The sequence below is a fragment of the Hakea prostrata genome, unplaced genomic scaffold (genome assembly GCF_041222555.1).
Source record: "Hakea prostrata isolate BN-2017 unplaced genomic scaffold, UWA_Hpros_2 contig_218, whole genome shotgun sequence".
Taxonomy (NCBI): Eukaryota; Viridiplantae; Streptophyta; class Magnoliopsida; order Proteales; family Proteaceae; genus Hakea; species Hakea prostrata.
The window spans coordinates 1-65,704 of NW_028291337.1; the positions used below are offsets into that span (position 1 = coordinate 1).

Here is a 65,704-nt window from a genome sequence, read left to right on the forward strand (position 1 = left end):
GCTCAAATTGTGGATAGTCGAATTGGGTGCCAAGGATCGGCAACGATTATTTTTGCATCCCAAACCGATATATAATTGACTCAAGCATGAAACTTCTCCACTTTTCTTTCAATGATGGTTGCTAGAGCACTAGCCTTAACCCATTTGGTGAAGTAGTCGATTAAGTATTATAAGATATTCTCTTCCACCCATCGATTTGGTGAATTTGCCCACGATATCATTCCCACATCACAAAAGGGATGGGATCTAGAATCAAAGTCATGGTTTCAGCTAGAGTTTAGATGCCGTAGCATGGATTTGACAATTGCTACACCGGCGAATATATTCCATAGAAGCTTGCTGGAGCTTAGGCCAATAATAACCCAAGCCTTAGCACTTTGTGTGCTAGGGCTCGACCGCCCATGTGAGCACCATAAATTCCTCCATGCACCTCAGCCTGAGCCGATTCGGATCCCTTGGGACCCAAACATCTCAAGAGGGGTCCAAATAATAAGACTCGTACAGCCTTCCATCCGCATAATGAATCGCGTTGATCGCACTTTGATTAATTCCTTTCCTTCGGATCCTCTCGTAGTTTGTCATCTCTCATATATTCTACCATTGGATCGATCCAATAATGCTTGCTTCAATATAGGAAATTTTCCTTGATAACTTGGAAATATTATCTCTTCTATGTAGACCGGTGGGTCTAAATTTTTTCTTTGGTATTGGCTAATCGGGATAGCTCATCCGCCATTGCATTTTCTTTTTCTGGGAATCTAACATACTTTCGAATCCTAAAATCTTTCCGTAATGCTTGCACAATCTCTTGGTATTTCTGATAACCAGGTTCTTTAACGCCATACTCCCCTTGTACTGATTGACATAAGTTGTGAGTCACTATAAATAGTTACGTAATGTTATTGCCACTGCTTTTGACAATCTAAGTCCAAATATTAGGGCTTCATACATTTCCCCTTATTACTTGCTTCGAATGTGAACTTAATGCATAGCGAATAATGAATCCCGAACACTTCAGGAGAATTCCAGCCCTAATCCCTGGTTGTTACTCAAACCATCCACATATACCTCCCAAACTGCAGGGATAGTGGGTTCGGCAATGTCTTCCATTGGTGCAGTAGTCTCGATTATCCTAAGTCGGCTAGTGCCTGAGGTTTGATTGTCGTATGAGGCTTAAAGCTCACTCGAAACTCACCGAGTTCAACCGACCAAGCCACATTCTTCCAGACAAATCAGGCTTACGAAGAACTTTACTAAGGGGAAAAGTAGAAAATACTTCGTGGAATGAGCCTGAAAATATGGTCGTAGTTTCCTAGTTGCTATCATAAGAGCTAGAGCTGGCTTCTTGATCTGAGAATACTGTGTCTCCGATCAAGTAGTACGCGGCTGACATAATAAATTGGCTATTGCTTCTTGTCTTCTCCCTTATGAGTACTCATTGATCAGCCAAGGGGATGTTACTAAATATAGCTGTAAGATTTCTCCATTCTCGGGTCGAGAAAATATTGTGATCTTCCCAATGTCTCCTTCAGCTCTCCGAAAGCTTTTTGACACTCCCACCCATTTTGCCTCCCCACCGCCCCTCAAGTCTTTGAGTGCTTTAGAAAAAGGTAGACACTTTTCTCCTAATTGTGAGATGAAACGGTTTAAAGCGGCTACTCTCCTCATTAAACATTGCACATTTCGCATTTTCACAAGCTGTAAAAATACCTCATAAATCTTCAATATGTTTCACCTTGACATTTTTCCCCATCATCTCGCACCCCAATCTGGCAATGATGTCACCTCTTTTGGCCTCCTGTCTTTCAGATATGCAACATAACATTCCGAGAAATTCTCGGTCAGAGGAAACTCTGACCGATTCCCATCTCAAACCGGAATCTTATTTTGAGGTGCTTCGTGGAAACGATGGCACCTAACTTCGACAAAGATGGTCTCCCCAGGATAACGTTGTAAGGCGGTGGGGAGATCCCCAACCACTAAGAAATTCACTCGAACGGTAGCTTCCTTTGGGAAGCTTCCAATTGACAGATCCGACTGGACCGATCCTTCCGCTATTGCAGATCTTCCTGCAAAGCCTATAGATGTGTGGATGATGGCTCCCTGTCGTCTTCATCCACCTTAGTTTCTAATAGGCCGCATAAGATAAGAGGTCCAGCAGACCCAAGGTCAACTAACACCGTGTACTTCTCACGTGCAATCTCTACCTGATGACGATGGCGTCATCAGGAGGTAAACAAACGCCTCTTTCACTCTTCGCCAAAGGTGATCGAACCTCACCATTTGGCCTTTTACGCTTTTGTGTCTCTCCGGTCCCAACAACCTTGGATTTCGCTTTCACCCTCCGGAGTGACTCGTGCCGGACCCCAAAGATTATAAGGATCGTATACCGGAGTAGCACGATCACCTCCTTACCCTTCTTAGATTTAGGAGCCTCCTTCGTTGATCCGGGCCAACCAAACGGCCCCTTTTTACCCCGCATCACGTAGTCCTCTTGCCTTCTACTCAACGAAATTGGATAAATGTCCTCGGGATATCAATCTTTCAATATTCGCCTTTAAATGTCTGTAATCATTGGTATAATGACCAGTAACCCTTGTGGAAACGGCAATACCTTTTCCCAATCCGCTCCCTACTTTTGTAGAAAGCTTTAGAGGCCACTTCAAGATATTGCGTTCTTGATAATAGTTTAAAATATCAGCCCAAGGAGTATTTAATGGAGTATACTACCTTTGTCGAGACCCTCGTCGCACGTCCGATGAGGCTTTCCAACTCGATCACAAATATTCTCGCTTGTTCTTAGGAGCCTTTTGCTCTTCGCAGAGGCTTTATTGTCTTCGGCATAAGGTCTCAGATTTTCATAGGATTTCTCGCATGCTTTTGGCACTCTCATACTAATTCAGCATAAGTTGTAGGTATATCTGAAGTAATAACTCTAAGAGTCACAATTTGTGAGTCCACGGAACAAAGCAGTTTTAGCTACTGCTACCTAGGTTTTCATCTCCATTGTAACCTTGTTGAATCTTTTCAGATTCCCTAATCGATTCACTTGCCTTATCCAATTGAAACAAGGTTTCCTCGTTCCTCTTGATCTGATTCTACTGAATCGTCCTATGAACTCGAGTGCCACTTCAATAAACTAGGATCCTTCGGATGGGAGGTTCAAGAACCATTTCAAGTTGCTCCCTATGATGAACCAAAGACCCTATAAAGGATTTCATCGAATTATCCGCAACCGCCTAGTTGGCTGATAATAATGGATATGGGCGTGGGATCTCAAGAGCCATCAACGTGGAAAAGTTGGCAAACGGAAATTTTGAGGAAACCGAGAACCAGAATGGGCTCGGCAAATGGAGATTTTCGAATAACCGAATAGATATCATCAGTTATCCTTCCTCTGGCTTACTGCCTGAGCTTTTGATTATATTGGCCACTTGACCAATAGTGCGGACCGGCTCCCATCGACACGATCATTCCCTCGAACAACACGATCATTATCCTAAGCAACACGATCATTATCCTGAGCGACACGACTTATCTTGAGTGATATGTCTGTTGGTCGTGAGTGAGTTCGCACCCCCGCACCCAACCTTGTATTTGAATCGTAGTACTCCCTTGTGGTCCGTCAAACCGATTACCGCGCCTTGGAGATCCTTCGCCCTCCTAGGTACTGTCGCCTTCCGGAAGTTCTTGCACCGACATTCTATCTATCGATCAATCTCTGGATCCTGCCGTGATGTGCGCCTTCTGCATCACAATGATCAGGGTCTAGTGGTATCACCACTTGTCTGGTCGCGTCAACGGAGTTCCCACTTACTCTCCAAGATTCGAGTTTCGCCCCATCCAGTTGATACCGGAGTGAATCTGGAGGATTGTTACCTCTTTAACCACCATCTACTTGAGCGGTCAACTGGGCTGAGGAATATCCGGATTGTTTACTTCGGGAATTTGATGTTGCATTCACCTTCAAAGATAGCAGTCGCTATCCCCAAAGGTTTTTCAACCAACTAACTTAACTTTTTCGCTCGAGAATATATGTATGAAGTATTAACATTGTATTCTATAGTATAATATAAATATATAAATATTATAAACGAACAAAAAAGAAAGAAGAGGAAACAGAATCGAATTGGCTAATCTAGTCACCATAGCTTTTTGAACCGCTTTCCTACGTATTACTCCAAATGATGCGTCCGAATTCGCCTCACCTTAGATCTCCTCGGGAGAGGATTCCAAGGTAAAGTGATTAGATGTAACCACTGGTTAGGGTCGGGAGTCCACCTGAAAGCTAAGTCAGTTGATGAACCTAATCAAACAGTTTACTTCAGATAATGAGTTAAGGAATGAATAACTGGAATAATGCATTCAAATAGTAAGCATCTGAGTTTTATTTTTTTATATTTTTAGATATTTAAATTTTATAATGGGGAGGAGTTAATTTAAAATTAGGATAAGAAGGGGGGAGGGGGAGGGAGGAGGGGGAAAAGAATAAAAAAATGATAAATCAAATGAACATTGATTCCAATAATTTTATTATTTGGCATGACCGGTTGGACCATACCGGATCAAGTATGATGCGAAAATTATTGAAAATTCAATTGTCATCCATTGAAGAACCAGAAGATTCTTCAATTAAGTGAATTTTCTTGTATTGTTTGTTCTCAAGAAATATTTATTATTAAATATTCACCAGCTAAAGTTGAGATTGAACACTCTACGTTTTTTTAAACTTATAGAGGGTGAAATGTATGGGCCCGTTCACCCATCATGTGGACCATTCGGATAATATATGATTTTAATAGATGCATCTATAAAGTGGTCACATGTATGTTCATTATGAACTCGCAATTTGGTGTTTGCTAGATTGTTTGCTCAAATAATGAGATTAAGAGCATAATTTATGAATTATAAGATAAAGACAGTTTGTCTTGATAATGTCGGTGAATTTACATCTCAAGCTTTATGATTATTGTATAACAACCGAGATCACGATTGAATAGCCTGTTGTTTATGTTTATATCCAAAATGGTTTAGCAAAATCATTTATTAAATGTCTCCAATTAATAGCTAAACAATTGGTTATGAGAACAAAGCATCATTTGTACGCATCGTGCCAAAAGGTTGTCAAAAATTCTCCCTATTACAATTGGCTTATGGTCGAAGCCAAAAATTTCTCATCTTAAAATTTTTGGATGTGCGGCTTACGTTCCAATTGCTCCACCACAGCGCACAAAGATGAGTCCCAAAATAAAGTTGGGAATATATGTTGGATATAAATCTACTTATATAATTAATATATTGCAAAGGATAGGAGATTTATTTAATGCAATACTTGCTGAGTATTATTTTGATGAATTAGTTTTTCCAACATGAGGGGGAGAGAATAAACAGTTGGAAAAAGATATTGATTGTATGCATTATCATTATCTCATTAGATCCTCATGATCGAGCAATCGTGAACTTGAAGTTCAAAGGATAATGCAAGTGCATTATAAATCAACTGCAAGATTTGCTGATCTGCTAAGAGTTACTAAATCTCATATTCCAGCTGTAAATGCTCCAATTAGAATTGATGTCCCTAACAGGACAATCTATCAAAGGCAAATGAAATTAAACCACGTTTAAAACGTGGAAGATCAATTGGTTCCAATGATAAAATCCTAGAAAAAAAAAGGAGCAAATGATCAAGATTGTCATAAAATGGAGACAATTGATTATGAAAATCCCCAAGACATAACTTTCTATGAAACCCCAGAAGAGGTTCAAGTACCTGAAAGTAATAAAGAGATCTCGATTAGTTATGTCATTGCAGGAAAAAGATGGAACCGAAAATATAAAGTTGTCGACAACAATTTTTGCATATAATGTTTTTGTTGAAATAATGCAACAAGACGAGGATCTTGAATATAAATTTGTTGATGAATATAAATCAAAAAATGATTGGCCAAAATGTAGAGACGCAATTCAAGCAGCATTGAATTCGCTTGAAAAATAAAGTTTTTGGACTTATAGTCCAACATCTGAAGGTATAAAGCCAAGTGGGGTACAATTGAGTTTTCTGCGAAAAATGAAATGAGAAAAGGAATGAAATCGTGATATATAAAGCATGAATTATGGCACAAGAATTTTTGCAGATGCCTGGCATTGATTATATGGAAACATGTTCTCTTGTGATGGATGCAATCACCTTCAGATATCTTATTAATCTGGCAGTATATGAAAATTTTGACATGCGTCTAATGGATATTATTACAGCCTATGGCTCACTCGAGTGTGAAATATATATGAAAATCCCTGAAGGATTCAAAATGACTCAAGCATATAAAAATTCCTAGGAAGTTTGTTCAATAAGGCTTCAAAGATTATCAAGGCATATATGGTAATCTCCTTAGTGGATATTTCTAAATGAAAAGCATAAAATGATCCAATTTATTATTGTGCCTTTATTAAAGGATATGGATCTAATTTTAGTAAGTATATATGATGATGATTTAAATATCATCGAAACTCCCTGAAGAGTTTCTAAAAGCAAGTAGATTATTTTAAGAAAGTTGAAATGAAAATCTTGAAAAGACAATGTTTTGTCTTGATTTGTAAATTGAGCATTTGACGAATGAAATATTCGCTCATCAATCAACTTATATAGAGAATATTTTGAAGAGATTTTATCTAGATAAAATACATCCATTGAGTACCCCAATGGTTGTGAGATCGCTCAATATAAAGAAATATTCATTTCGACCCCAAGAAAACAGTGGAGAATTTCTTGGTCCTGAAGTACCATATCTTAGTGCAATTGGGGCATTAATGTATCTTGCTAATAATACACAATCGGATGTAACATTTTCTATAAGTGTATTAACAAGATTTATTTATTCTCCAATACGAAGACACTGAAATGTTATAAAACATATATTTAAGTATATTCGAGAATTATTGACATGATATTATTTTATGAATGTGGATATCAACTTACTAGTTTTGCAGATGCAGGATATTTATCTGATCTACATAAAACTAGATCTCAAACATGTTATTTATTTTCCAGTGAATGTTAGCTATTTTATATTTGGTTAAGATCAATGATACAACACATTCATGAAGCATGCAGTCTTCTACTAGAATAAGGAATTTCAACAATATTATATGAAGATTATGCTGCATGCAAAGCTCAATTGAAGGGATGATACATCAAAGAAGATAGAACGAAGCATATTTCACCGAAATTCTTCTTCACTCTTGATCTTCAATGAAATGATGAAATATATGTTCATTGAATTCGTTCAAGTGATAACTTGACAGGTTTATTTATTGAGGCGTTGCCTACTTCAAATGTTGAGAAGTTGATATATGATAATGGAATGTACGTATTCAAAGATACTCAATGATGTTATCATCAGGGGGAGTAAAATACGTGCTGCACTCTTTTTCCCTTAACCAAGGTTTTGTCCCACTGGGTTTTCCTGGTAAGGTTTTTAATGAGGCAACTACCAATACGTATTATTTAGATATGTATACTCTTTTTCCTTCACTAAGATTTTTTTCCCACAGGGTTTTTCTTAGTAAGGTTTTAACGAGGTACATTATCTATTGATGGACATCCAAGGGGGAGTGTTATAAATAATATTTATTATGGATGTCCATTACCCCAAAGAGATTGTACTTCCAATTGAAGATCTCAACTACCTCAGGATGCAATATTGGCGAAGATCACAACCATCTCATTACACAATGTTGGCAGTCAATATTTTCATTCTATGCACCTTCTATCTTGGGTGGCAATCTATCCTTCCATATCAAGAATATCTTATTGTGTGCAAGAATCATATATTGTATTTCCATATCAGAGTAGATGCTCCTTCTACTATAAATATGTAATGTACTCAACTGAATGAATCACTTCTGATTGATCTTGTTCTAGTTTTTTTCTTTGTCTCTGTTATATTCTCTTTATTTTATAACAGAAACAACTTTTAAAACTGGTTGTAAATTCTAGAGTTTTCTAACAATTTACTCCTAAAGCCAAAAAAAATTCGATTTTTTACTTATTTATTCCCTAATATATAAACTTATCAAGTAATTTTTTTTCTTTTTTTTAATACTAAAAATTTTGTAATTATTGTCTACCCCCTCCCCCACCATATTGAACCTGGGTCAACCCCTGATGATGACTCATATAATAGAAAAACATTAAAGCCAATGCAGGGTTGGTTGAGTGGTAAGATCCATACCTTTCAGTGGAGAGTTTGTGAGTTCGACTCTTGTATATGGCATTTCATTTTCAGTATTAAAAAAACCACCAGCACCAAAAAAAATAAAAATAAAAAACATTAAAGCAAATGGGTAGTTAAATTAATGTAGATCCCTAGTGGTTGCTGCAGAAAGTTTGCACTGGCGGCTGTTTCCAACAGGTGGGGCCAATGGTTGATTACCGGGGTGGACGAAAGAGAGGAAGGAGATGGGAGAAGAATAAATCCTTTCACCTGTATTTAGTCAAACAAGTGTTCTCTAGTAAATTTTTCTCTTAAATTTTATTGGAGGGTATTTTAATCGTTTAACAATGGAAATTAAAAACTCAAAATTCAAATTGAATAAGGATAAAATTTGTTTTTCAAATTTTGTTTGGTGGTGACATTATCACTTAATACCATTTCTTAATAGCATGGGGACATTTACCAATCATATAATTTAATCATCTGCATTATATGAAAAGTCAAGATGGCCGAGTTGGTCTAAGGCGCCAGTTTCAGGTACTGGTCCGAAAGGGCATGGGTTCAAATCCCATTCTTGACATTATTATTAATTTTTTTATACTCGGCGGCATATAAAACTAATTTGAAAAAGGGGAAATGCTGAGAAGAGATGAAGGAGAGAAAAACTCTTGAGAAAGAAGCTTTGGAGAAAGATGGTGCGCTAGGTCTTCGGATAGGGCTGCTAATGGCTTCTCTCAGAAGATGGGCGGTGGGAGATCTTATGCTAGGGTGGTAGGGACTTCCATTATGTCTAAGATTGATTCCCGTGGGAGATCTTATGCTAGGGTGGTAGGGACTTCCATTATGTCTAAGATTGATTCCCTCCCATCCTTATGCAGGCTGGATCTTATCGGCGTATTGTTATTCCTCAATCTGAGTACGAGTTGCAACGTACTCAATTTCGTTTCTCCTTGATTGGGAGGGCAAACTTTCGTCAGACAACAATGGATGATTTACGTGATCTGGCTTCTAAATCATGGAAACTAAAACAAGGAGTTTCTTTTCATTCCTTGGGAAAGGGTTTCGTGATTTTTCAATTTAGATGTGAGGAAGATTTGCTAGAAGTTTGGAGAAGAGGTGTCCGGAATATTGGCAATCAATTGATTCGATTCAACGTTGACGTCTGAATTTTAACATTCATGCTCCTCAACCGCTCCGCCAAACTAGTTTGGATTTGTTTTCTTGATCTTCCTCTTGAATATCGGCGTGCCAAGGTATTACTTTCTATTGCTAAGATGGTAGGTCGTCCTGCTTTCTTTAGACCGTCGTACTCGCCTTGGTTCTGTGGGACATTACGCAAGAATTTTGGTGGAATTAGAATTGGAAACTGAGCGAGTGTCTGAAGTTCAAATAGAGTGCTTTGAACCTGGTTCTACACGTGTTTTCAGCTTCATTCAAAAGGTGATCTATGAGGATGGAATTCAAATATGTTTTCGATGCAATCGAGAAGGTCATTTGGGCAAAAATTGCAATGTTAATATTCCTTCGGCTAAAGAGAAGTTTGTTCCTCAACACTTGGCGCATGAAGATGTTGTTCTAAATGAAGGTGCTAATTCTATTAGGATTGCAAAGACTCTGAAGTTTGAGGGTGAGAGTAATTCGTCCTCTCAAGTGGTTCATGCGGCTTTAGTGGAGGTAGGGCTGGTGGGCTCTCCATCGGCCAATGAGAATTTAGTTAATTCTTTTTTTAAATCAAGGGGTTTCTGATAATGAGGTGTTGGTTTTGGGTAAGGACTCTTCTTCGAATCATTCTTCTTCAACTCCTACCCAAGAGAGCAACCCTTTTGAACTTCTAAATCTCATGGAAACCTTCATTTGGTTGATGGTTTTGATTTTCAAAATGGTGTGGTTATTGGTTCGGCCACAAATTTTGAATTTCAAAAATCCTTAGATGTAGATAAGTGTTCTAAGTTTATTGGTAACTCTCCTTTGGAGAGTTCACTAGTGGGACCCGAAGATAAGATTGACGATTGTGATTCAGCCAAGCATTTTGAATTTCAAAATGTCCATTTTTCGGGTAGAGACTTCTATTCAAATTGAAAACCTTACGTTGGGGGATTCATTGGTGGGACCCAATGATAAGAGTGAAGGGTGTGATTCGGCCAAGCATTTTGAATTTCAAAATGATCATGTTGCGGGTAAGACTTCTATTCAAATTGAAAACCCTACTTTGGGGGATTCATTTGTGGGACCCAATGATAATAATGAAGGGTGTGATTCGACCAAGCATTTTGAATTTCAAACAGTTCATGTCATGCGGATAAGAGTTCTATTCTACTTGAAAACCTTAATTTGGGGGATTCATTGGTGGGACCCAATGCTGTAAATGCACTAAGAGGTTCGACCAAGGAAGGAAGGTATTTTAGAGAGAAAGGGGCTAACGTGGCAACTAGGGAGAATGCGTTGGACTCTAGTGCGACCCAGAAGAGTTCGGCCATATTTGAAAATGATAGAACGCTGTAATTGGAAGTTGTTCCTCCTCCTTCGTCGTCTATCTCAATGAGGGATAAAAGCTCTCCTCGTCGGAAGCCTGGTCGTCCTAAGAAGGCTCATGTAGTGAAGAAAGTAGCTACAAGTAAAAAGGGTTTGTTGGCAGAGGAATTCAAGAAGGTAGATGCTTCTTTAGGGAAAGTCTCTACAGTAAATAAGAGCCTCTCATTGGGAGAGGAAAGTGCTGCTTTGTAACTGTTGATATGAAGCTTTTCTTTTGGAATATTTGCGGCATTGGTAATGCATCTTGTAGGAGAGCCCTTAAAATGCTATTAATGACTCATCAACCAGACATTTTTTGTGTCGTTGAACCAAAAGTGGATGTCAGTAAGTGCCCAATTCTCTTTATTAATAGATTAGGATATTCTTCTAATTTTGTGTATAATTTTCGGCAGGAGAAAGTTCCGAATCTTTGGGTCTTTTGGAAGAGAGAGTTGCAGTGGCCCTCTGTTCTCTCTTCATCTGACCAACAACTCTCTCTTCAATTCAAGTGGAAAGGTGTGCAATTTGGTCTATCAGTGGTTCATGCTTGTTGTGATAGATCTAATCGTAGATGGCTTTGGGAGGATCTTATTGCTCTCCCTTTGTCCAGCTTACCATTTTTTGTTATGGGGGACTTTAATGCAGTGTTACGGGTGTCTGAAAGGAGAGGTTCAAGCAGACTCCAGCTGGGTGCAGCAACTGATTTTCAGGCTACCATTGATGCTTGTGAGCTTTTTGAAGTTTCATCTTCGGGTAGGAAATTTACATGGTCAAACCAACGCAAAGTTGGTAATGTTCGTTCGATCCTTGATAGAAGTTTCTTCAATGCCAGATAGTTAGAGTTGTTTGGTGATTCTAAACAGATCACTCTTCCGACACACTCGTCTAATCACTCTCCGATTTGTGTCTTTGTTGACAAAGGTGTCAAACCGGTAAACTCTCCTCTCAGGTTCAATAATTTTTGGATGACCGATGATTCTTTTTTGGAGGTGCTTGGGTGGAACTGGTTGTTCGTGATCCCATTTTTGTACTAGCACAGAGATTGAAGAATGTTAAGCAAAGATCTTAAAGCTTGGGCAAAAATGACTTTTCCTAATCTTTTTATTGAAGTACAGCAAGCAGAGAAAGATCTAGCATCCTTTCAAACTAATATTGATCAACTTGATATGACAGATGAATATTTTGATCAAGAGGCTTCCTTGAAGCCAAAACTTGTACAAGCAATGGATTGTCTGGACTCTCTTCTTCGGCAAAAAGCAAAGGTCAGGTGGTTGAGGGAGGGAGATAAGAATTCAAAATTTTTCCAGCTCTCTACTAAACTTAGAAGGAATAAAAACTCTGTTAAATCTTTGCGAAGAATGGATGACACTTGGACATCAAGTTCGGTTGAACTGCAGGATTATGTGGTGACTAACTTTGAAAACTATCATAAAACTGGTTCCTACTTGGGACACCCAGAGTTTTTGTTTGTGATTCCAAAAGTGTTGATGGATGATGATTGTTTATTACTTGAAGGTTTGCCCTCTAATGAGAAGATCAAAGGAGTGGTATGGGACCTAGATCCTGACAGTTCTCCAGGACCAGATGGCTTTCCGGGAATTTTTTCCGCAAATGCTGGGATATTGCTTCAGCCGATTTTGACGCTGCAGTTCGATCCTTCTTTCGAAAAGGAAAACTTCCAAAAGGGGTAAATAATTGTTTCTTCACTTTAGTTCCCAAGGTGGAGAATGCAGCTACACTGGACAAACTTCTGCCCCTATGTATGGGGAGTTTTTTTTTGCAAAGCATTGTCAAAGATAATGGCTTCTTGGCTGAGTCCTCTTTTGCCTAACCTTATTTCTGAAGAGCAAGGAGCTTTCCAGAAAGGTAAGATGATTTCTGAAAATATTGCTATAGTTTCTGAACTTACAAATATTTTACATTCTTCTGTTAGAAGGGGAGGGATGGGAATTAAGATTGATACTATTAAGGCTTATGATACTCTATCATGGTAGTTTTTATTCTTGGTCTTGAAGGCTTTCGAATTTTCAAATAGATGGGTTGGTTGGATTCATGAGATGTTTCAGTCTACTAGAATCTCAGTTTTATTGAATGGGGGATCAGTTGGATTCTTTGGAGTTGAGAAAGGGCTTTGGCAAGAGGACCCTTTATCTCCTCTTCTTTTTCTTCTTGCAGAAGAGGTACTATGTAGGGGCATTCATTCTTTGATAGCTCCTAGTAGATTGAGAGCTTTGCCAAGTCCCAGGGGAGTAGAAGTTCCTTCCGTACTGATGTATGCTGATGATATTTTTATTTTTTTCAAATGCTTCTTTTATCGAAGTATCAAGAATTTTCGGGTCAACATATTATTTTGGAGAAGAGTAAGCTTTTTCTTGGACGTGTGCCTCCTAGTCGGAAACAGAAAATTGTGGACATATTAAATATCCCAATTGCTCTCTTTCCTACTCGATATCTGGGGATAGATATTTTTAAAGGAAGAGTTACTCGTGTTAGATTGCTATCAGTTTTAGACAAGATTAAGAATCGGCTACAAGGGTGGTGTGGAAAGCTGTTATCTTTGGCAGGTAGAGTGGAGTTGGTACGTTCAGTTATTTCTAGCATGCCGATTCATAATTTTTCAGTGTATTGGTGGCCTAGCTCTATTATTTCTCAAGCAGAGGCTTGGATGCGTAACTTCATTTGGACAGGAAGTATAGAGGCTGTGAAGAAGGTTACAGTGTCTTGGGCAAAACTATGTACTCCAAAATGTGAGGGTGGTTTGGGTATTCGGAGATTAAGAGATGTCAATTTTTCTTCCTTATGCAAGTTGGCTTGGACAATTAAACATAAACACTCTGGTTTTGTGCATTTTTTAAAGGGGAAGATGGTGGACAAAAGGGGAAATTTATAGATTTATGGGCAGCAGTCATCTTTGATGTTGGGATTGAGGAAGGTTTGGGGTTTTGTTCAAACTAATGAACGGTGGAGATGGTTAGAATATAAATTTCTGGTTTGACAGATGGTTGGGGAATTTTACCATTGCAGACTATGTTGGTATTCCTCTAGATTTAGAGGGTCATTTGAAATTGATTGTTGCAGATTGTTTACAGCAAGGGGAGTGGAGATTTCCGTCAGTGGACAGTGCCAAATTTCAAAAGGTAATCTCTCTAATTATGATATATCCTGTTCCTGGTGCTGGTTTTGTTGATGTTTGTCATTGGCAAGGTTCGGTGGGGGGGGGGAAGGGAGAGTTTAGTTTTCGATCGGCATTTGATCTCTATCGTAGAAAAGGAGAACAACTGGAATGCGCTAAAAGTATTTGAAAGACTTCTTTGCAGCCTAGACAACAAGTTTTCTGTTGGAGATTTTTTCATGATAGGCTACCTGTTGATGCCTTGTTGACTCGGAAATGGATTATGCTCGTTGTAATCTAAGTGGTAAAGCTTCAGATGACATAGGACATCTCTTTCTTCACTACTCATTTTCACGTGGATGTGGAGAAGCTTTTGCAAAGCAAAGTTTGGTTATAAGTTGGACAAGAAAAGATTCGATTGTAGAGTTGTTCAAGGCTTGGAAACACCGGGCTTCACGGTCTCCTTTACTGCATCGCTTGGATTAATGGATGTTGTTTGCTTTTATACTTTCTTTGGATGGTCCGCAATCAAATCCGGTTTGAAAATTTAAATTTCAGGACTCGATGAGGTGGTGAGTTTAATTTTTTTAGACTTAGTACAGGTTTGGCTTTAAAATTGATGGAAGAAAAGTAACTTCTACCATTTTTTTCGGATGCAAGAAGACTAGGCCTTCACTTCTCTGTCTGTAGTGCTGCTCCTCCACAAGAAATTTTTTGGTGTCCTCTTGCTGTAGGTTGGGTTAAACTAAATATTGATGGGCCTTCTTTAGGCAATCCAGGAAGGTCTGGCAGTGGAGGAGTATTTCGAAATGAAGTTGCTGCGGTGGTTTTCAATTTCAGTATTTTTTTAGATGTTAAAACCAACTTTGAGGCTAAATTGGAAACTTTCATTCACGGATTACGTTGGGCATTTACAAATTAAAATACTTTGGGTAGAAAGTGATTCAAAAGCTGTGGTGACTTTAATACAGTAGAAGAAAATACCTTGGTATATCTTTCATATGTGGAGAGAGTTACAAGAATATTTGTTGACTATAGATTGAAAGTTTTCACATTGCTATCGTGAAACTAATATAGTGGCAGATTTTTTGGCAAATTTGGCAACTAGGACAGGAACTTCTGATATTAACATTCCTTGGTCAGCTTCAATCCTTAATGAACTTGATATGGATGCCTCTAGACGTCATAGATTTCGTTTTATAATTTAGTGGTTTTCTAATCTGAGCAGGAACCAGTGAGGAAGGGTGTATTGGGGGCAACAGTTGTTGTGGGTAAGGGAGGTTGGTTCCTTATACGGTATTAATTGATGTATTTTTAATATTTCTTTTTCGCTTAATATAATGATTCTTTTAGGGGGAAAAAAATAGCATGGGGATATTTGCAATTGTTTTTTTTTAGGGATAATAAATGTAATTGATTACAAAGCCAGGGGGTTTATATATAATTTACCCTAAAGTAAATGAAAAAGAACTTTGTGGGTATGGAAAATGTGAATCAATGTTACCTATCGTCAGGGTTGAAAAATCAATGAATGCAAGAGTTCAATTGCAATATGAGAGGAACTTAATGGGATTTTATATTAAGATGCCAAATCCCTTGAATACCCTCTAAAACTACTTCACTTAATGGGAATTTTTTCCTCCATTTTCTCTATTATTCTTTCTCAAGATAAGGTGCTACTAGTAAGGCATCCTCATTTTTGTTGATAACTTTAGATGTATGATTATTTCTTTTGACTCATTGGGCTGATTTGAAATTTTTACAATTGTTTCTACAAGTTTCATGTTACTTAAGTATTATTTTGCCTTAGAAAAAGTTTTATTTTGTGATGAGTGTCGAATCCACCAAAGATAATCCTTATCTCAACTGAATTTGTATTAGTAGTGAGTAGGGTCGAATCCACAGAGATTGGTGAAGATTTATTCTTTGATAAAAATTGGGGAGTTTTGAATCAACAAATTAAATAAAAATAAACGAATGCAGTAGTTAACAAGAAAATTAGAATAATAAAGACTTTCGATCAAGATTCAACTTCAGAATTGATTATCTCAATTGATCATTGACTTAAAAATAAAAACTTTAATTTCGGGTAGATTGGTTATGGTCATTGAGGATCAGTCCTCTAACAACCAATCTTTCCCTACTTTATTGATAACCTTCGGATCTGTCCTTTGAGTTATTCCCTAATTAATAAACATAACCTTCGGATCTGTCCTTTGAATTATGTTTATTAATCGCATTAAAAATTAAAAGACCCAATCCCTAGTCAATAAACCCGGAAAAAGCCTTGTTTATTTAAACTAGGATATACATTCTCATAGCAAACTCTCTAGGGCATTGATTACCCATTCGAGAATGCTATTTGTCACTTATATAAGAATTGACTGAGTATTGTATTAATCATAAAACAACAGGCCTCTTGTCTAAGGATTAATACAATAACATAATAAATATAGAAAACGCATAAATACCTGAGAATTAAAGAAAACTGATAATCCAAGGTCTCACAATTGGTGAAAATCAAACTTCCATTAATCTTGATCGAAAGCTAGAATTAGCTAGACATGGAAAATCAAAACAAAGCAATGAAAATAGAAAACATTGTGCCGTTCTTCCTCAGAATTGTGGCTTCCTCTTGTTGTAGCTTGTCTCCTCAATCTCTGAAAATGCGTTCCTTCTTATAGAGGATTCCTGCCAATTCTGCATTCTTTCCAAATATGTTATTTCCATCGTTCGCTTTGGCAATGCAATTCTTCCCAATTCAGTTATTTCCTTTCTTCATATTTGCCAATGCAATGGTTTCTAATTTAGTCACTTTCCAATTCAGCTTCTTCCTTAGATGTCTGATCGCAAGAGAGAACGAAATATTTGCTTGCTGAATTAAGACTTTTTACGAAAATCCTTCTGATTTGGGCAAGATCAAACCTCTAGCTTTGGACATAATCAAATCTTCCATCTTAATTTGGGTGTGATTGTTTGATTTGATTTAAAAATGTGCCAATATGGTTCTAACCATTCTTTTTATAGATTTGATATCCGAATGCTATAATCTGTTCATATCCAAATAAAACAACCAATTAGTCTCATTAAAATATAAAGGATTTGATATAATATTAATGCAATTAAATGACCTATCAAATTCCCCCACACTTAAACCATTGCTTGCCCTCAAGCATTTTTTTAAAAATTCTTTTTTTCTAAGATTTAAAAAAAAGTACATTGAATTTCAACTAAGATTCAACAATTTCAACTAAACTTTATCAATCGTCATGAATGAACTAGTTTCAATAAATCATCAGATTCAAGATGCATCAAGATCCAATACCCTCTCATTTGGATTCACTCTATACACTCAGTGTTTAAGGGTAACAAAGTCACTCAAATCAATCACAGAAGGATAATTACCATATGCTTGTAAAGAAATCACACCTCCACCACTAAGCATTGAATTAAACACATACATCCAAAGGTCTTTAATAGGTTGTAATAAGGCTTTAGGTAGGGTATGGAAAAACAAGGAAACTGGGATAAAATGAAATCAAAGGAATGAGTTGAATCACAATAATATGTCATAATCAAATTTTTTTTTTTTCAGGCTCTCAAAAACTTATAGAAGCCATAAAGCAAAAAGGCAACACAGTATGCACTAGAAAAATAAAGTATGTCGCTCAATGATATTATTTTCCAAACAACTGATTCTTCTTCTTCTCTCTCTTCTCTTTTTTTTTTTTTTTTTTCGGGAGCAACTGATTCTTTTCATCTTTTTTTTCCTTCTCTAAATGCAGCCAACCCCCCTTTTTTTTTTTTTTTTTGCAATGCACTTTAAGTAAAAGATGCATTAAGTTTGACAGTACTTGCCTTTCCTTCTCAGTATTAATTGATATTGCATATCAGTAACTCAACCATCCTTCGATTTGGGTTCAATAGAATGAAAAGAACAAAAAAGGTTAATGAGGTTTATACAGTGGTATATTATCAAAAGAAAAGGTCAAGGCTCAAAGTGGGCTCCTAGATGTAATAATCAAGGCTAGGCTATCAAAAGAAAGCTAAAAAGTGGTAAATCCTAGGTGCCCTTGTCATTTGTATGTATTTAATCCAATTATATGATTTCAGCATGCAAAACTAAACAAGTTCTAGAAGTATCCAACCATAAGAGATTATCACTCAATCAAGAAAATCAGAGCAAAACTAATGATATATGCTCTTAGGCTCAAAAACTCACAAAAATTGTTTGTGTATATGAATCTTTAGCATCTTTTCCTCTAAATCAGAAATTAAAACAATCTTTCATTAGCATGTGATTTTACAGAATTTAATTGATCATGATTCATCAAAATTGAATTCAACCTGTAAATATTGGTCATGCATTCCATTGAACTCATAGAAAATGAAACATCATTAAAAAGAATTTCAGAAAATTTCACCCACAAAAAATATAAATATGTTATCCCCTCCCCCACACTTAAATGTAACAATGTCCCTATTGTAATAGAAATAGGAGAATCTAGGAATACTCCCCTCATATATAGAACAGTGGACTGAAGCTGAGCAATCAAGCGAAAGGCGAAGAGTTAAAAAAAAACTGGTTGTCAGAAAAGGAAAAAAAATTAAATTAAGATTTCTAACAATATAAATAAATAAAAAATAAATAAAAAAAAATTTTAAAGTAAAGAAAATTGGGTTGCCTCCCATTAGCGCCTTCATTTAACGTCTTTGGCTAGACCTGGTTCATTTTCATTCCTTGTATTCTGGAATAAAAAGCTTAATTGCAACATTATGCACTTGAAAACCTTCATAAAAAGGTTTTAACTGATGACCATTAACCTTGAAAATTTTATCAGTCTCAAAACTTTGGATTTCAATTGCACCATGAGTGAAAACATTAGTAACAACAAAAGGTCCTAACCATCTAGAACGCAGTTTTCCTGGAAACAATTTCAATCTAGATTGGTAGAGCAAAACTTTTTGACCAATTGTAAAATTCTTACCTCGCAATTGCTGATCATGGAAAGCCTTTGTTTTATCCTTGTAAATCCTTGAACTCTCATAGGCTTCGTTGCGAATTTCTTCCAACTCTTGTAACTGAAGCTTTCGTTGTTCTCCAACTTTGTCCATTTCCATATTGCATTGTTTTACAGCCCAAAATGCCCTATGCTCCATCTCGACAGGAAGATGACAAGCTTTCCCAAATACTAAACGGTAAGGAGACATACCCGAGAAACTGCCATGGTCTGTTGGTAATAGCCGATGTGAGTTGTTGGATCTCCGGAGCCATCAAATGTAGAAAAGGTAGGCAAAAGGAAGTTATGGGGAAACTGATATCCCGCAATTGGCTCGGCAAAGGGGGTCTTCCAAATGACTGAGTAAATATCCTCAGCGATCCTGCCCTTAGCCAACTGCCCTAATTTCTCATTGATGTTGGCCAATTCCTGACCAATCTGGGTCGGCTGCTCTTCAGCAATATGATCACGACCTCGATTAACACGATCATCCCATGCTATCCGATCATCACGAACAACCCTTCCTTCCCGAACATTCTGCTCGTCGCGAACTGCTCGATCATCGCGAACAGTTCTTCTGACAGTTGGTGAGTGAGTTCTTACCCCTGTATCCAACCTTGTATTTGAATCAGTTGTACTCTCTTGCGGTATGTCGAACCGATCGTCTCGCCTAGGTTGATCATCAATCCTCCTAGGTCGTCGGTCTCCTTCACGAAAATTCTGACCGATATTCCGGTCTTCAACCAATCTTTGATCACGTGGTAACGCACGTCTCCCTGAATCGCGTTGATTAGGTTCTTGTGGTAAAACCACTCATCTGGTGAGCAGGCGGAGTGCTTGGCTCACCTCCAAAAGTTGAATCTTTACCTGATCCAATTGATCTTGGAATGTATCAGGAGGATTACGTCCTCTCTGACCATCATCTACCTCGATAGGATTTTGGCTTCCCTGGGGAATATCTGGATTATTCGCTCCAGGGATCTGAACACCGGAATTGCGTTGTGCAGCGGCTGCTACGGCTGCTGATCTAGTCACCATGGCTTTTCAAGTCGTTTCCCACAGACGGCGCCAAATGATGCGTCCAAAATCTGCTCAGCCCCTAGATCTCCTCGTGATGACCTGCAAAACGAAAGCGTCAGATGTGGCCCTACCGCGGGGGTCGGGAGTCCACCTCCGAAGGCTAAGTCAATTGATGAACTTAATCACAAACGGCTCTGCTAGAAGCACAGAGCTAAGGAATGGAGAACTGGGAAAGGTGATCTAGATCGTAAGCCGCTGATAGTTTAAGTCTATCAGTATGTATCTGAACTTGAGTCTCAGATTGTGTGCTTTTGATCCTTCCATCTCGTATGGTAGTGAGGTTTGTATAGAGTGTACCTTCGAATCTCCTACGTTGGATGCACTTGAGTCTTCTTCGGGTAGTCGTTTGGACTTCTACTAGTTTGGACTTAACAGATAGATCCGTTGAGCAGATAGATCCGTTGAGCAACAGACTTCTACTAGTTTGGACTAGTAGAGGACTCCTGAGATAACTCTTCAGGTTATGCGATGATTATCCCTTCGATAATGATTAGCCACAGCCGTCAATTCGAGTCTGCCATCATTAGGGTAATTACCCTAATCCATAAGTAGGATTAGGGCGTGCTTGTAGCTAAATCAGTTTTTTTCTTCAACAAGCCATCTTCTGGATCCGGTTCGCTCGGGAGCGAGTCAGTTCCCTCTGCCTCGACCGGGGTCGAGGGTCGAAAGAGGTATGAAACCGGTTTGATCATAATTTCTCCGTATCAGATATAATGACCATTGTTGGGAATAAACCCAAATACGCAAAGGATCAAACACACAACACATACATAACACAAAGATTACTTGATTCTGTCAAATGACCTACATCCAAAGGTGCAGGGGTGGACCCCCGGATTTTTTAATTTTTTTTATAATTCCTTTAGTTTTTCACTTTTTATATTAGTTTTCTTCATTTTTTTATTTTTTTTTTCACATGTGAAATGTCACTATTTGGACCCCTCAATATTGACAACATATTTTAAAGGTAAAATAATGGGTATAAATGTCATCTCTAGTTAAAAACTAATTCCTCAATCCCTATTTATTTTCCCCTCTCTTCTCTCTCACATCTTTTCTTCCTATTTATTCTCTTATTTTTCTATAAACGTGGTTTAAAGGAAATTTAAAAAAAAAATCTTATCAGATATTCAAAATGTCATTCTTAATTAGAAAATAATTCCTCAATTCCTATTTATTCTCTCATATCTCTCATCCCTCCTCTTCTCTTCCTATTGTTCTCTTCAGTTTTTTTCTTCCAATTTATTTTTCTTCCTTTTTTATAGGCGTGGGTTAAGGAAAATTTGGGAAAAAAAATACTCTCCACAATTAGGTACTCTTTCTCTTTCTCAATTTATTTACTGTTTATCTTTTTTTTCATTTTTTTATTCTTTATTTGATTTTATATTCTTTGTTTCTTTATTTCTTCTACAATTTTTGTTATTTGATTTTATATTGTAAATAAAATGTCTATAGTTAATAAGGTAACTAACTACCATTGGTTTGCAACTGAACTTTTATGGTTGAAGTCATGTATAAATATATTTTTAACTAATGTTTTAATTTACCTCTATCCCGTTGAATAAAATATATATATCATTATCAATAACTTACCTATTTTTGTAAATATATGTGAACATATTCCTTTTTTTTTGGTAACAAATAAACGGGGTTTAGCAACCTTGAAAAAGAAAACTACTCAAGCATGCAAATCTTATCCGCCAGTAGGATTGCCTCCAATTCTTGGGGTGGATCTAAAAAGTCGGTCTCTTCGTGCTCCAGTTAGCGGTGTAGTTGGACTCCCAAGTACTCATGTTGGAATCTAATTCCTTCATAGCTTCCCACTTCTTCCTTTATTGCATGCACCACTCTTGCTACTTTCCCTTGTATTCTTGCATTAGGCTTTAACAGATCAATAGCTTTGAGAGAGTCTGATTCCACATATAAAGGCATGAAATTCTTTTCGCATGCAACGTTAATTCCTTCATAGATCGCCTACAATTCAGCTTCTAAAATATTCATCTTCATTTTTCTCTTCACGAATCCTTCAAGGAAGCTGCCTTTTGTGTTGCGAATTACACCTCCTATCTGACTGTATTCTCCTTTGCATAGTGATGCATCCACATTTATTTTGATTCATCCTTCGTCAGGATTAATCCATCCACCAACATTTCTAGGGCATTTGGGTTTTATTATTTCCTCTCTATTCGTTCCCCACATCGATTTAACTTGGTTGAAGAGGTCTAAACAAAGCTCTGCACCGTTTCCTAGTATGGTGAAGATTTCTTCATGACTTTCTGTATTTCTCCAAAACCAATTTTTATACACCACATGTACAACTGAACTTTATCGCCCAATCTGGGTACCAACCTTGACTTGACTTCGGTAGTAGTCTATTTCAAATGCCGAGAGCAAATGAACAATCTCTAAAAATGTGAAGTGTACTCTCTGATTCGCATAAACAGAATCTGCATGATGCATGAGATTGAAGCTTCATTTTTCTTAATCTAACATTTGACAGCAGCTGATTGTGACTGAGAATCCACAAGAAATTATAAATTCTGTTTGGCATCTTGAGTCCCATAGTTTCTTCCAATAGTTTTCATTGAATATTGGATTCAATATAGACTCCTTCTCCGCCTCAAGCATCTGGTATGCCATTTTAATGGAAAAGCAGCCATCTGGAGATGGGTACCAGAGCAAAATGTCACACCCTTCCTCCTCCTTTGGTGTTGGATGCTCTAGAATTTTTGTGCATATTTCCAATGGGAGGAGATGCTGAAAGCGATCCCATCGCCATTCATAATTGTCATCAACATAATTGTAGATCTTTTCTTTCATCATATCTTTTGAAATTTGACCTGTGGCTTCATTTAGAAGGCGTTTCCCTGCTGCAATCCAATTATCCTTCCAGAAAGAAATTCTTTTCCCATTACCTACCATAAACTTGCAATTTTTTTGAACCATTTGAGCCATCCTACTCATCGCTTTCCAAATGGGGGAGTCAGTAGGGTAGGTAGCAAACCTTTCTTTCCATTGATCACCTCCGTATTTAGCTTTCTAAATTGCCGTCCACATGTTTTCTTGATTCATAAAATCCCATACTAATTTCATAAAAAATGCTTCATTTACTGTCACCCCATCTCCTTTGATTTACATATTGTCTCCCAACGAATGAGATGAGCACGTTTTTGACTCTGAGTGTCTTCTTACACAAAGCCGTGAGCTACGTACCTTCTCCACTTCATGTAATATTCCTTAAGGGAGGTTGCCTGATTGCATTGAATAGATGGGAATTGACATAACTACTTATTTTGCAAGAGTAACGGTTGACTTTCTCCAATATTTGCTATTACCAACAGACCATGGCAGTTTCATGACTTTCAATGTTAAGGGAAAGCTTAGCCCTCGTTACATTGGACCTTTCGAGATTTTGGAAAAGGTTGGACCTGTTGCGTATCGATTAGCATTACCTCCGCCTCTTGCTGGTGTTCACAATGTGTTTCATATTTCGATGCTCCGAAAATACATAGAGAATCCGGAACACATTTTGTAGCAAGCACCTGAAGGACTTAGTGCTGATTTGACCTATGATGAAGAACCGGCCGAAATCTTGGATAGGAAGGACAAGCAGCTGCCGAATCAGCACCATCCCTTTGGTGAAGATTCGGTGGAAGAACCATACCCCTGAAGAAGCTTCTTGGGAGAAGGAAGAAGATATGAAGGAGAAGTTTCCTTACCTCTTTGGAAGCACAGGTACGCTTTCAATTTCGAGGACGAAATTTCTTTAAGGGGGGGAGAATGTAAAACCCAACCCTAACCTTGACCCGGGAACCTTGTTATTTGTAGGTCCAGTGACCCGAAGTAAAGTAAGAAGTCAGCTTCGGGCCATCCTAGTGGAGGACTTGGTGTCTGGCTTTGAATCCATGAAAGTTGATGATGAAGTTCTATTTATGGAAACTGAATCCTGATGAAGATCTGATTAGTTGATGGACTTGGAGTGCTCTCTATCTTGGTTTGAAGGCATTTCTACCTATTAGGTAAATCACTTGACTTGTGTGCAAAACCCCTTTAGGATTGGATTTGATCTGGGCCTTCAATTCCCTGTTTTGGTCTTGCTGTCAGCATTGGTCGACTAGCCCAGTCGACCAATCCACTCGACCAATGAGTGCTGTCTTTGGCAATTAGGTTGTTCTTGCTCTATTTAAGTCCAATCTCGAGTCCACTTCGTATTTGCTGCCTCCAAACTCTCTGGAACGAACCAAAGACCTCTGCAAGTCATCTCCCTTGCATCCTTGGTGTTTTCTTGACGGATCTTCGTCGAAACTCTTCTTTTTGCATCAAAAGGTATGTCTACTCTCTTTTCTTCTCCTCCATCTTTGTTTTTCTTTCCTTTTTGAGTTGAGACAGTAGAAGAGATGCTGCATTCTCTGTTGCAAACATCTCTGAACATGTTCTCATGATCATCCTAAGGATTTGAGGCTAGAACAATGATCTTAACCATGATCATTGCAAGCTTTTGAAGGAATCATGATCAAACCATGATCTAATCTTTGTTAAACTTCTGATTTGAATTCTGATCTCCTTGGATCTTCTATGATTGATCATGTTAGTAGTTAATCGCTGTGTTTTCTTTTCATGATCTATGATCTATCAATCTCTAGCTGTTCTCTTCTACCATACTATGTGTTCTTCATGAATCATGATAGTTACATATATGGTAGGTTTTATTTCCTTATTTAGATTTATGCTTCTAAGCCTTGTTCCTTGAAGATCTAAGTATGTTTTCATGATACCATTACCTGAAGCAATGATCCATCCTCCTATTGTTCTTGTCTTTGATTTCTATTTCGAATTCATCAAGATCCATGGTTGATCTAATTATGGTAACTTTTTGTTTCCTAATTTGGATCTTGATATCTTGATTTGATTGGTGTTTTGAGGTCCCCTATATGTTAGATTACTGCTGATGTAGTTTACCCCTTGATTAGTACCTTTTGAACCACCAAATTCGGATTTCATATCTTAAAACTCTGTTTTTTTTAGGTTACTGTCTGCATTGGTCGACTGATTGGTCGACTGGACCAGTCGACCAATCCACTCGACCAATGAGTACAAAGCAACTCAGAATTGGTCTGTGTTGGATGTTTTGGTATCTTTTCTGTTAGGGATCTTTCCTAATATGTTGTATATACTTGTTTAGGACCTTCTTCTCAAGTTTGCCAAGATCTTACTTGATTTCTTAGGATTCCTTTGCGAGTTATAAAAGGTAAGGATGGTTATTTCCTTAATTACATAGATAGCATGAATCTAGTTTCTATATTTGAATATCATTGATATGTTTCCTTAATTAGATTCTTACAATGATATACTACTGTTGCATAACTTTGACTACAGTAGCATTACTTATTCATATTGAATTGACTCATGTATGATTTACTTATCAATTATATACAAGGTGATTGCAATTATTGATTTCTTTCCATATATGAGGTTACCATATATGTGATGATATGAATTGATGCATGTGTATGCTTAAGTATGGTTTGGAAAGGAGAGGTGTCCTTTTGACACTTTTGTCCTTGGACTACTACGGGAATATTATGGGATGTTTCCGGAGATGCCCTCTGGACACCTTCCTAAACTGTTGGATGACATATCTAGGATTGTCTAGTAGTGTTTGGCTAGGATGTCCTGTTATGTCAGACCCTAATCGGAGGGGTATTGAGACCGAACGACCCGTGGTAGCAATGGGGATTCATGGGCGCTCAAGACCGGTAACCAACCCGTGAGAGGACAGGAATCACATTGTGGGGGCCATTTATTGGTAGGGTTGCATATGGTTAGACTTGGGCTCACGGGCGCTTAAGACCGGTAACCAACCCGTGAGAGGACGTGAGAGCTTCCCGTTTACCATATGTGGATAACCAATAGGGTTGATGAGTCCGTAGTCGGGGACTATGAGGACTCTAGTGTGAAGGATACCGGAAAGGATCGTCGGGGACGAGGAATGGAAGTATCTGGATCGACTTGATGTAACTAAGTAGAAGACTTGCATTTGGCTAGGTTTTACCACGACATGCGCCGCATACTTATACCAAATGGTTGTGAGAGAGTGTGTTGACTTAACCCCCTGCCATGGTTTGTCCTGAGGGATGAAGGACGCATTACCAATCGGCTGCTCAAGACCGGTGAAATGATCCGTGAGAGAATCCAAGATATCTTAAATGGTTGAGGATGTGAGCGGACCTTCCTAAAGAAGTACGGTGCTATGACTTAAAGCATGTCTGCCAATAGAGACCAGCATACATAGAGTTAGATTCATTCATTCATTGCTTGTCTCATATCATATTGCATTTATGAGTGTTCTGGAATCCTACCATTTATGTTATTATGGATTTTAATCGCCTTTACCGAGTTTCTTTGAAACTCATTCCTTTATTGTACAATGTTTGTTAGACTATCCTGCAGGTACTGAGTGTTATGACCGTCCCTATGAAGAAGCGCAAGGCGAAGAGGCATATCTCCAGGAAGGTGATTGCGGTTACCACTATTACTCTGAAGATCCCGCGAGTGGTTATGCTCCGTACGATGCTTAGTCCGACCATTGAGTGGAAGCGTCCTTGTGCTATTTATGATATTTACACTTATAAGGATGTTGTCTATAAAGTGGAGAACAATTTAGTTACCCAATGTACTTGCTACTGGGATTAGATTTTGTCTAGTTTATTCTTTTAGAGCTACTTTTCCGCTGGTTGTAAAGTGGGATTTTTGCCTCACTTTACTTATCTGTTTGACACTCTGATTATATCTATTATTCTGATTCATTTATGATTCATTCTTTCTTTATTGGATCTATGATTTATCTTCCGCACTTTTATTATGATTGTTCATGATTATGTTATTGTTTATGTGGGAGGTTGATCACTCGATACCTGATCTTCGGGCTGTGGATCACACTCTCGGGTATGCTAGATAGGGTACCGGCTGGGAGGGCGTGACAGATTGGTATCAGAGCCTTTAGGATTCGAGGAGATCCTAACTACAAAAGACAATAACTGAACATTCCTGAGTCATTGATCTGAAATGACTCTTCTACTCTTAGAAGTGAATGATAGAACACTGAATTAGAAACTTGACCCTTGAGGCATAACAGAACATTTCCGAATAACATACCATAATTATACTTGAACAAATGTCACTAATGCATGGAAAAGAAAGGTGCATAATATACAATAATTAAAGGGAAACAAAATGAACTTCATTAATTTCAAAAGTTTTTACAACGATTACATCTGAAATGCATAAATGGAAATCCTAAGGTACAGTCTATCTAGGTGATCTTCTCGATCTCTCGTATGCTCTAAACTCCTCCGCTAGCTGAGTCACCCGATGCTCTATCCTATCCTGTCGTGACTCCATCCTCTCGTACATCTGCTCTGTCCCGACCTCCATTCTCTCTAGCATGGAAGTCATCGATCTCATCCTGTGCTCCAAGATCTGAAGTCTCCGGAACCGCATGTGAAGGGCCACCCGCCTCGAAGTGTGATGAAGGAAACTCGTGATGCACGGGCTCAGCCTCGTGCATATCTCGCATCATCTCCGGCCCGATCATCACTATCGGGACCGATATCCTCTCCTCCATCCCTCCGACCCCCGATCCTCATCCTCCGATTCATCATCATCCTCACCCTCCGGACCAGGAGATCTCTCGATCGCTGTAGTCTCATCCGACGAATGGTCCGAGTCCCAATAGAGTATCCCCGTGGAACCGGTGTCCACCGGTGTATCCTCGAAACTCACCCCGAAATGCCCGAAGATCGAGTCGGTAGCCTCCCATAGCAAAGGTTCCGCATGCTAGGCCGCAGAACTAAGTCCCAAGCATGACCTGCTGAATAATGTAGGAGAGATCGATCTCGAAGCCCATGTAGATGCGGTAGATGACTAAGGCCTCTATCACTGTGACCCGATGGTGATGTCCGGCTTTCGGCATAATGTTTCGGCCGACTATGCGACCGATAATCCGTGCAGAATCCGTCATCCGTCCGCTGGTCCACGGAGTGAAGCATCGACGGCTATCCCATAGCGTAGAGCATATCTCGCGTAGCTCGTACGGCATCAGATGGCTGTCAGCATTGGTCGACTGATTGGTCGACTGGGCCTTCAATTCCCTGTTTTGGTCTTGCTGTCAGCATTGGTCGACCGATTGGTCGATGGGCCGATCGACCAATCCACTCGACCAATGAGTCTCGTCTTTGGCAATTAGGTTGTTCTTGCTCTATTTAAGTCCAATCTCGAGTCCACTTCGTATTTGCTGCCTCCAAACTCTCTCGAACGAACCAAAGACCTCTCGCAAGTCATCTCCCTTGCATCCTTGGTGTTTTCTTGACGGATCTTCCGCCAAAACCCCTTTTTTTTTTTAAAAAAAAATGTCTACTCTCTTTTCTTCTCCTCCATCTTTGTTTTTCTTTCCTTTTTGAGTTGAGACAGTAGAAGAGATGCTGCATTCTCTGTTGCAAACATCTCTGAACATGTTCTCATGATCATCCTAAGGATTTGAGGCTAGAACAATGATCTTAACCATGATCATTGCAAGCTTTTGAAGGAATCATGATCAAACCATGATCTAATCTTTGTTAAACTTCTGATTTGAATTCTGATCTCCTTGGATCTTCTATGATTGATCATGTTAGTAGTTAATCGCTGTGTTTTCTTTTCATGATCTATGATCTATCAATCTCTAGCTGTTCTCTTCTACCATACTATGTGTTCTTCATGAATCATGATAGTTACATATATGGTAGGTTTTATTTCCTTATTTAGATTTATGCTTCTAAGCCTTGTTCCTTGAAGATCTAAGTATGTTTTCATGATACCATTACCTGAAGCAATGATCCATCCTCCTATTGTTCTTGTCTTTGATTTCTATTTGAATTCATCAAGATCCATGGTTGATCTAATTATGGTAACTTTTTGTTTCCTAATTTGGATCTTGATATCTTGATTTGATTGGTGTTTTGAGGTCCCCTATATGTTAGATTACTGCTGATGTAGTTTACCCCTTGATTAGTACCTTTTGAACCACCAAATTCGGATTTCATATCTTAAAACTCTGTTTTTTTTAGGCTACTGTCTCGCATTGGTCGATCGATTGGTCGATTGGACCATCGACCAATCCACTCGACCAATGAGTACAGCAACTCCAGAATTGGTCTGTGTTGGATGTTTTGGTATCTTTTCTGTTAGGGATCTTTCCTAATATGTTGTATATACTTGTTTAGGACCTTCTTCTCAAGTTTGCCAAGATCTTACTTGATTTCTTAGGATTCCTTTGCGAGTTATAAAAGGTAAGGATGGTTATTTCCTTAATTACATAGATAGCATGAATCTAGTTTCTATATTTGAATATCATTGATATGTTTCCTTAATTAGATTCTTACAATGATATACTACTGTTGCATAACTTTGACTACAGTAGCATTACTTATTCATATTGAATTGACTCATGTATGATTTACTTATCAATTATATACAAGGTGATTGCAATTATTGATTTCTTTCCATATATGAGGTTACCATATATGTGATGATATGAATTGATGCATGTGTATGCTTAAGTATGGTTTGGAAAGGAGAGGTGTCCTTTTGACACTTTTGTCCTTGGACTACTACGGGAATATTATGGGATGTTTCCGGAGATGCCCTCTGGACACCTTCCTAAACTGTTGGATGACATATCTAGGATTGTCTAGTAGTGTTTGGCTAGGATGTCTGTTATGTCGGACCCTAATCGGAGGGGTATTGAGACCGAACGACCGGTGGTAGCAATGGGGATTCATGGGCGCTCAAGACCGGTAACCAACCCGTGAGAGGACAGGAATCACATTGTGGGGGCCATTTATTGGTAGGGTTGCATATGGTTAGACTTGGGCTCACGGGCGCTTAAGACCGGTAACCAACCCGTGAGAGGACGTGAGAGCTTCCCGTTTACCATATGTGGATAACCAATAGGGTTGATGAGTCCGTAGTCGGGGACTATGAGGACTCTAGTGTGAAGGATACCGGAAAGGATCGTCGGGGACGAGGAATGGAAGTATCTGGATCGACTTGATGTAACTAAGTAGAAGACTTGCATTTGGCTAGGTTTTACCACGACATGCGCCCAGTACTTATACCAAATGGTTGTGAGAGAGTGTGTTGACTTAACCCCCTGCCATGGTTTGTCCTGAGGGATGAAGGACCCATTACCAATCGGCTGCTCAAGACCGGTGAAATGATCCGTGAGAGAATCCAAGATATCTTAAATGGTTGAGGATGTGAGCGGACCTTCCTAAAGAAGTACGGTGCTATGACTTAAAGCATGTCTGCCAATAGAGACCAGCATACATAGAGTTAGATTCATTCATTCATTGCTTGTCTCATATCATATTGCATTTATGAGTGTTCTGGAATCCTCGCCATTTATGTTATTATGGATTTTAAGCGCCTTTTCGAGTTTCTTTGAAACTCATTCCTTTATTGTACAATGTTTGTTAGACTATCCTGCAGGTCCTGAGTGTTATGACGGTCCCTATGAAGAAGCGCAAGGCGAAGAGGCATATCTCCAGGAAGGTGATTGCGGTTACCACAATTACTCTGAAGATCCTGCGAGTGGTTATGCTCCGTACGATGCTTAGTCCGACCATTGAGTGGAAGCGTCCTTGTGCTATTTATGAGACTTACACTTATAAGGATGTTGTCTATAAAGTGGAGAACAATTTAGTTACCCAATGTACTTGCTACTGGGATTAGATTTTGTCTAGTTTATTCTTTTAGAGCTACTTTTCCGCTGGTTGTAAAGTGGGATTTTTGCCTCACTTTACTTATCTGTTTGACACTCTGATTATATCTATTATTCTGATTCATTTATGATTCATTCTTTCTTTATTGGATCTATGATTTATCTTCCGCACTTTTATTATGATTGTTCATGATTATGTTATTGTTTATGTGGGAGGTTGATCACTCGATACCTGATCTTCGGGCTGTGGATCACACTCTCGGGTATGCCAGATAGGGTACCGGCTGGGAGGGCGTGACAGGGGTGGTAGGGACTTCCATTATGTCTAAGATTGATTCCCTCCCATTCCTATGCAGGCTGGATCTTATCGGCGTATTGTTATTCCTCAATCTGAGTTTGAGTTGCAACGTACTCAATTTCGTTTCTCCTTGATTGGGACGGCAAACTTTCGTCAGACAACAATGGATGCTTTACGTGATTTGGCTTCTAAATCATGGAAACTAAAACAAGGAGTGTCTTTTCATTCCTTGGGAAAGGTTTCGTGATTTTTTAATTTAGATGTGAGGAAGATTTGCTAGAAGTTTGGAGAAGAGGTGTCTGGAATATTGGCAATCAATTGATTCGATTCAACGTTGACGTCTGAATTTTAACATTCATGCTCCTCAACCGTACGCCAAACTAGTTTGGATTCGTTTTCTTGATCTTCCTCTTGAATACTTGCATGCCAAGGTATTACTTTCTATTGCTAAGATGGTAGGTCGTCCTATTTCTTTAGACCGTCGTACTCGTCTCGGTTCTGTGGGACATTACGCAAGAATTCTGGTGGAATTAGAATTGGAAACTGAGCGAGTGTTTGAAGTTCAAATAGAGTGCTTTGAACCTGGTTCTACACGTGTTTTCAGCTTCATTCAAAAGGTGATCTATGAGGATGGAATTCAAATATGTTTTCGATGCAATCGAGAAGGTCATTTGGGCAAAAATTGCAATGTTAATATTCCTTTGGCTAAAGAGAAGTTTGTTCCTCAACACTTGGCACATGAAGATGTTGTTCTAAATGAAGGTCCTAATTCTATTAGGATTGCAAAGACGCTGGAGTTTGAGGGTGAGAGTAATTCGTCCTCTCAAGTGGTTCATGCGACTTTAGTGGAGGCAGGGCTGGTGGACTCTCCATCGGCCAATGAGAATTTAGTTAATTCTTTTTTTAAATCAAGGGGTTTTCGATAATGAGGTGTTGGTTTTGGGTAAGGACTCTTCTTCGAATCATTCTTCTTCAACTCCTACCCAAGAGAGCAACCCTTTTGAACTTCTAAATCTCATGGAAACCTTCATTTGGTTGATGGTTTTTATTTTCAAAATGGTGTGGTTATTGGTTCGGCCACAAATTTTGAATTTCAAAAATCTTTAGATGTAGATAAGTGTTCTAAGTTTATTGGTAAATCTCCTTTGGAGAGTTCACTAGTGGGACCCGAAGATAAGATTGACGATTGTGATTCAGCCAAGCATTTTGAATTTCAAAATGTCCATGTTTTGGGTAAAGACTTCTATTCAAATTGAAAACCTTACGTTGGGGGATTCATTGGTGGGACCCAATGATAAGAGTGAAGGGTGTGATTCGGCCAAGCATTTTGAATTTCAAAATGATCATGTTGCGGGTAAGACTTCTATTCAAATTGAAAACCCTACTTTGGGGGATTCATTTGTGGGACCCAATGATAAGAATGAAGGGTGTGATTCGACCAAGCATTTTGAATTTCAAACAGTTCATGCTGCGGATAAGAGTTCTATTCTACTTGAAAACCTTAATTTGGGGGATTCATTGGTGGGACCCAATGCTGTAAATGCACTAAGAGGTTCGACCAAGGAAGGAAGGTATTTTAGAGAGAAAGGGGCTGACGTGGCAACTAGGGAGAATGCGTTGGACTCTAGTGGGACCTAGAAGAGTTCGGCCATATTTGAAAATGATGGAACGCTGTAATTGGAAGTTGTTCCTCCTCCTAAGTCGTCTATCTCAATGAGGGATAAAAGCTCTCCTCGTCGGAAGCCTGGTCGTCCTAAGAAGGCTCATGTAGTGAAGAAAGTAGCAACAAGTAAAAAGGGTTTGTTGGCAGAGGAATTCAAGAAGGTAGATGCTGCTTTAGGGAATGTCTCTACAGTAAATAAGAGCCTCTCATTGGGAGAGGAAAGTGCTGCTTTGTAGCTTGTTGATATGAAGCTTTTTTTTGGAATATTCGCGGCATTGGTAATGCATCTGGTAGGAGAGCCCTTAAAATGCTATTAATGACTCATCAACCAGACATTTTTTGTGTCGTTGAACCAAAAGTGGATGTCAGTAAGTGCCCAATTCTCTTTATTAATAGATTGGGATATTCTTCTAATTTTGTGTATAATTTTCGGCAGGAGAAAGTTCCGAATCTTTGGGTCTTTTGGAAGAGAGAGTTGCAGTGGCCCTCTGTTCTCTCTTCATCTGACCAACAACTCTCTCTTCAATTCAAGTGGCAAGGTGTGCAATTTGGTCTATCAGTGGTTCATGCTTGTTGTGATAGATCTAATCGCAGACGGCTTTGGGAGGATCTTATTGCTCTCCCTTTGTCCAGCTTACCATTTTTTGTTATGGGGGACTTTAATGCAGTGTTATGGGTGTCTGAAAGGAGGGGTTCAAGCAGATTCCAGGTGGGTGCAGCAGCTGATTTTCAGGCTACCATTGATGCTTGTGAGCTTTTTGAAGTTTCATCTTCGGGTAGGAAATTTACATGGCCAAACCAACGCAAAGTTGGTAATGTTCGTTCGATCCTTGATAGAAGTTTCTTCAATGCCAGATGGTTAGAGTTGTTTGGTGATTCTAAACAGATCACCCTTCCGACACACTCGTCTGATCACTCTCCGATTTGTGTCTTTGTTGACAAAGGTGTCAAACCAGTAAACTCTCCTCTCAGGTTCAATAATTTTTGGATGACCGATGATTCTTTTTTGGAGGTGGTTCATTTGGCTTGGGTGGAACTGGTTGTTCGTGATCCCATTTTTGTACTAGCATAGAGATTGAAGAATGTTAAGCAGCGTCTTAAAGCTTGGGCAAAAATGACTTTTCCTAATCTTCTTATTGAAGTACAGCAAGCGGAGAAAGATCTAGCATCCTTTCAAACTAATATTGATCAACTTGATATGACAGATGAATATTTTGATTAAGAGGCTTCCTTGAAGCCAAAACTTGTACAAGCAATGGATCGTCTGGACTCTCCTCTTCGGCAGAAAGCAAAGGTCAGATGGTTGAGGGAGGGAGATAAGAATTCAAAATTTTTCCATCTCTCTACTAAACTTAAAAGGAATAAAAACTCTGTTAAATCTTTGCGAAGAATGGATGACACTTGGACATCAAGTTCGGTTGAACTGCAGGATTATGTGGTGACTTACTTTGAAAACTATCATAAAACTGGTTCCTACTTGGGACACCCAGAGTTGTTGTTTGTGATTCCAAAAGTGTTGATGGATGATGATTGTTTATTACTTGAAGGTTTGCCCTCTAATGAGAAGATCAAAGAAGTGGTATGGGACCTAGATCCTGACAGTTCTCCAGGACTAGATGGCTTTTCGGGAATTTTTTCCGCAAATCTTTGGGATATTGCTTCAGCCGATTTTGAGGCTGCAGTTCGATCCTTCTTTCAAAAAGGAAAACTTCCAAAAGGGGTAAATAATTGTTTCCTCACTTTAGTTCCCAAGGTGGAGAATGCGGCTACCTTTGGACAAATTTCTGCCCCTATGTATAGGGAATTTTTTTTGCAAAGCATTGTCAAAGATAATGGCTTCTTGGCTGAGTCCTCTTTTGCCTAACCTTATTTCTGAGGAGCAAGGAGCTTTCCAGAAAGGTAAGATGATTTTTGAAAATATTGCTATAGCTTCTGAACTTACAAATATTTTACATTCTTCTGTTAGAGGGGGAGGGATGGGAATTAAGATTGATACTATGAAGGCTTATGATACTCTATCATGGTAGTTTTTATTCTTGGTCTTGAAGGCTTTCGAATTTTCAAATAGATGGGTTGGTTGGATTCATGAGATGTTTTAGTCTACTAGAATCTCAGTTTTATTGAATGGGGGACCAGTTGGATTCTTTGGAGTTGAGAAAGGGCTTTGGCAAGGGGACCCTTTATCTCCTCTTCTTTTTCTTCTTGCAGAAGAGGTACTATGTAGGGGCATTCATTCTTTGATAGCTGCTAGTAGATTGAGAGCTATGCCAAGTCCCGGGGGGAGTAGAAGTTCCTTCCGTCTTGATGTATCTTGATGATATTTTTATTTTTTTCAAATGCTTCTTTTATCGAAGTATCAAGAATTTTCAGGTCAACATATTATTTTGGAGAAGAGTAAGCTTTTTCTTGGATGTGTGCCTCCTAGTCAGAAACAGAAAATTGTGGACATATTAAATATCCCAATTGCTCTCTTTCCTACTCGATATCCGGGGATAGATATTTTTAAAGGAAGAGTTACTCGTGTCGGATTCTTTGTCGTTTTAGACAAGATTAAGAATCGGCTACAAGGGTGCTGTGGAAAGCTGTTATCTTTGGCAGGTAGAGTGGAGTTGGTACATTCAGTTATTTCTAGCATGCCGATTCATAATTTTTTAGTGTATTGGTGGCCTAGCTCTATTATTTCTCAAGCAGAGGCTTGGATGCGTAACTTCATTTGGACAGGGAGTATAGAGGCTGTGAAGAAGGTTACAGTGTCTTGGGCAAAACTATGTACTCCAAAATGTGAGGGTGGTTTGGGTATTCGGAGATTAAGAGATGTCAATTTTTCTTCCTTATGCAAGTTGGCTTGGACAATTAAACATAAACACTCTGGTTTTGTGCATCTTTTAAAGGGGAAGATGGTGGACAAAAGGGGAAATTTATAGATTTATGGGCAGCAGTCATCTTTGATGTTGGGATTGAGGAAGGTTTGGGGTTTTGTTCAAGCTAATGAACGGTGGAGATGGTCAGAATATAAATTTCTGGTTTGACAGATGGTTGGGGAATTTTACCATTGCAGACTATGTTGGTATTCCTCTAGATCTAAAGGGTCATTTGAAATTGACTGTTGCAGATTGTTTCAGGCAAGGGGAGTGGAGATTTCCGTCAGTGGACAGTGCCAAATTTCAAGAGGTAATCTCTCTTATTATGTTATATCCTGTTCCTGGTGTTGGTTTTGTTGATGTTTGTCATTGGCAAGGTTCGGTGGGGGGGGGGAGGGAGAGTTTAGTTTTCGATCGGCATGGGATCTCTATCGTAGAAAAGGAGAACAACTGGAATGGGCTAAAAGTATTTGAAAGACTTCTTTGCAGCCTAAACAACAAGTTTTCTGTTGGAGATTTTTTCATGATAGGCTACCTGTTGATGCCTTGTTGACTCGGAAATGGATTATGCTGGCCTCTCGTTGTAATCTAAGTGGTAAAGCTTCAGAGGACATAGGACATCTCTTTCTTCACTACTCATTTTCACGTGGATGTGGAGAAGCTTTTACAGCAAAGTTTGGTTATAGTTGGACAGTAAAAGATTCGATTGTAGAGTTGTTCAAGGCTTGGAAACACCAGGCTTCACAGTCTCCTTTACAGACTGCTTGGATTAATGGATGTTGTTTGCTTTTATACTTTCTTTGGATGGTCCGCAATCAAATCCGGTTTGAAAATTTGAATTTCAGGACTGATGAGGTGGTGAGTTTAATTTTTTTAGACTTAGTACAGTTTGGTTTTAAAATTGATGGAAGAAAAGTAACTTCTACCATTTTTTCGGATGCAAGAAGACTGGGCCTTCACTTTTCTTTCTGTAGTGCTGCTCCTCCACAAGAAATTTTTTGGTGTCCTCCTGCTGTAGGTTGGGTTAAACTAAATATTGATGGGTCTTCTTTAGGCAATCCAGGAAGGTCTGGCAGTGGACGACTATTTCGAAATGAAGTTGCTGCGGTGGTTTTCAATTTCAGTATTTTTTTAGATGTTAAAACCAACTTTGAGGCTGAATTGGAAACTTTCATTCACGGATTACGTTGGGCAAGGCATTTACAAATTAAAATACTTTGGGTAGAAAGTGATTCAAAAGCTGTGGTGACTTTAATACAGTAGAAGAAAATACCTTGGTATATCTTTCATATGTGGAGAGAGTTACAAGAATATTTGTTGACTATAGATTGAAAGTTTTCACATTGCTATCATGAAACTAATATAGTGGCAGATTTTTTGGCAAATTCGGCAACTAGGACAGGAACTTCTGATATTAACATTCCTTGGTCAGCTTCAATCCTTAATGAACTTGATATGGATGCCTCTAGACGTTATAGATTTCGTTTTATAATTTAGTGGTTTTCTAATCTCGAGCGGGAACCGGTGAGGAAGGGTGTATTGGGGGCAACAGATTGTTGCGGGTAAGGGAGGTTGGTTCCTTATACGGTATTAATTGATGTATTTTTAATATTTCTTTTTCGCTTAATATAATGATCCTTTTAGCGGGAAAACAAAATAGCATGGGGATATTTGCAATTGTTTTTTTTAGGGATAATAAATGTAATTGATTACAAAGCCAAGGGGTTTATATATAATTTACCCTAAAGTAAATGAAAAAGAACTTTGTGGGTATGAAAAATGTGAATCAATGTTACCTATCGTCAGGGTTGAAAAATCAATGAATGCAAGAGTTAAATTGCAATATGAGAGGAACTTAATGGGATTTTATATTAAGATGCCAAATCCCATGAATACCCTCTAAAACTACTTCACTTAATGGGAATTTTTTCCTCCATTTTCTCTATTATTCTTTCTCAAGATAAGGTGCTACTAGTAAGGCATCCTCATTTTTGTTGATAACTTTAGATGTATGATTATTTCTTTTGACACATTGGGCTGATTTGAAATTTTTACAATTGTTTCTACAAGTTTCATGTTACTTAAGTATTATTTTGCCTTAGAAAAAGTTTTCTTTTGTAATATAAGTAGTAAGTACAAGTGGTTCTTGATTTAGACTAACCATGCCTTTGTTTGTAAGTAATGGGTTTGTTCATAATGAATAATTGATTAATCATATTCAAACCCATTGTCTATAAATAGAATAAGTTTTAGCGTCTTAAATTATTAATTTAATATTTCAAAGAAGAAGTGATAAAAATTAAGGCCAGTCCAAGGTAAATCTAGGACAAACCCAACCCTACCCGACCCCTATCAAGGTTAATCAAAGTGGGTCGGGCTTAATGAAACCCTAATAGGATCGAGTTAGGATTGGGAATTTTCAAACCTAATAGGATTGGGTACATATTCAAACCCGTTGTTTATAAGTAGATTAAGTTTTAGTGTGTTAAATTATTAATTTAATACTTCAAATAAGAAGTCAAAAAAATTAAGGCCAGGGCCAAGGTAAACTAGGGATAGCCCAACCCTACGCGACCCCTGTCGAGGTTAATCAAAGTGGGTTGGGCTTAGAGAAACCCTAACATGATCGAGTTAAGATTGGGGAATTTCAAACCTAATTGGGTTGGCTGATAGGGCTTGGATTTCAATTTCAGTCTTTAAGATAGGGTTAGGGTTGAAGGTTGGTTCGAGCCAACCCCACCTGTTAACACCCATAATTTTTTTTGTTTTTCAAAGAAAAAAACACCAAAAACTATTCTTCGATAAATTATCAAACGGATACTAAGTTTGCATCCACCTACAGTAGATGTGTTTTCATCTAGGAGCATGAGAGGATGAGAATGGATATTTGGAGGTACTTTTGAACATACAAAAACCCTAAAAGGGGTTGTGAATCCTAGGATGGCAATTAAACCATCCTGTCATTGTGAGGAAAAACTTAATCCGCCAATGGTAGGATAGTTGAGAGGTTAACAACCAAAACTCCCATGGGGAGGCCTTGGGGTCACACCCATCCAGCGGCATATATATTAGTAATATCCCCCCCCCCCCACTTAATCTGAAACTTAATCCGAAATATTAAATATTATTTGCCAAAAAAAAAAAAATCTTTTAATTGTTGTATAAAACTTGGAGACTTTGTGATCCTTAAATGTTCAGATTCGAATGAAAAACTAATCTAGAGATGTAAAATTTTGAACTCTGGGACAAGTTAAGTGCATATTCAACCTAGAACCAGGATCCTCCGTGCAAATTCTAAATAACGATCCTTTCCATAGCATTGGATTTAAAACTGCATATACTTCCTTTAGCCCACTGCCAATGGAAGAGAAGATGGGTTGTTGATTATGGGTCTGTTGCTCCTAAATCTATCCTCTCCTGGGTTGGTTCAAAGATAACCTGAGTCAATCGCGAACCAGTTATCTGCAAACAACAAAAATTGTGAGAGGGGACTACCTCTATGGATGGGAAGCCACCTTAGAAGATCTAGTCAGATTCCGGATAATACAATTCCTCTTGGTGAGGAGTTAAAGTTCAAAGAACTCTAGATTCCTTGTGTAGTTGCAAGAGAGTTAATGCAAGAATTATCCTAGTTTACCTTCCTTCTTGTCCTTTTGGCCCTTATACACAGAAAATGTTATCCCTCTTCGAGAAGACTCACCTTGATCAGTAGATTGGCATATATGAAAAGGAGGGTCTGAATTGATTGTAACACCAAACTTGTGGGAGAAGCCAAGGCTCAAATCTTCCTAGAGAAACTAAGGGCTTGATACAACTTGCCCTAGATATTATCAAGGATCTGGACTTACGTAATCCATTAATTTAACGTGTTTACTCTTAAACTCCACACAGATCATCAGGAAGCTGTTCCAAGAAGATTAGGATGGATTAATACCCTTATGATGAACGTTAAGTACTCAAGGTACGGAGGCGAAGCATTAAATGCTGAATTTAATGCTCTAACGCACCTATAGCCAAACATAGGTTGTTGTCCATCTTCCCACTACCTCTACCAAGAAGTGACATTTAGAAAGGTATCTGTTGAACGCCCATGCCATTATGTCCCTATTTCCACTTGGCAGCATCATGATGGTGGACCCAAGGAGAAGTCACTTGTTGATAAGAATACAACAACTAGTTCTTCCAAGCTCCTTAAACTGGGTCAAGACAAGATGCACCAAGCTAAACGGTTCATTTTGGTTCAGTGGTCTAGGAAAATCTTATATAACATAAGCCTGCTTAGTTTTTGGAAAGTAACTTCCCGGGCACTCTTTTGATCCAACTTGTCGTGGATGGGAACTTAAACCATCAAAACTGCGTTTTGAACATCGCTAATTAATGCTTTGATGGTTATGTCAGTAAATGAGGCGACGTGTGCGTAACCCTAGGCGCACTCTTCGTTGCCACGTTCTCCCAACAACTCAACATTATTAGGAAGGGGAAATGATACTTTTTAGCAACTGTTGATCTAGAACGATCTAGGTCGTTCATTCAAAATTTACCTGGCTATAAAGCCTTCACCTTTGTCTCTTTTTGTTCTTCTTCCTTTTACTGCAACTATGATTTTTAAAGCTCTCAAGTCTTCAGCAATCCGTCGTGAAGTCAACCTCTTATTTGTTGCTTTCAACAACCCTTTTACTCCTTAGTAAGTCTATTTCTTAGTTGGGATCATGGGTAGGAAACCTGTTAAGAAGTATAATGCCCATGGGAACCTTAAAGTTCCCAAGGAGCCCTAGAGGGAGTATGGAATTAGAGGAGATCCTTTTGAGGGAGTCTTTCCACTCCTTCTAATCTTGCTTCTGCCTCCAATAGTGATCACGTCTGAGAGGACACTTCTTCTGAGGGTCTTGTAGAACTGGGCTCGCCCATCTCAGTAGGCTTCAAAACCCCACTTGATAGGAGGCATTCTAGTTTCACCACTAGATCAGGCACTCAATACTTCCCAGGTCTTCTGCTCCCCAAGCATCTTCAGCTGATGAGGACTGCTTTCCAAATTCCTTCTGACTTTCATATTAGAATTCCAGGCCTGCATGAAAGGACCTGCTTGCTAAGGGAAGGAGAATTCCCCCTTTATTTTGACTCCATGCTTTGGAGGAATGAGATTACCTTTCCACCCTTTCATCATTTAAATCCTCTTCCACTTTAACCTTAACCCTAGGATGCTTTCTCCCAATGGATGGAGGAGTTTGGTTGGGTTCATTGACTACTGCCTTAACATGGGGGTAGAATTTATCCTCAATGTGTTATGTTGCGTCTTTACCCTAAAGACCATAGAACACGAAGGGTGGTATAGTTTCAGCAGAAGAGGGACCGCCCAGGTCAAGTTCATGGTGTTTTTGGATGGTACCCTGCCATCCAACAACAAGGGTTGGAGAGACAGATACGTTGTGTGTCATCCTCTCTAAGACTGTGTTGTGTTGGACTGGTTTACTTACACCAGGAGTAAGTTGAGGAAGGTCAACATGAAGCCCAGGCTGTCCCCTCAAGAGGGCAGATCATATTGGAAGTTTGTTCGGTGCGAGGGGTTTCCTGTCCATGGGAGGGATATGGACTTTGCTATCCCCTTGATGAAGTGGTGAATCATGGATGGTGAGTGTGAAATCCCTAAAAATCCTAACCCGACGTTTTAGATCCATAAACCCAAAGTACTACTATAAGGCAATTTTGGATTTGAGTTGAGCCCAAAAATTAAAAATATCGAAACTATAGACTTGGATGAACGAGAAGAAGGCCCGGCCACCCTAATTGGATTTCAAGGGAGAAAATGAGCCCTGGAAGCCATAAAAATGTGGTTTTGGCATGCACGAAAACCTATGCTAGAAGACTTCAATGCCAAAACAATGGGTAACATTGATTAGGAAATATTTAGAGGTTCCTACCCTCCAAAGCCCGTCGAAATCGGCATTCATATGAGGAAGATACATGGTTGGATAATTGGTCTAGTTGGTCGAATTGGACCAACCGCCCGTTTCCAGAAAAGGGCAGTTTCGAGTTTTCACTCTTTGAGGACCTATTTCTTTGATTTCTAACCTCATAAAAGATGGTTTGAGTTGCTTGGAGGCTGAACTCGTGGGAGAGAAGAAGAAGAAGGAGATTGAAGTGATTCTTTCTTGATTGAAGGTGCCGAAACACAAATCGAAAGGCTAATCGCGTGTTGAGGTAAGTGTTTCTACAAAACCCCACTTTCAAGTATTTTTCTTGGTATTTGTGGATTGATTGGATGTATGGATCAAATTGGTGGGTTTTGCTGGAATGGAATGCATTTCTCAAATTCCTTTTGAAGCTCCAAAAACCCCCCATTCGATCAGCTTTGAAATGAGCTCGAAATTGAGTGTTTTTTCACCTGCGGCCAAGGTGGGCAGTTGACTAGCCAATCAACTGGCTGAGTCAACCAGCCCAGTGAGGCTGAGTTACTGCCCAGTCAACCCGATTTGATTGATGTCCAATTTGATTTCCGATTAAACCCTAATTTAACCCTTTTGTTGTCTAGGTAGATTGTGGGTAACTGACACTCTTTAATTGTGGAATTCTTGGGCTTTGGAGACTAACTTGTTCTTATATGGTGAGGAACACATTTTCACATATCGTGTTGTTTATTTGATTTCATTGCTTTTTATTCTAGTGTGAGGGATACATTTTCATATATCATTAAATTAACTTGACTGTATTGCTTGTTATTCTATGGTTAGGGAAAGCATTTCATTATTGAGTATTCTATTTGATTATAATTCTTGTTATTATGAATGTGGAATATCTTTGTGTGAATTACATGGGACTTTGCATAGATAAATGGTAAGGTGATATTTTATGTTTATCTATTACTCAACTCATTTCAAATTATGGTTGTGAATGTGATGTGTTGGGAGTCGGGTGATAATGCATTGCATGTATATTAACTAGGGGTTCTAGGTTCACCCATTGCCCCTAGTGCCTTCACATTCATTTAGTCCTTTATATGCATTATATGTAGGTGTCTAGATGCATGGCTAGAGTACCCTTTTACATGCTATTACCCATTCGGCATGGGTATTGAAGCTGAGTGACTCATGTTAGCAATGGTTGGGTCTGTGGGTGTCCAATAGTGGTATCTAGTCCGTGAGGAGACACAGACCCTCTGTTATCATTCAATGGTAAGATTGCATATGTGGAGGATTTGGGCTCGTGGTCGTCCAAAAAAGGTATCTAGTCCTTGAGGAGACACGAGAGCATTCGCCAAAGCATATGTGTACGACCATAGGGTTACAAAATGTTAATCGAACAAAGGTAGCCAGTCCATGAGGAATAACATTTCTAGGTGGAAATGATACTAGACCAACAGAGATAGCCAGTCCACGAGGAAAGGTATCCGGACTACATGTAGTATGAAACATAGATGACCTTCCATTGGGATAGGCTTATGTTTGACACGTGCTAGTACTCATACCAATAGTGTGGTGAGAGAGTGGTGACATAATCCCCCAACCATGGTGTGATGTGACCGTACCCCTATACCACAAGATCCCAACAGAGGTAGTTAGTCTGTGAGGGATTAAAGTGACGAGACTTCCCAGAGGAGGCTGGTGTTACAACTTAATGCGTTGTCTACCATAGAGACTAGCATTTTATAGACAATGCATTTATTAGAGTATAGGGAGCACACTTGCATAACACATCACTTCATTTAATTTACATTCATTTTTCACACTTGGAATGTGTATTGGATGCATAATATGAGATCTTGTTGACCTCACTGAGTTGTATGGAAATTATTCCTTGAAGTTGTATTTTTTACCATTCTAGACTATGAGCTGCCAATCGAGCCGTATGACATTTTGGCAGGTGGAGATGTGGAGACCCATGGGGAAGTGTGTCGATGCTTGGACTGCTCATATGGTGCTCAACCCTTATGATTACCATTCGATTATTTAAGGCGTGATAGAGTCTAATCTTAAGGCGTGATAGAGTTTAACCGAAATTGCGTAACTCTCATTTGTAAAATCGAAGGATTAAAATAATTTCTCTTCAACCTTTCTTGTGATGTTGAGACTTCCATTGTTTGATATTCACTTCTACCTTAACTCTGATTTTACCTTTATCTATATTTTCAGATGATTGTAATAACTTTGTCAAATGTTACCTTTTATATTCCTTTGCTCTTTAGATTATGCTATAATGTATTGTGGTTGTGGATTGGTTGTGAACCTAAGTCCTATAGTGTGCATCACCCCCACGAGCATTCCGGTAAGTCCGATACCTGCTGGGTGGGGTGTGACAGTGAACCCCTTGCCCTTAATTCTATCCTTCTCTGCTTTTTTTTTTTTTTTTAGAGAGAGAGAGAGAGAGAGAGAGAGAGAGAGAGAGAGAGAGAGAGTGACCCTTATACTTGTGCTTTTCTGCATTAGGTCCTCCAATGGTTGAGCATAAGGCATTATTGGCATCGTGCATAGCTGCTTAAGTTATTGAACATGAAGAGTGCAACAAAATTAAAGGGACATGGAGCGATCGCCCTATTGATCACAGGAGTCTTCCAAGCCCTGTGGCAAGGGTCCCTGCCAAATCAGAGATGAAGACTATGATTGACTTGGACCAGGAAGTAAGGGGGGAGGCAGCACACATCCCTTGGGAGAAGACTGGAGCCACCAGTACACAAGCTCCTACTGCCTCTTAGAAAGTCACTTCTCAACTTCCAGCGGAGACAAGTCTTCAAACTAGGGACTACTAGAAGCATCCTAAATCCCCCGCAAGGTGAAAGAAAAGGTGGTGAAGACCATAGGGTCTAAGAGCCTTCTTTGAGAACATCCTAGAAGAGATGGCATGCCTAGACCTCCCTTCTTATGGTGGGATGGAAGGAGTTGCTCAAGGGGCTCCCAGGAAGGCCACTGTCCATAGGAATCCAAATAGCAAGGGTTCCTCATCCATGGCACCAAGTGGGAGCCCTGCCATGGGGTTCCCCTCTCCAACCTTCATAGCATTCACCACAACAACAACCGCACCAGCAATAGTAGCAGCAGCAAGCACAACAACATCAATAGCAACATCAGTAAGCACAACAACAATAGCTAAGACTAGTGCCACTAGGGCTATCCAAGGAACTGCCCCTAGAGGAGAGTTCATGAGATGGGTTCCCTAATGGCTCATCTCAGATGGGGCTTCTATTTCCAAGGACTCATTCAAATGCAAGCAATGGTTGGAGAATGCAGTAGCCCCCTTTGACCACAAGTGTCTGTAGGAGATGGCCTTGGGGACCCTAGAATCTACTATCGCAATGGAAATTAGCTTCAAATGATTATACTTAGACTAATCTTCCCCTTGATCTTTAATTGACTTCCTTCTCTTACATATGTCTATTCATTTGTGAGTCAGATTAGAGAGCTGGCAAGAAGGAGCTGGGGCCTCAATGCTGAAGTGGTGGCCCACAAGAAAGATGCTATTGTCGCCAAGCTTCAAATTAGTGATCTCACTACAAAGCTTGGGGAGTCTACTGCTAAACTTGAAGGGGCCACCAATGAGCTAGAATTGGCAAAGAGAAGGTTGGGGGAGGCTCAAGCCAACTCAATACCACAAGAAGGGCAAAGTGGAGGCCAAGCAAGGTGAGAAGGAAGCCCTTGAGACCAAGGATGCTGCCATTAAGGAGAAGGCTAAGGCCCAATCTGATTTGGCTAAAAAAGTGAAAGAGCTAGAGGGTCTAGAGCAAGAGGTGGCTAGGCTTCAACATGATAATGCATTTTTTATTTAACAGAACTTGAGATTGGATTCAGAGAAGCAATCTCTAGAGGCTGAACTTCAAGGACTCAACCACCAAGCCTTTGATCTCAAGAAGGCTAGCACAGAGGAAAGGGTTATAGAGAACTTCAGGGCATCTCAAGAATAAAAGGATGAGATCATCAAGGAAGCTCTTTCAGGTTTTGTAAGGCCTTGATACGGCCTACTCATTTCTGGTTGAGAAATTTCTGAAGAGATGCTTAAACAGTTCCATCCCATGCCCTTCAATGCTAGCACTTGTGTGAGGTTGAGCATTCTAGTGTTCAGTTGGATGGATACTCCCGCGATTGCTGCTATCACACCCCACCCGCTGGTCTCGGTTACCCGCCCGACAACCTGTGGGAGTGATCCGTCACAGGATCCACGGTTGTAGTCTATCAATAATAATAAATGCAAGTAAAGACAATCGTGAGCAAGAATAAGTTCAACAATTAAATAAAGGATTACGAGGAGTCCAAATACTCCAATAAAATAATCAAGGAAAGAATAAATAATCAAAAAGAATATAAGTTCAGCGGAAGCAATTCAAAAGGTTTAAATAAGTTTCTTTCCGGTTTCTTTCTCTAAAGCTAAAAACTTAGACTCAAGTTTATCAAGGTGAGGGGTTCTCCAATTCTTCTCCAGACGATGGCCAAACTGCCTAACAACTTGTCTCCTCCGCCCATCAATGGGTGCTATAAGCGCATTCCATGCACTCGTAGGAGCTCCCACATAGGCTATCTCCATTTCCCATTTCCGGTGCCACATCTTCTTCATACGAGAAGGCTCTTTCATGGGAAACCAATCCATCTTCTAGCGTATATCCTCCATTTGTACAGGCTAATAAAACATAGACAAATAAATGAATGAGTTCTAGAGAACTCAGTATGAGTTCTAGAGAACTCAGTAAGAACAACAATGATTCCCATCCATGTGTCAAACCATCAGAAATGCATATATGATAAGTATGAATGCAAAGTATGAATACTGCTAAGATCTAACCATGCAAGTGTCTAATAGTAGACATGCTTTAAGATATAACACCAGCCCTACTGTGGGTAGGTCTAGTCACACTGGTTACCTCTGTAGGGATCCTGGGTAAAATGGAAAGTCCACACCTGGCTCTCAAACCATGGCTAGGGTTAAGTCAACACTCTCTCACCACGACCATTGGCATGAGTACTGGCGCATATCAGGGTTTCTAATCCAATGCAAGTCATAATGGTAACATACTACATGAAGTCTAGATACATCCTCTATGGCACCAACCAACTCAGTTCAGTATCCTTCGCAACTTAGGAATGAGAACCCTCATGGACGAGATACTGCTATTGGACACCATTCCATAACCCTATGGTCATCCACCTAGCCGGTACCCTACCTAGCATACCGGGGTATGTGATCCACAATCCAAGGATCAAGCATCGAGGGACCATGCCTCCCACATACGTGATAACACATTCATGAACAATGATAATCAAGGTAAAAGCAATAAATAACAGATATCAGAATGATCCGATGAATAAAATACGAACGAGATAATCGAGTGCGGAAATAAATGATACCAAGTGTATAAGTATGATCATAAGAAAGAGAGAATGAGCAGAAGTCACTCTCTTAGTGGCAGCGGAAAAGTAGTAAGAAATCAAGTTAAATTACAATCCAAAATCTAAAGAGTAACTCAGTGAAAATTAATTACGTATCCCAATGTTTAACAAAATCCAAGGGGTAGGGTACTATGCAAGGGTTTCCTCTACTCTAATAAGAACATCCTCATAAGTGTGGACGAAGAAAGCCCAACACGGCCGCTCCCTCACAACTGTGGGGCTAACCCTGGTACATAGTGTAATCCTCCTCGGCACCATAACCTTGATCATCATAGTAGCCACCACACTGAGGGTAGTATGTGAAATCATAGTCCATCTCGCACCATCAGAGTTTTCAACACCTGTGGGATAATCTAACAAACATTTGCACAAAAGGAATGAGATCGAGACAACTCAACAAGGCAGTAAATCCTTAATACATAAACCATATGAAATAAGTCATAATATGATGCAATATGGTATGAAACACATGATGCAAGTGTGATTCTAACGCTATGTATGCTGGTCTCTATGGTAGATGCTTTAAGTTATAGCACCATACTTCTTTGGATAGGTCGCACTCACACCCTCAACCATTTAAGATATCTTGGGTTACCAATTGGTAATGGGTCCTGCATCCCTCTCGGATAGTCCATGGCTGGGGTTTCGATCACCGCTCTCTCACATCACCATTTGGTCTAAGTATTGGCGCATGTCAAGGTAAAGCCTAACCCAATGCAAGTCATCTACTCAGTCGTATCAAGTCGGATCCGGATACGTCCATTCCTCCTCAACCATTTAAGATATTTTGGATTCCTTTCCGGTATCCTTCACACTAGAGTCAGCGTATTCCCTCTCGGACTGCGGACTCATCAACCCTATTGGTCATCCAAAAATAGTAGACGGGAAGCTCTCACGTACTCTCACGGATCATTTCACCGGTCTTAAGTGCCCGTGAGCCTAAGTCTAGCCATTTGCAACCCTACCAATGTGATTCATGACCTCTCACGGATCATTTCACCGGTCTGAGTATCGACAAATCCCCACTTTGCTACCACGGGTTATTTGGTCTCAATACCCTTCCGATATGGGTCTAACACGACAAGGACAACATAGCCATACTACTAGACAATTCTATGTATGTCATCCAATAATCTGGGAAAGTGTCGATGGGCACCTTTGGAGAACATCCCATACTATTCCCTCCGATGTCCAAGGACAAAAGCGTCAATAGGACACTTCCAATCCCAAATTATACTTATCCAAACACATTCTTCATATCATCTTATCATATCCAAATGATACATCATCATAGAGAAGTTAACTCATCACATCGCATAATCAAGTGTATAAATAAATAACAAGAATTAAAAGATATAATAAATGGGAGTAATTAAACATGTTGCTACTGTTACAAGATACCTACGGTAGTCATATGATGTCTAAATACAACCAATGAGTTAAGCCTATCAAGTTGTTAACATCAGTGTATAAATCATATAGTCTATGTCATAAGGGTATAATCGTCCTTACCTTAAGTAAGTTTGATGATGATCCAAGAGTCGCAAAGAATGATCCAATAATAGTGTTAAGACCCTAAACAACCATAAATGAAAGATTAGAGAAGAAATCGGGAAAATCGGAGGTCAAACGGGTCAAAAGCTGGGTGAAGTTGCAGTTCAACAGCATGTTTGGTCAATGCTCTTGGTCGATGGTATCAACCAAGGAGGATCGACCAAGACAGTCTCGGGCTACATATTGGATTTTGAGGATTTTGGTTCGAAATCGGTCTTCCGGGGCTCGGATCGATCCAGAACTTGGAGGGATGGTTAATAACAGTATATGAACACTACAAATCAAGAAATTAACACAATCTAAAGGTCTAATTAGAAAGCCCCAAATTGGACTACTAAGTTCTATAGACAAGAATCAAAGCATGGATTGGAAACAAATGCATTTGCATTGGAAATGCATGAATTAGCGAGGGGAACTAATAGGAATTGGGTTAGAATCATATGCTAGCTGTAAACATAGACATAGCACACTATATACTTCAGTTTAGGACAAGAATGCATGAAGTTAAGAAGAGAATCAAAGGAATGCATATGCAAGGCTGGAAATAAGAGCATAGCATCAATAGACATGGAAGAGGATCATAGGTTAAGCAAGAGTTAACACTTGGAGTGATGGTTGCAAGGTTGCGAGCATCAACTCCAAGGTTTCAACAGCAAGAAAAGGAATAGAAAAGAATAGAATAGAGAGTGAGAGTGATGAATCATACCTTGTAGTTGGTAATGGAGACAAAGAACAATGATTGACAATGATTTGGGTGGTCTTCTTCACCAATGCCAAGGAGGAGGTTTGGGGAACCTTCTCCACGTTCTCAGGTGTGGTAATGATTAGAATATGGCACAAAACACGAGGCTAGCATAAATAGTGTAGGGAATATTCCAAAGGAATCATTAACTTCAAGTCTGAGAAGCTTCGGTCGATGCTCTTGGTTGATGGCATCGACCAAGGAGGATCGACCAAACAAGTTTCAGCAGAAAACTCAATAATAGTTCAAGCAACTCGGACGGGGATTCGGAGGGCTATATGGGGTCAAATTGAGTGGGGTTTTCTTCTACAAGTCAATCAAAAAGTCTAGTTTTGGGAAATACCTTTGGATTGTGCACGGAGTCCATTAGGTACTTCAACTAATTCACTCTTCATCAATGCATTGATTCTCACTAAACACCGACAATGTACTCAAGTAAGGGGTATCATCGTCAATTTCCATGGGCTCAGACTCCGACTCAAAATTATCAATCAAAAGGGTCCACAAGTCTCTTCTACCACCGCTTCGGGTCTTCAGACCTATAAACAACAATGGATCCGGGTCAGGGTCAGGGTTAGGGTTAGGATAGGGCTGGATTTTACACAGCCGGTCCATTCCTTGGATGTCCATGAGCCCAACCCTACCATTGTATGACCAACAATGGACCAAAGTCACATCACTACCGTCACGGGTCATCCGACTTCGATTCCCCTATCGAAAGGGTAGTAGCATGTGGGGTACCTAGCCATGCAACTCTAGACTCTACCTAAGTATGTCATCCAATAGTTATGACAGTCTTTGGAGACATCGGCAAGCATGTGTCCCATACCACACCCTACGATATCTCAAGCCAAGATATCTCAATGGAATACCCCTTCCATCAGAACCACAAACTATCATCCATCATCATATCCCATTCATAATTGACAAAGTATATGTAAAGACATTACAAACAACAAGCATATAATAAGATCAGCATGCTAAACAAGGTTGCATCAGTATATGAAATGAAAGAACAGTAATAAAAGACACTGTACTAGCATGTTTATGTCAATACATAAAGATAGGATTGTATGTCCTTACTTGTAAATAAGTGGAATTCCTCTGGATTGCAAACCAGAAACAATTATAAGACTTTTACTTGAAACAAAGAACACCTATATATAGGGTTACAATAAGGTATAAGTTGAATGAATCAAATTGGACCAAATCCGGAAGTCACTTGGTCACTAGAAACCAGCCGGTCGCTTGTGCGAGCGACCACCGAAAGCAAGTGAGTTTCAATCCGAAACTCGGAGCTTCGATCAACCGTTTTCAATTCGAATTTTGGATGATCATAGTCCGAATTTCAAATCTAACATTCCCATAACCAAGGGTTAGAGGAAACCTAACAATTGACAACAATTTGGTTATCTTGAATCCTTCCTCTTGATTAGATCAGCCCTTTTCATGAAACCAAGATTTTGTTTTCCGATCTAATATCACCAAGATCATTAAAAAGGTAGGTACTGTAATAGAAGGATCATGAACAACCAAAGAGGAAAACTAATCTACTTTTATCATAACCAAAGGCAGAGTATGAGTGAACAGGGAATCACTTACCTCAACCAGATTAGCTATAAAAGATAGTAGAAGCTTCTGGAACACTAACAACACTTCAGATCACCTTCCAAGCACGTCTCCCACACCGACCGTCACCCCCCCCCTAACCACCAAAAAACAGCAATCTCGAATATAATATTCATAAAATAGACGAGGGTTTCTATTTATAGAAGTCTAAGGGCAAGGCAAAACCCCGCAACCAAGACCAAGCGATCGCTTGGGGTGGTCACTTGGTCTAATCAACTGCCACTAGCAACTGCCCCCTAGTATATTGCTATACAAGGGTGCTTTGCTTAGGGGGTTGATGTCCAAGTACAACCTAACCCTAATGAACACATGGGGGAGGTCTTACCTTCATTCCGGACATCTCCAGACATCACTTGCCTTCTAGAAGTCCAATATCAAACAAGGCAGGTTCTTCACCAAGAGGATCTTGATCCATGGGTTCAGGGTATGAATCATGGACTTCTATCCGGACAGTCCACAAATTTACCCGGCTAGACCTTCAGGTTCTCGAACCTGCAATATGGATCCTGGGTTAGAAATACAGGGGTTGTTATAGCTGCTCCAGCCCCCTCATCCTCTAAATATCCGTTTCCAGAAGGATTGTCCCCTTTTACGCCCTTTCCAGATGTGGTGGAGGAGAGTCTTCCTGAAGAAAAGATGGAAGAGACACCCCCAACAAGGCTTGAAATGAAAGATGGAGGCCCTCCAGCTGCTGCCAAGGAACCAGAGACTACCCCCTAAGGAGCCAAAAACTACTGCAATTGTTGTATGAAGATCCATTTTCTTGCTCAGCTTGTGCTGTCTATAACTTTTAGTGAACCAAATCCTTATATTCATGTATATTTTTCACTTTAATGACAATCAGATCTCTTTTTTCAATTGCATCAACATTGTATAAAGGCTACTTCTCTCCTTAGGTTGGGTAACTTGACATACTAAATAATTGCGCAGTCAAACGCCAGAAAGGATAGGAAAATGAAAGGCAAAATTCACTAAGTGTGCGTACCAAGTGAGTGTTCGAGTATCCACTTCTCGGAATAAGAGACATGCCGACAAGTAACTTGTCACTTGACATAATTTATTGATAAAATTTCCTCAAATGCATGGCATTCCATGCACGAGTAAGTGGCTTATTGGTTCTAGGATCTGTAAGCTTGTAGGTTCACGACTGCAACTCACGAACCACCAGGTAAGGACCTTCCCATTGTGGAGACAACTTATTTCTCCCCCTTGGATTAGAGATATCCACTTGACGAAGCACTAAATCACCTGTCTGAAAAGTCCTGCTTTGTACTCTAGAGTTGTAGTATTTGGCGACCTTTTTTTGATAAGCCACATTTCGTAGAAGCTTTTCGAACTTCATCCAAATACTCCAAATTGACCCCGATACCCTCTTCATTTGCCTTTATGTTATATTAAGATGACCTTAAAGAGCCTCCTAACACCTCCACAGGAACTAAGGCATCAATTCCATAGGATAACTTAATGGGGTCACCCCTGTTGGAGTTCTTGAAGAGGTCCTATAGGCCCATAGAACATGGTATAACTCCTCCAACCACTGTTTGTTGCTTTCCTCCAATCGCCTATTAATCCCATCAAGCATGGTCCTATTAGTAACTTCAACTTGACCATTATATTGCGGATAAGCAATTGTTGCTCTTCCAAAGTCAATTTGATACTTCTGACAAAACTCGTTAAAAACTTAATTATCAAACTGTGTTTCATTATCTGTTATGAGTATCTATGGAAGACCAAATCTATAGATGATTTTGGTTAATGTGAACTTCTCCATTTGCTTTTCTATTATGGAGGCCACAGGTTCAGCTTCTATCCACTTAGTAAAATAATCAATGGCCACTATAAGACACTTTATTCTTGTTGATGCAAGGGGAAAAGGACCTAATATGTCCATTCCCCACCTTGCGAAAGGAACTCAACTCAGGATTGATATCAATGGTGCTATTGGAGTCCTTTGGATAGGAGAATGTACCCGACAAGGTGTGCAACTTCGCCCATAATCCTAAGCATCTTTAAGCATAGTGGGCCAATAGGTTCCTTGCCTCAAGATTTTGAAAGCTAAGGCTTTGGCTCCCAAATGTCCTCTTCGGCTAAGGCATATTGGGCCCCTACGGGACCTATGCATTTTAGGAGAGATCCCTCAATTGATTGTTTTGTTGCTCTCCTCCTGATGGTAAAGTGCACCCTCTACCACTTGTGAATTTTGTTGCTCTCCTCCCGATGGTGAGAGTTTGTTCTTTATCCGTTGGCAAATAATCACTCTTGAGATAAGAGATTAAATGACCCATCCAAGATGGCTCCTCTTCATTTATATCCATCAGTTCTAACTCCTCAATACTTGGTTCCTAAATTACTTTTTGATAATCTGAAGCCTTAATATCTTTGAATCTAGTTGAAGCTAATTTGGCTAATATATCAACTTTAACATTACTTTCCTTGGGAATTTGGGTGATGGCAAAGTTCAAGAAATGAACCCTCAATTCATTAACTTCAGCCAAATATTGAGATATTCTTCCCTCTCTCTGGCCTCATAAGTTTCTTGAGCCTGGTTCACTATGAGCTGTGAATCGCTATAAACTACAATGCTCTTGACACACAAATGGTGCTAAGGCAGGCCAGCCGACAACAGCTTCATACTCAACAACATTGTTAGTTCTTTGGGAAAGTGAAACGAAGTGGATAGTTGATTGTGAAACCATTTGGGCTCTACAACACTAGACCAACTCCACTCCCTGCTACATTACTAGCTCCATCCACAAAAAGCATTCAGGCTTCTAAGGATGTCTCAGGATCCTGATATGAAGTCCATACACTAGAGGATTCCACCACAAAATCAGCTAAGGCCTGGCCTTTGATAGTTGTCCTGGGTTTAAAATAAACTTGGTGTTCACTCAACTCGTCGCCCAACACACCATTCTTCCCTCCAAATGCGGGTGGTGTAGGATCTTTTAAGGGGACATTGGTTAACACAGTTACTAGGTGAGCTTAAAAATATGGTTTGAGCTTCCTAAGGGATACCATTACAGCAAGATCTTGCTTTTCTATTTCTAGGTATGTTGACTCAGCATCGAGTAAAACATGCGACACATAATAAACAAGCTTTTGGACGCCCTTTTCTTCTTGAATTAAATTGAGCTTACAACATAAGGCGAAGTTTCCAATTACAAGAAAAGTTCCACCCCAGGGAGCAGACAAGTAAGCAAAGGTGAACTACTTAACTTAAGTTTGAGGTCTTCAAAAGCATTTTGACATTCTTCATTCCAAGTTGTCCCCGTCGTTGTGTTGACAGACTTCAAACAAAGGCAAGCTCTTATCTCCATAACGCGAAATGAAACAACTGAGTGCTGCTATTCTTCCAGTTAAACAGTGTACCTCTTTCACCATTCCTGGGGGCTGCATCTGAAGGATAGCCCTAATTTTCTTCAGATTAGCCTCAATGCTTCTTTCTAAAACCATGAAGCCTAGGAACTCTCCAGAAGAAACTCCAAAAACGCACATTTCGGGGTTGAGACACATTTTCTATGCTCTAAGAACCCCAAGACTTCCCCCAAATCACTGATGTGATCACTTCGCTTTACACTTTCACCAACATGTCATTGACATAAACTTCCATGTTACGCCCAGTCTATTGGCAAAAGATCTTGTTCACAGCTCTTTGATAAGTGGCTCCAGCATATTTGAGACCAAATGTCATGAGATTATAATAGTAACTTTCTTTACTGGTCATGAAAGCTGTGTGAACTTCATCTTCTAGATTTATTAGAATTTGGTTGTACCCTGAATAAGCATCCATGAAGCTCAATACCTAATGACTAGCAGTGGCGTCAATCAACAAATCAATCCTTGGCGATGGATAACAATCCTTGGGACACACTTTGTTGAGATCAGTATAGTCAGTGCACATTCTCTACTTCCCATTCGCCTTCTTCACCATCACTGTGTTTGCTAGCCATGTAGGACATTTGATGGGTTGAATAAAACCAGATTTCTCGAGTTTATCCACTTCTGTTTGAATGGATTGATGTTTCTCAAGGGAGAAGCTCCTCCTTGGGATAACTGGTATTACCTCCTTATCAATCTACAACTTATGCTCAGCTATACTTCAATCAATCCCTAGCATGTCCTCCACTAACCAAGCAAAGACATCTGCATTTTGTGCACTAGCTTCCATTTAAACTCGTTCCCTTGCTCAAAACCTATCATGGTTCCACGCTCTGGGTTTGAAACACTTAACAAGACTCTCTGAAGAGTTTCCACTTGTCGTTCTCCCCTCTACATCTGATTCTCATCTCTATCATCTCGTACCTCAACTGTCAACGCAATGCCACAAATTGGTACTAATGATTGATTTCGGATGAAGTTGAAGTAGCAGTTTTTGGATTGTCTTTGGTCAATCTTACAAACGCCAACACCTTCCTCAGTTGGGAACTTTATCATCATATGTATGTGATTGACTATAGCTCCCAATGCACTTAGGAGTCGGTCTCCTAGGCTCAAATGTTGCGCACAACCATGAACATGGTAGGCAATGTCACTTGAAAGGGATAAGTCCCCTCCGTCAGATTAATTTGGATATTTTCCTCTGCGGTGGTAGAACTTCTTGCAAACCTATAAAGAAGGGTTGCACTTGGCATCAAGGCCTCCTGGACTATCTTGAGATGATGGAAAGCATCTAGAGATAGAATATCTGTTGATGATCTAGTGTCCTCCAATACTCTATAGACCATATGGTTGGCCAACTGACCTTAATGACTTTGGCATCATCATGTGGAGTGCAAACATCCACTAACTCGTTTTCAGCAAAAGTATAGGTTCACAGTGAACAAAAAGTGTGTTCTTGGAGGGCTCAACAGCACCTACCACACACATACTTCTCTTAGCTTGGCAGAGAGACTCAGGAGTAGGTCTCCCAAAGATTGTGTTAATCTTTGGAAGATCCTCGTCCTTTGGAAGTTGTTGGGGCCTTTCCTTTAGATTCGTCCCTTTGCTTGGGAGGAGTTATGTTGCATCTCCTCGGAGGGGATCTTTCTCCTTGACAGTCAGACTTAACGTACTAGTCAATTGCCCTCTAGCAATTAACTTCTCTATCTCGATCTTGAGCATACAGCAATCACTGGTATGATGCCTTTGTCTTTGTGATAGAGGTAGTACTTTGACATGTCAGTCGTATTTTCTGGCCTAGCGTGTAACTTTACAAGTTTCCTCAATAAGCCTGTGTCTCAGATCTACATTAGAATGGCAGATTGTGGCCTATTGAGAGGAGTAAAAGCCTCCTCATCATTATCATCATCAATTCGCCTACTTCGCCATTCTTGCTTCCCCTTTTGTTCTCTTCCTGGGGGTCCTGGCCTGAAGCTTTATTCTCGAATAGTCTGCTTGAAGGATCTCTCTCTATCTTTTATAATCACTTTGATTCGCCTCCAAGACTTCTTCCACCATTTCCATCTCATATCCTAGATCTAAAAATTCAGCTAGTCTTGGGTTTTCTCTCTACTATGGATGTCATCAAATTTTCATAGGTACTGCCCTCTTGAATGCGGTGAAAGCCACCTTGTCATCTAAGCCCTTAATTAGGATTGAAATGTTGTTGAAATGGGGTATGAACTCACGAATCGACTCAAAGCGTCCTTGCTTTAAGGCCACAAGGTTGCCTTCTGTCTTATCTTTCTTGATCCACTCTTAAAACAAACAGCAAAGGCATAGCCCAATTCAGTGAAGTTATTGATGGAGTGTCTTGGTAGATGTGAATACTAGGAGAGAAAATAGAATAGAGAGATGAAGGCAAACTTAGAATCATACAAAATATATCAATAAAAAGGGCAAGTTTGGAATTTTATAAAATTGTTTAGTAATGACATCATCATTACTTTAGTCCCTAACAGTAAGGTGTGTTTGTTATTGATTCCAAATCCAAAACGTTAATATATAATAGGATATATTGTCGTGGTTGTAGGGAGATGCCTTTGGTTTTATTTTTCTAATTTTTATGTAAACCAAAATGTTTTTTATTACTATTATGGGAATATTATCTCATTGTTTTTCTTTTATGTTTATAGATAGGGAATTCAACTCAATTGTCTTTCTACACCAAACCAACCGATCTTGGGTTGTTGTACCTCATAGGATTGCATCACCTATTGTATTGTTATCCCGAGGTTGGTAACCTCTAAAATTGAGTGTGGTTCTTCTCAACCCCCCCCCCCCTCCAAAAAAAAAAACCCTCTCCCATCCTCTCTACCTTCCACCTCCATCCCCTCCTCGGTCCTCTATATTCATCCCATCTGCCCCCTCACCCTCCACCATATTTGATCCAAACCTCCACTTCATTCCTCCTCACTCGATGGCCTCTCCACCCGAGCCTTATGTCCCATCTCCGCCCTTGAGGCTGATATCTCTCTCGAAAGGATGCTTTGATTGGAAAATTCCTCAGTGCTTGTCCTCCCTTTTCAAGCACTGGAAATCCCAAGGTTTCCTTGATGTCTTCCTCCTAGCAACAGTACTTTCCTATTCTGATATCTGTCTTCACTGGCCAAAACCTACTCCCTCAATAGAGCACCCTAGCACGTAAGCAACTTGCAAATTACGAGTACAAAAAAAAGCATAGTGAACCCTCGATAACTCCCTTTACATTCCAACCCATACTCTCCAATGATCTTCAATGCAACATCCGAGAACATTTCTCAGATTTATCCTATCTTGGCTCCCCTCTCTCTTCCCCCAATTCATCTTTATAGTATCTGGTTCACTATAATGAGCACCACTCATACTCGAATTAAGGGTAGAAGCAAAGGCAAGCTTCTCCTACTTGCGGCTCATTGAGCGACGATTCTTCATTTGGGTTAGCTACCATTTAACGTTTCCTATTGATATGTTTCTAGAGCTAAACAAATAAAATTAGAAAGAGAGCCAATCTCTCACAAAAGAAACAAAGGATATATTTATACCAACACATAGAAAATGTCCACAGATCCGGTTCTCTTCTTGTATCACCAGTCATACCAAGAATTGATGGTAGAAGTAGAGACAAGCTTCCCCTACTTGCTAGCGGTTCGTTGAGCGACGATTCTTTATTTGGATTAGCTAATAACCCGATGGGGGAAGCTCCCTCGCAGCATTATGGATATGGCTCAGAGCATTTTGAACCCGCCACAACTCTCTTTACATTTGAGCCCATACTCTCTGAAGGTCTTCAACTCAACATCTGGACATTTCTTCTCATACAGACTCACAAGTTGAGCCATGAGTAAGAGGTGGATACCGGTTGTGATTCAACTTTGAAAATAGAAGTTATAGGCTTGGGCATTGTGGTCATTTTATCCATTTTCAAAACTTTGAAAATAAAAATATAGCCTTGGGTGTTATGGTCATTTTATTCATATGAGGTTGGGGGAAGTTGTCCCATTTGGAAGGATTCTTAGGAAATAAAATAAAAATAAAAAAGTGATTGTCCGACTGGAGACACCTCTTGGGGCACAATGGGTTCAAGGCACACCAGCTTGTAATCCTTCCACTGTTAGGAGCGGGAGGTTATCGCTGCTCTGTGAAACCAGCCTGACGCATTGCCCTCACCTCTAAGAGCCATGAAGTCCAAGCCTTCGCCTAAACCACATGGCTCAACTCCTCACTTGGAACGGGCAAGCAAGAAACTGTACCATTGAGTCCGACCCAGCAAGAGTTGTACCAGCGTCCAATCACCTTACTGCCCCCCTTGGTTACAAGCTCTCGCTACTGAGCTCGGCATTCAATCCTTTGGAGACATGATCTTATGAGACAACAACTTTAGATGAAGTTCCCAATGTGGGACTAAACTGGAAGCATGATTGTTCTCTCTGACATTGGAATTGGTCATCTAAACAATAGATCGTTTTCAAATCCTAATTAAGATGGTATCCTTTCTTTGGTTCAGTTAAGGTGGAATCCCACGCCTTCCATTTACCAGTATTTTTATTTTTATTTTTTTAATTTTCGGGTGAAAGATTACCATTATTGACCAGATGAGAAATCTGATCTAATATGTAATGCTCACATGGAATCAAAGACCTTTCAAATATAAATACTTGCCTTAAACATCATCTTGCTTATGTCGTATCGAATAAATATTATTTAAAACATTTTGATATAGTTGTGCTGTTTGATAAATGGTACGACAATAATATGAACAAAACGATTTAAATGAAACATACTGCCTTAATGCGGTCTTGAATATTGAATCATTTTGTACCGAATCAATATACGGATTTGTGGTCATGGAACACATACTAGTACCGTTTCAAATTCGATGCAAAAATGGTGTGAAGTAAATTTATTCATAATCGTATCAATACCATACCTAATACCTATTCCATACCACATTTCATTTTTTTTATAAGATTTCTATACCAAATTGATACCCTTAATTTTAGGTATTTACGTGAGAATCATTTTCATAAACTCTTGATCAAACAGATGCAATTCACTTCCTTTTTCTTGCTTCTACGTGTTCTTTAGCACCTATCAAAATGGTTATTGTATTAAAACTTGATCTAACATCTTTTAAGGTTAAATAAGGATGAAGGTAGCAAATATGCAATCATTTAAATGATTGAATCAATAATAAAATGAATGTTCACAAATTCTATTCTAAATAAAATCTAATTATCTTTTAGTTTTGAATTTTGATTTTAGACTTGGGGTTGTTGGAGTTTGGTTAAAAAACAAAGAATATAATATAATATATTATTTAGATAAGTTTCAAAAACGTCAAAACTCTATATCCCTAGTTTTGGTTTAGGACTCTTGATTGATTATATCTCTATAGGACTCATTTGGATGTAAAGATTCCAATCCAAGGAATTTGGCAATTCGGCATTTGCAAGGTTACCTAATTTACCATATTTGTTTAGTCCCACATTGGATGGAGCTAATGATAATATTAATTATATATACAGTGATTGCTCCTAAGTGGAGTGTATGCTTTAGGTGACGTTACGTATAGATACCACTCCCCTTTATAGGTGTCATACAAGTTTAGGAGTCAAGATGAGGAGTTAAAAAATAAGAGTTGGCTCTCTAATTTTATAAAGAAAAATTTGTGTTCTAAAAAGTGGAGAAAATCTCAGTTTTGCGTTCTTCCCTTCCTGTGTTGTATACAATCTCCGTATCTCCTCATCTATTGGAGTGTTAGTCTTCAAATCTAAAGGAGTTGTTGTATCTTGGAGGTGAGGTTGCCAAGGTCAAACTCTGCACTAGTGTTCAAATACCTAAAGGAAAAGTATATTTGTGAGTAAGAGTAAACTAAATATATTAATATTACTATTTGTTAGTATTTTCTCTTCAGTGTCAAAAAACAAAAAAAAATCATCCCAAGTACATAACCTCTTAATCAAGATCTGAGATAACCGGAGAAGCCAATGTGTCTAGTGAACAATTTCAGAATTTAAGAAATCTTTAAATCATTTTAAACATGGAAATGTTATTAAATGTGTTGGTCCAATTTTTTTTTTTTTTTATTTTTTTTTTTTTTTTGGTGAAAAGCAAAGTTGTTGAGGAGACTTTGAGAATACAAGGGTACACCCACCGAGTCATGGAGTAGAAAGCGATCAAAAAGTTGGGACCTCAAGCAACTAGGCCTTCTTGGATAAACCATCTACGACAGAATTGTGGGTCCTAGTAAAAAAAGAAAAAACACAATACTCAAAGCACAAAATAAACTGTGACATCCAACACAATTGAGGCAATATAGACCGCTGGGCATTATTCTTCCCAAGACAACATTGAACTAACTTGAGATTGTTAGACTTGAAAAGGACGAAACACCAATTCTCCTAAATGGCATAGCATCGAAGTCCACATCGGCATTTTTCCAACCTTCCTTCATTGAGAAATTTGAGGAAAATGTGTTGCCCTTGAAAAGAATAGAAGAACACTTACACTTTAATTTTTATCTATTTCCACCGAGATTCCTTTTTGGACACGATTACTTTATTCATTTCTTTGATTCATTCCGTTTTGTATGTTGGACACATCAATTTCCCTTTTTGTTTAATTATTGAATTATTCTTGTTTTTTATTTATTATTATGTGTATTTATTATCATTGATGGTTAAGCTGTGGATCTAATGACTGTGGATCGCACCCGCGGGTTGTCGAGCAGGGACCAATACCAACGAGTGGGGTGTGACAAAGGTGGTATCAAAGCCACAAGTTTGCAAAAAGTCAGTGATAGTTAATACACTGGATAATTGAGCAAACATGGCACGCTAGCAAAATAATGATGTCAAACTAGTTTTGGTTTGGGTGCGGGTTGACTAATGGTGTGGCTAATGGTTTAGACTCGAGTTAACTAACAATTTGGGTTAATAATTTATGTTATGCAAGAAAAAAAAACAAATAGAAATAGTCGAGCATCCCGCAACAAAAACCAAAATTCATTCCACCTTATAAAAAACCTATCCCCCTTATAAAAATCAAGAACCCAAATAGTAAATAGTAACATAGAGTCTGCAAGCTCATTCCTCAAGTTCCATCAGATGGTCCTCCAAAAACAAGTCCTCAAACTAAAAACCCTTTAAACTTCATCTTGTGATGGGTTCTTGTTCTATGATAATATATATATTTCCCCCCCCCCTTCTATGAAATCCATCTCTTTTTGGGTTGGTATTTAGTTTGATATGTAAAAGAAATATCTCAGATTTGGATAAATATTTAATTAATTTAGACAAACTTAATACATTCAATTGGGCATTCATATCTAATCCTTCTGATTGTCCCTTACAATTAGTAAATTGAAAGTTCGATCTTTAAATTTATGCGTAATTTTTTTTTTATTGTCTATGCGAACTACCTAGTGGTAATACGACGATTCAAACAATATTTAATGTAAAACTATAAAACGGGTTATAATGGATTGCAGTTTCGTTTCGGGCTGGTGCAGGCACCCCTCAGCCCAAACAAGGCCTAGTTCGTTCAGGCTTATTAGGGTTATAACGGACTTGTGCAATAAAATTTTAACAGTTCGGGCTGCAAATTGAGACCCCTAATTTGCTCTTTACTTTCTCTTTCTTTCTTTCAAATGTTCATATAAATCCCTTTTTAAAAATGGACTAGTACCTCTTGTTCTTTCTCATATTTCAAAATGAATAAATTTTCCTTTTTAACCTAGTGAGTAGATTATGTTGATATTTTATTTGTTTTTCTTTTATTTTCTTTAAAATAAAAAACCACAAATCATACTATCATACTTCTATTATAAAAGTATGAACTCAAGGGACATGGCTACATTTCATTTCCCTCCAATATCCCTTTGTATTAATAATAAATAATTTTTAAATGGTCAATTAAAATTTTGAAAATTATTTGAATCAATTTAATTCTTAATTTCTCTTCTTCTCATTTTTCAAAGAAACCATTAATCGTAACTAGCCACATTTTTCAAAGAAATCATTAATATAACTTCCCAAGGAATAGGAAGAGTTTCTCACGAAAAACCAAGAAATGTTAATGGAAGAAGCCCAAGGAATAGGAAGAGTTTCTACAAAAACCAAGAAATGTTAATGGAGGAAGAAAAACTACATTAAAAAAATCAAGAGACACCGCTCCCCAGCTCCCCAACCATCTCTCGAGAGAATGTTTTGAAGAATCTGCTATTCCATCCACCGGCTCCCCAGCCACTCTCGCGAGAATGTTTTGATCAATCCGCTATTCCATCCACCAGGCATTCCTACATTGCAACTGGTACTTCCAAAAAGAAGACACCATGACCTGAAGGAGATGAATAGAAGTAAATGGGCGTGCTCGTATTCAAAGACACAAAGATGTTTACCGGAGTTGCTGCCGCTCATTTATCTAATCTTATGGGCCTATGTGCCCGAACCAAATTGCTATGAAGGTTTTGGATGGAGCTAGAGTTTCTTGCAATCAATCTCATTAATGGAGTTTCCCAAGCATCCTCAGGTGAGACAACATCAGCAACGGCGGCAACTATAACAACAATAAACACCTGTGTCAGTAAATTTTGCAACTTCTAAGTAGTTCCGACATCCCAAAATGATGAAGAGATTGAGATGGAAGGGAAAAGACTTCGGAGATGGCTGTGCTAAACAAGGGAGAGACAGCAAGAGGGAGAAAGACCTCTAAGATGGCTATTGAAGACAAGCCTCTAGCAAAGATTTCAGAGGCATTCGAAGAACTTGCACCCACCGTAAATTCAGAAACCCTCAAACTTCTTTTACCAGATCAAGAAAACACTATAGAAATTCAAAGTCCAACTTCACCAGCATAGATTAAGATTCATTTCAAGTGAAAACAATCTGTTTCAATTTATTTAATTTTTCCTATTGTGCGAGATTAACGAAAAACATATTCGTTTTGAATTTGTAGCAGTTTGCACTTGTTAGGCTTTTCCCAGTTTTGGCTTTCCTTCTTACTGTATGAATCAAAGAACTCTAAAGCAAAAGATCTAGTGTTCATGTCAGCTATTGTAGTTAAGATAACTTCCACCATTATTCATAACTTCGGCATATGTCATTTACAATCTTCAATTTTGTGATTCAAATCATGTATTGGATTTGTTATTCTACCTCTTCTTCTATTTAGAAATCTTGAATTGTTCAATTCTACTCATTGTAGTAGATAAGTTGTACATTGGATTTCGACATGATTCTGGAGACCTAATGAAGATGGTGGTTCAAGAACATTGTTTTCAACAACGAATTCAATGAGGACACTGTTAGGAATGATGGGATGGTAGCCTCATCAACAGTTTCCTATCGAGATGCATCATTTTGGCCCAAAAGGACCAATTTGCAGTCTGCTACAGTCAGTTGGGTACAAAGTACATCATGCTTTCAAGGTACCAGCTCATTCTTTTTCCATTCCATCTCACTGAATCATCTAGGATATCTAAAATTGTTTTATTTCTTTAAGTTTCGTAATATAAGTGCACTTCATCGAGAATGGTAGGCACCATTACTTGAGCAACTGTTGAGTTTTTCTGGTATTATGTCTTTTATAATGTTTGAGGTTGTTTTCTTAATATTTCTATAATTTACAGGACTAGAATCCGAAAGATTCTAATGAGGAACTCCAATTCTGATATAACCCTGTTTTTGACAGGTGATGATGGACTTTTTCCAGATTGCAGAGTAGTTCCGTTCACACTCATTTTTCCTAGGACTAACAGGTACCAAAAGCTTATGTAACCTCATAAGCTGTGAAAACAGAGGACGTTTGCCAAAGCTGCTTTCTTGCCGCTTGATCTTTTGCTACAATGTTGCAATTGCTTGTTCAATAAGTCTAGGCTAACCAACCACAATAGAAGTCAGATATCTATGAACAGCAGGACAAAGAGAGAGAACATCAACACCCTCTCTACTAGGGTGTTTGCTTTCATTCTGTTCTTATATTTGCTTTTAGGTTCTTAAGTCAATAACAACTCTGGCATACTGTAATACCTCCTCATTTGGAGCTTCACTATACTTTGCATAGTTGCCAAGCTCTGATGCATAACCCAAATCTCCAACCTAACAAATTAATAAAAAAAAGAAGAAAAAAATTTCACCCATAACATGCTTACTTGTTAAGAAGAAGCAGAGTGGATTTTAGAAGCAGTTATACTTGCAGTGTCAGCATGAATAACACTAGCCCCACCACCGGTCATCATAGTCCAAAAGCGCCCTTTAGGGTTCAAAACAGTAAACTTGAAGGATTCACTTGTCTGGGATATAATGGAGGTATTTATTAATAAGCATTTGGCTCCACGTTAGTGGCTTTCTCATGATTTTTGGTTCAGATCTGCACATTTTTCCACAACATCTAGCAAAATCTTCGCGAAAAACACTATTTGCAGCACTGTTCACAGCACCTAAATTTTGAAATTTCCTCTTAAAATCTGATGGCCCATCGTGGTGGGGGTCGTGGTCGCATGGGTGGACCTGTTGTGGGTAGAAGATGAGGTCGGGGGGTCCAGCGTCCTGAATTATTGTTGTACAATAATTTCTTCCGACACCAGCTCATTGAGTACGAGCCGTTCGTCGAGCCGCCTCCGGATGGCACCATTCTAGGTATATGAGAGATTTGCAGCACTAGGGTGGGGCTACATGCTGAACTTTGATGAGCCGGCTTACCTCGAAGCTCATTCACTATTTATACACTTGACTTTTTGCCGAGGTTCCACTTAACGGTGGAGGCACCGTACTCTCCATCCAATCTCAGGTTAGAGGTACATTCATCCAATTTGACATCGACTTATTGGCTACTATTTTGGATGTGTCCTACGTTCCCGACAAGATGAGGGTGGATTCCACCCATGCCAGCGGCGGGGATGATTCCATCATTACACTGAGAGGTTTCTCATCTTTTCGATGTTATGAAACCGTGAGTGTGATCACATGCAACAAGGGAGGAGCATGCTTCATTCCCCGAGACTTATTTCTATCATCGTGAACCGTAACATCTTGCCCAAGGGTGGGCATCAAGATGAGATATCGATCATGTGAATCCCATCTAATCCTAACCTTATTCTTTGTGTTGAATTCATACCCTCCATATACATTGTTCGATTTATTCTCTGTCGACCTTGTCGTATGAGTTGCCTAGTTTTGTTTGTAGAAGTTTACCTAGAAGCTTATCTTTTCTCCCTTCTATTTCTCTTGTGCCTTCTATACGCTTTGATAGGAGGGTGATCTTAAGTCATTCCCATGATTGATCCTTGTATCCTCGCTGTTCTAGAGTGGATCTCCATACACTCTATAACCTTGTGAATTCTCCACATGATGATTTCCCAAGAGAAATCAAGTGTGATCTTCATGATTTGTTATTCCTTCTAATTGTTTCAAGACTTCAAGCTTTTCATCTCCTGTTCCTCAATCAAAGGTTAGTAATCTCTCTTGTGTTGTATTGATCTACTCTTACTATGTTTTATTCTTTGTAATTGAGATTTAG

At 39.1% G+C, this 65,704-nt stretch overlaps 2 protein-coding genes and 2 non-coding genes across 4 annotated transcripts; 2 read left to right on the forward strand and 2 right to left on the reverse strand.

Moving 5' to 3' along the window:
• The first annotated feature begins 8,712 nt into the window (after positions 1-8,712).
• TRNAL-CAG (transfer RNA leucine (anticodon CAG)) lies at positions 8,713-8,793 on the forward strand. The gene has a single exon. It is a non-coding gene; the product is annotated as a tRNA-Leu (tRNA).
• Positions 8,794-18,570: 9,777 nt separating this feature from the next.
• LOC148998633 (uncharacterized) lies at positions 18,571-18,996 on the reverse strand. Its single transcript, XM_089141816.1, has 2 exons — positions 18,825-18,996; positions 18,571-18,761 (listed from the first exon to the last, which is right to left on the reverse strand). Exons 1-2 carry the CDS (start codon positions 18,994-18,996, stop codon positions 18,571-18,573), a joined length of 363 nt encoding a protein of 120 aa, XP_088997942.1.
• Positions 18,997-31,425: 12,429 nt separating this feature from the next.
• LOC148998634 (uncharacterized) lies at positions 31,426-33,708 on the forward strand. Its single transcript, XM_089141817.1, has 3 exons — positions 31,426-31,777; positions 32,658-32,827; positions 33,073-33,708. The coding sequence occupies exons 1-3, from the start codon at positions 31,426-31,428 to the stop codon at positions 33,706-33,708; spliced, it is 1,158 nt and encodes a 385-aa protein (XP_088997943.1).
• A 24,513-nt stretch (positions 33,709-58,221) lies between these two features.
• Positions 58,222-58,524, reverse strand: LOC148998635 (signal recognition particle RNA). The gene has a single exon (XR_016171147.1).
• Positions 58,525-65,704: the final 7,180 nt, after the last annotated feature.

What these genes read in the sequence shown, in the direction of transcription:
- LOC148998633 (XM_089141816.1), bottom strand. Translation starts at nt 18,996, where the DNA reads ATGGAGCATAGGGCATTTTGGGCTGTAAAACAATGCAATATGGAAATG. An exon ending in CCATGATCAGCAATTGCGAG is followed by an intron (nt 18,762 to 18,824) that starts GTAAGAATTTTA and finishes AATTGTTTCCAG; the next exon opens with GAAAACTGCGTTCTAGATGG.
- LOC148998634 (XM_089141817.1), top strand. Translation starts at nt 31,426, where the DNA reads ATGGTAGGTCGTCCTATTTCTTTAGACCGTCGTACTCGTCTCGGTTCT. An exon ending in AAAGACGCTGGAGTTTGAGG is followed by an intron (nt 31,778 to 32,657) that starts GTGAGAGTAATT and finishes TGTAATTGGAAG; the next exon opens with TTGTTCCTCCTCCTAAGTCG. An exon ending in CTTTAGGGAATGTCTCTACA is followed by an intron (nt 32,828 to 33,072) that starts GTAAATAAGAGC and finishes AATTTTCGGCAG; the next exon opens with GAGAAAGTTCCGAATCTTTG.